The following is a 68,398-nucleotide window of genomic DNA, read 5'->3' as shown; positions in this document are numbered from 1 at the left end:
CACTGTGCCTTCCCAGAATGTTTCCAACCCACATCCTGCTAGCTGGTCTCCCTGCTGCCCAAGAGCTACCACAATACTACTGCCACTGTCACTAGCTGGCTGCGTGGCCTTGGACAAGTGAATGACTTTGACACTTTCTAAGCCCCAGTTTTCTCACCTGTCACGAGAATCGAATGGGACAAATGCTTACCAAGAGGCTGGCACGGTCCTTGCCACATCATAGCCACATACACAGTGTTAGCTTCCTAACACCCCTTGCCCGACTGAGGCTAATCCAGTGTCAGCCGGTTAGGGGTGGGGACAAGTATGTTCTCCCCTATAAAAATACAATGGGAGAGATGGCCCACCTATTCATACCAATAGGTCTCAAGATGTGGTTCCCCACATCCGCAACACCACCATCACCCACAACTTGTTAGAAATGCTAAACCTCAGTCCCACCCCAGACCTACTGAATCAGACATTCCGGGTGGGGCGCGGCAGCCTGTCTTTAACAAGCCCTCCTGCCCAATTCTCAAGCAGACCCGACAGTCACACCTAGACTGGAGTTCCCGGACTACTCCTTCTACCTGTGTGACCGGAGGTCATCACTCTGTGCTTCTATGTCATTATTACCAAAAACAATCTTGCATAAGTTGTTCTTTGCCTAAAATGTCCTTGTCCCTACTCCCAGGTCACCTGGCAATCTCCTGTTCATCCTCCAGCATCAGCTCCAGTGTCTCTTCACCCTCAGCAGGCCCAGGAACATACCCAACTCAGGAAACCCACCTGTGTCTGTCCACACATCTGGAAGAGGCCTCGCGGGCACTCAGCACATGATCGGTGGTCAATTTACCACCTTCCAAACATCTCTGAGCCACAGCTGGATGGAAGGAGGGGTCTGCAAGAGCTGAGGGGCGTAGGTGGGGCTCAGGGTCACAAGTCACCCATGGGCTCCTAGACCTAGGTTCTACCAAATGCCCCGTGGCTTCTCATTCATTTGATGTCAGTTCCTCCGGCTACCCCCAAACTCCCAACCTCATGCCACATGGCAGTAGTTCTACACTCTACAACGCTGAAGGGCACCAAAAGCATCCCCCAACCAAATGGGTTAACAAAATGGAGTGTGTGTGAAAGAGAAGGGAGTCACCTGAAGGCCATTGTGCTGTCAATAGAATCAGTCATGGGACAATTACGCCAGCGAAGGCTGTTCCACCAAAGGGCCTTGGTCCCAAATCCCTAATCGGGAAGACCTTGAACTCAAGCCATTTGCCAACCAGTGGCCAAGGGGAGGCGGGAGCAGGGCCCTCCCCTCTCCCAGCTCCAGTGAATCATGTTACATCCCATTCGTCCTGTTCCTTCCTAGCTCCTGGAGGTTAGGTGAGGGCAGAGCTGAACCACCAGGCACAGCCAAGGCCAATCACAGCAGTCTCTGACCCCTCCTCCCAATCTCCTCCCACCAGCTTTACCCAGGCTCAACCCCAGGCAGAGACCCCTGGGGGTGTGGAGCCTACTCTATGGTGCCAACCAGGAGGCTGTCAGAGAGCCAAGCATCTGTTACTAGACACATCTTTGGGAACCACAGCCCAGCAGAGCAGGGAAGGATGAGGACAGCTGGGCTAATTCTACAAGACAGGCCCCAGGGGCACCTGGGTGGCTCAGTCGGTCGAGCTTCTGACTCTTGATTTCAGCTCATGATCTCACAGTCATGGGATCAGTCTCCAAAGCAGACTCTGTGCTGAGTGTGGAGCCTGCTTGGGACTCTCTCTCCCTCTCTCTGCCCCTTCGCCGCGCATGCACAGGTGCGTGCACACACTGGCACAAGCGCCCTCTCTCAAAATACAAATAAACATTTAAAAAAAAAAAAAAAAAAAAGGAAGATGACAGGCCCCAGACTGTTAAGCGGGCAGACCTGAACACAGGCTTTCTCTGACCAAGGCTGGGTAATCAGGGAGTAAAGAGCGGTTCCCACCAGCCTGGCAAGAAGAGACACTGAAAGGTAGGAGATATTTAACCTTACCATGGCGAGGGTACCCTAAAACATCTGAAGGAGAAAACATACGCCTGTTCTAGAACTTCACATAAATTAAATCATTCAAGAAGTGCTCCTGTGCGTCTTCCTTTGAAAAGCTGAACGATATTCTATTAGATCCATCATATGTATATATGACACTATTCATCCATCAGTGGATGCTTGGATTGCTTCCACTTTTTGGTTCTCGTGCATAGTGCTGCTATGAACACGGGTGTACAGATCTCTCAAGACCCTGCTTTCAATTCTTTTGGGTATGTACCCAAAGTGGGATTGCTTTGGCTCCAACAGGTTCAGAAAAGGACCATGAACTTGATTCTCAAATGCCAGCCACTTCATCTACATTACCTCTTTTTATCCTCACAACAGCCCTATGAAATAAGGATTTAGACCCCCTTACAGCTGCGAAAAATGAGGCTCAGAGAAAACGTGATTTACCCAATGCCACACAGTGGTAAAGCAGGAAATGGAGGGGGAGACTGGAATTCCAACTCACGTCTACCTGATTCCAGAGCCTTTGCTCCTAATGGGTGCACTTAAAAATGATGTACCTGGTGGCCTGTACACAGTAGGCACTCAATACCCAGGAGTTACTGTGTTACACATGGAGACCAGGTGGGAAGGCTGGACAGGTTTCTGCCTGCCCGAGAGTCTGACCCACCTCCTGGGGAAGAGCTGAATCTAAGTGAACAAAGAGCCAAGGAGCATGACAAGGTCTAAGACGGGACCAGCAGACAACCATACATGGCAGCTACCATCACCCCCATACCTGTAAGACACCACTTCTTTATTCACCGCTCTCCCTTCTTCCAGCTATCTCTTAATCATCCTTCATACCTCAAGCACCGCTTCCTCAAAGTCTTCCTTGAGCCCCCAACCTAGGGCAGTCCCCCATTTAATGTTCCTAGGGCTTCTGCCCAAACACCCACTTCTTCATTTACTAAGGGGTGGGGGCAGCATGCTACACTGTGAGATCCATGAAAACAAAGGCCAGTCTGTATTCACCTATGTAATCCCAAAGGGTCTGGCATAATACCTACCACAGACAAAGCATTAAGCGTTCAATAAATGTGCACTGAACGAATGAACAAATGCTATTATAAGGCAGTCTGGCCCGCAGAGAAACAGGAGGTGCTGGCACTAACACAGAAAGAATATTTGAGCCAGAAGGGGTCCTACAGGTCAGTAAGTCCACCTTCTTCCACTTTGCAGACATGTAGACTGAAAGGACCAGAGAATTGGTGGGAAATCAACCAACCCACACAACTGGGCTGAGATTCCAGGACTCCCACTCTCAAGCCAATGTGTCTATGACAGAGTAGCCTCAGATCATCAAGACACAGGATAGCACATTCTAGCTTGTCAGATGCCTGACACCACAGGAAGCAGTTCGCAAAATGACTCCCTCTTGTTACTATGTCTCTTTAAGTGAAAACAGTATCGATGTCCTAAAAATCATTGTTCGGTGAGGTAACATTTTCACAACTTACCAATTTTCAAAAATATAATTACAATCTAAAGTATCAGAAGGAAGTCCAAGGTCTCAGAGCCTGTACCACAAAATGCAACTCCCAAATCCATGAACTTTGGGTCACCGTATCTGGGAAGACTGGGATTGGTTGGCTTTAAGTTTTCCTGTATTTGTTTTCTTTTTTTTTTTTTTTTTTTATTTTTTTTCCAACGTTTTTTATTTATTTTTGGGACAGAGAGAGACAGAGCATGAACGGGGGAGGGGCAGAGAGAGACGGAGACACAGAATCGGAAACAGGCTCCAGGCTCCGAGCCATCAGCCCAGAGCCTGATGCGGGGCTCGAACTCACGGAGTGCGAGATCGTGACCTGAAGTCGGACGCTTAACCGACTGTGCCACCCAGGCGCCCCTCCTGTATTTGTTTTCTAAGCTCAATTTCTAACATTTGCCCACTCTCACCACCAGGTAGGTAATTAGATAAAACTTCTTCAGTGGAAAAGGAATCCAGCAGCATGCGGTCAAGGGCAGAAGACAGTTTTACAACAGACTCTGGTTCCAACGGTGGCTCTCTCACAACTTAGCTCAAGACTGAGGACAAAGTGCCAAACACCCCTGAGCCAATTTCCTCATTCGCAAAATGGGAATAATAACACCTGTCCTTCTCAAACTGCTAAAGGATCACGGGAAACAGAGGCAGGTAAAGCACCTGGCAAGGAAACGGGCTTCAATAAACGACAGCTTGCTTCCCGTCCCCAACTCTTCACCCTTGGCATTTTACTTCTGCTGAAGGCTATTATTACGCCAAAAGAAGACCAGGGGAGCTTTTCTTCTGAAGAGACAGAGCTTCCCAAGGGACAGCAGGCCCCAACACTCACCTTCTCTGCCATCCCCTCTTCTCCTCCAACGAAAAAGTCTGTTTTGCGTCGAAGGAAGCTGAAGAAAGTATTCACAAGCTGAAAGACAGAAGGAGACTGCAGCTGCGGAGATGCCACAACGGGAGCCCCTTGACTGCACAGAAATCGGTTTCTTGTCCAGGAGGGATCTTGGGACTTGACTGTTTTACCCCAAGCCTCTCATCAGAGGAGACAGCCTCCTTAACAGGTCCTACCTTAGTCACTTCCACGAGGAAGCCTAACTTAACCTTATTTAGATTGCCTGAAAGGTAGATTTCTCATTTCTCCTGTCTATGGGTACATGGGTTTCATATTCCTTGTGGGTCTAGAAGGAGCCTAAGGATATAGAACACTCCTCTCAATCCAGGGGTTGAAACATCTAGGCCCAGCTTTCCTCTCCAGACAGTAAAAGTCCATCCAGACTGGCACTGGCTGAGTTAGTAGGGCAAAGACGGAAGGAGGGGAGTATATGAAGCCACTTCAGAGAAGTTTAAAACCAACTAACTCTGACTGGTACACCAGAGTATCCAAATGGTTAAGAATACGAGTTTGAAGATCAGACTGATACATATTAGCTCTGTCATCTTGGGGAAGTTTCTTCACTCTAAAACAGAAACAGCAGCAGGACCTATTTCTAGGGACCCTGTGAGGATCAAATGAGATAATGGAGGTGAGGGCCCTTAGTAGCGCCTGACCCAGAGCAAGAGACCTCCTATATTAAGCCATAGCTTTTTTTCTTTTTAATGTTTATTTGAGAGAGAGACAGACAGAGAGAGAGAGAGAGAGACAGAGACAGAGTGTGAGTGGGGGAGGGGCAGAGAGAGGAGGAGACACAGAATCCGAAGCAGGCTCCAGGCTCTGAGCTGTCAGCAGAGCCTGCAGAGCAAGAGACCTCCTGCCAGAGTGAACTATGGCTTATTCTGTCTACATCCCCAAAGCTTGGCACCAGGCTCAGTGTATATGCTCAGTGAAACTTTTCCTGAATGAAATGATCTAACGGTGACCAAGAATTAGCACCTTAGTGCTTTTATCTGCCCAAAAGTTCTAGCATCAGATTTAGAACCACTCATATCTTCATGGTTTGAATTTCTACTTCTAGACACTTTGATTCACTCAAAAATGAACTTGTTCCCAAATCTAATGTCAACAATTCAGGAGGATGAGGAAGGGAATCTTTCACACCTGCAAATTAGTAACTCTCTTCCCACCTCAAAAGGCTTAGGAGTCCTTGGTCTCCACAGGCACCTGGGTAAAAGAATGCGAATAGAAAGCTCAAAGCAAACTTGTTCCCAGTGAGACAAAGAATCAGCAATGGACTGTGGAAAGCACAATGGCCCAAGGAGTCTGGTCCTGTCTGGTCACGAACCTGTTGGATGATTTTAGGCAAGTTCCTTTGGTTTCTTTACAGAATGAGAGTTCTGGAACCAATCTTGATAGGCTTTTCTATTTCTAACTTTCCACGTTTTTGGCCCAAAAAACCAACTCCAGAATCTGTAACAGTTGGTTCTTATCATTCATATGCTATGTGTTATTATGCAGTCACTATGTATGAATTATGCTTTTGAAAAGTTTTAAGCTCCATCAGGGCCAGGACAGATTTCTGCTCACATCTATATGCCCAGGACCCAGTCTGGTGAGTGTCTGGCACACATCAATCACTCGAGAAGTATCTGAATGAACAAACCTGACTACTGAGAATTCCTTACTGTCCTTCGAGACTTTTCCTGTCCAACAAAGATTCGGAAATTAAAGGACTTGTAGCTCTATCTCAAAGACAAAGGAACTGAGGCTTGGAGACGTGGAAAGGTCCCTTGTAGGTAGGTGCTGGAAAAAATTGTGAACCCAGGCCTCCTACTCCCCATTCACGGCCTAAAGGGACCACGTGCTAACATCACCCCGCCCTACCTCCACCACCACCACCACTACCACCACCACCCCCCCCCCCTACACACACACACATTCGCCAGCTCGGTCCAGGTCTTGGTAGATGCAAATCCCAACGTATAGGACGCTTCATCCTAAGAAATGTTCTTCGGGGGAGGCCATCAGACGGAAAACGAGGCCGGAAGCATGTATGAGACTGGGGGACGGGTTAAGGGAGAGGGCAGCGGGTTTTCCAGAACCGCGTTCGGAGACGCCGGAGTTGCTAAGACACGGAGTTGCTAGATACTAAGCGGGGCCGGGAGCCCGGGACAAAAACGAATGGGGCCCTAAGTGCCACGGGGAGGCCAGACCGGAAGCCGGGTCGCAGTGAGGACGTAGAAGGAATCCCAGGAACCCGCGAGGCCCAAGGGTGAATCTCGACCCCGGAAAACAGAGAAGTGGAGTAAGCGTGGCTAGGACCGCGCGGGTTGGCGAGCGCCTCAGGACCAGGCCAGGCCGAGCCGCGCGGGCCGTTACCTCCTGCACGCCGCCCTCGTGCTGCTGCGCCATGGCCAGCAACATGCCGTCGAACCGCTCCTCTTCCTGTTCTCCGCCCATCGCGCCTGCCTCTAGCCACGCTCCGAGTTCCCAGCTCTGCACTCGCGTCCCGCGTTCTCCCTGCTCTTTCGGGTCGCGTCCGGCCAAACGGCTCCAGTCGTCCGCCTTCCGCAGCGGAGCCGGAAACACGCACGCGCCGCACCGCCCAGGCCCGCCTTCTCGCCCTGTCTTCCCGCCTCCCTCCGGGCCCGCGACCACTGACCGCGCGGCAAACAGCCCGCTTCACCGACCATTGGTCGACATGCTGAGCCAATCGTCGAGCGCGTCCAGGAAGCGGTGGGCGGAGCAAGGGTCCCGGAGTTTGGCGTGAGTTGCTATGGTCACCAGATGCTTTGGAGCCTTCCAGAAAACCCTGAACTAAAAAATCTGGCCGCTGGGGCGCCTGGATGGCGCAGTCGGTTGAGCGTCCGACTTCAGCCAGGTCACGATCTCGCGGTCCGTGAGTTCGAGCCCCGCGTCGGGCTCTGGGCTGATGGCTCAGAGCCTGGAGCCTGTTTCCGATTCTGTGTCTCCCTCTCTCTCTGCCCCTCCCCCCGTTCACGCTCTGTCTCTCTCTGTCCCAAAAAAATAAATAAACGTTAAAAAAAAATTAAAAAAAAAATCTGGCCGGGTTGGAAGTTAAAAAGGGACAAACTCTGAGCTTCACCCCTGAGAGTGACTTCCCAGCTTGTAGAAAAGTGGAACTGAGAGTGTCCTAAGTCCTCTCTTCCAGTCCTTCCATGAGGCAGCGGAGGCCCTAGCCCAAAGGACAGCCTACCCTGTCATCATCACACACTTGCCAGGACCAGTTTCTTGGGATGACAAACTGTACAGTGGCTCGAGCCTCGTCCTGGGAAGGGCTCCGTGCTTGGTTTAATGCTCTTCTGATGCAGTCTTGAAATTCTTAATTTTTGAACAAGGGACAACACGTTTTGCACCGGGCCCCACAAGTTATGGAACGGTTGCTGTATTCAACCTTCAGTGGGAGACACGTCCCAGCCATCTATGGAAAACCGCTCCACTTTTGCGGTGAAATTCATCATCTTAGTCTTCTCAGGGATTCTACCCGTGTTATTGTCCTTTTTTTAAATCTCCTGCATCACAAATGTTTTTCTTCTGGATCATTCCCTCCAATTTACAAACATGCTCTAATGTCACTTATTTTTTACCATTCCGTGACTCCCATTTTCTCATCCTACCACTGAAATTTTCGGTTCTCACAGCAAAACTTGAAAAGATTGCTATACTTGTCTCTCCACTTTGTTACCTTCTATCTATCTTTCCTCAATTTATTGTAATTAGTTTTTTTCTTTTTTTAACATTTATTTTTGAGAGAGAGAGACAGACAGACAGAGCACAAGCAGGGGAGGGGCAGAGAGAGAGGGAGACACAGAATCTGAAGCAGGCTCCAAGCTGTCAGGCTGTCAGCACAATGCCGGACGCAGGGCTTGAACCCAAGAACCGCAAGATCATGACCTGAGCCGCTGTCGGTCGCTTAACCCGACTGAGCCACCCAGGCACTCCCTAATTAGTCTTTTCTTAAAAGACTCTAACCAAGGGTACAATGACCTTGTGTTGCCAAAGCCCATGGACCACTATTATCTTCCTCAACTTCCCAGCTGCATCTGACAGTTTGCTCCCTCTTCCTTCTGGAAACACTCCCCCCACCCCCCGCCCCCACCCGGCCTTCAGGCCATACACAGGTCTCAGAAAACACAGCTCTCCACGGTGAGAAAAAAAAAAATCCAAGACGTATCTTTTTAATGTTTATTTAATGTTTTGAGAAACAGAACACAAGCCGGGGAGGGGCAGAGAGAGAGAGAGAAAGAGAGAGAGAGAGAGAGAGAGAGAGACAGTATCCAAAGGAAGCTCCAGGCACTGAGCTGTCAGCGCAGAGCCCTATGCGGGGCTCAAACCCACAAACCATGAGATCATGACCTGAGCCCAAGTCGGTCGCTTAGCCCACTGAGCCACCCAGGCGCCCCAAAAAACCCAAGCTCTAAAACCTTGGAGTCCAGCTTTACATGACCACCCCCCACAGAGGGGTCTCCTTCTCCTCCTCCTCCACTGCCTCCTTTAGAAAATGAGGGTGAAAGCAAGAGCAATAATAATGACCACTGCCCTTCCTTTACTGAGCACTTGCTGTGTGCCAGGCTCTTTGTGTCCTGAAAAACACCTAGGAAAGGCATTATTAGAGGCATATTTTCTGTGAATCTAATGAAACTTGAACCTCAGCGCCCTTCACTTGCACATCCAATGCTTTGGGAAGAGGCTGGGCAAGGTCTTCTTTATATAGATATAGATATAGATATAGATATAGATATAGATATAGATATATAGATGTTTTATAAACGTTTTATAGATATTTTACAGTTATAGATATTTTATAGTTATAGATATTTTATAGATATATTTTATAGATATAGATATTTTATAGATAGATATAAATACTCATAGTTCATGAGTTCAAGTTTGAGCCCCGCATTGGACTCTGAGCTAACAGTATGGAACCTGCTTGGGATTCTGTCTCCCTCTCTCTCTGCCCCTCCCCTGTGCACTCTCTCTCAAAATAAATTAAAGCTTTAATATATATATATTCTTTTTATTTTGCAAAAATAAAAAGTTCAAATTATAATTGCTCAAGACCACTGTTTGCACTGTTTTTTGCCCACTCTATCCCACTTCCCACTATGAGTGATTCCCAAGACACCTGGGAAGAACCTGGGTGGTGGAGGAGAAAGAAGGACATGTAAAGAGAAGAAGCAAATCTGTACAAAATTCTTTCAATCATCATTAAATTGTCACTTCATAGTGATACCAACTCAAAATGGAAGTTCTCTCCTATAAAGAATATGCAGCATATACAATTATAAATACTCCGTGCATAGAGGCAGGCACCTGGGTGGCTCAGTCGGTTGAGCGTCTGACTTCAGCTCAGGTCATCATCTCACAGTCGGTGAGTTCGAGCCCCATGTCGGGCTCTGTGCTAACAGCTCAGAGCCTGGAGCCTACTTTGGATTCTGCGTCTCCCTCTACCTCTGCCCCTCCCCTGCTTGTGCTCTGTCTCTCTCTCTCAAAAAATAAATAAACGTTAAAAAAAATTTTTTTAATAAATAAATACTCCACGCATATATTTCTTTTTTGATAGTAATTACGCAAAGTAGAATTTATCAAAATTCCTACTACAAACCTATAAGCACAACTACAAGTATCAGAAACATCTGTGTGAAGTATCCTGGCTATCAAGAATAAGACATGTTTTTATTCCTAAAAAAGAAAAAAAAAAAAGAATAAAACCTGTTTTTGATCAACCATTCCAGAGGAAAGACAGAATCATCGCTCCATTTTCACTGAAGGAATTTATTTTAAAATTTTTTTAATTTTTTAAAATATTTATTTTTGAGAGAGAGAGCATGAGCAGAGGAGGGGCAGAGAGAGAGGCAGACAGAGGATCCAAAACGGGCTCTGTGCTGACAGCAGAGAGCCCCATGTGGGGCTAGAACTCACGAGTGAGATCATGAACTGAGCCGAAGTCTGACGTTCAACCAAATAAGCTACCCAGGTGCCCCTGAAGAAATAAGGGGGAGGGAGCCACAGTGGCCCAGAGCAAAAGTCAGAGCCCCAGCAGGGTGAGGAAGGTGGCCATATGGCATGGGGTCCAGCAAGGTGAAGAAAGTGTCCCTGAGTGGGAGGGGGCAGCCAGACACAAGCTATCAGAGCCCAAGTGGGGTAAGGAGGGCGTTTCGTAGGGAATCGGGTGGTGGTAAATATGGGAGACTGATTATAAATAGACCCAATAAGTGAATAAATTCAGAGTGATGAAAGCCAGATTTCTCGGTGTTGGAGAAGGGAGTTATAAATATAAAAAGGGGAGAATGAGAATGAACCCTGTTATAGTAGATTCGAATTGCAGGTAATAGTCTGAACCCATGTTTTATAGTATGTATAAATAGATATAGAAATAAATATAACTGTAAGTGTGGGGGGGGGGTGTACTCTCCTTAATTCTGGAAGGGCCTGGGAGCAGTGACACCCTCATAACAGTGAGCAAGTCCAGGTTTCTAATTACCCTCCCAGTACCCAGATCATGGTTTTTAAATACTCCTCTCCACTAAAAGATTGAACCAGAGCTTCTTGGAGTACTGGTTGATTGCAGGGGTTGAAAAGAGGTATCTGCTTAGACCGGAAAACAAAGGATGTTCAAAGAATGATGGGGCATGACAAAAGGACAGACTCCAGCTTGAAAGAGCTCCCGTGGGCCAAATCTGTGACAATCTGAGCATTCAAATAAATAGCGATAGTAACAGATTACAAGCCGCTAAACAAAATAGGAGAACATGAGTTCATAAATAAATACACACATACATGCATTCAAACTATGAGAAGGTATGTATCTACATTTTCAAAATACCTCCTCACAAACTACAGATTCATTACAAAGGGGAAGAGAGTAAGTATAGTGGAGAGGCCTGGCAGACATCACCTTACTCGGGTGACCAACGAGAACCACAGGACAGATGGAAATGTGTGCTATCTGATAGAATGAATCAAGAACACCTCACTTCTGTGATATTCCTGCTAAAGGTACATAATCTGAGTCTAATCACAAGGAAGCCTTAGACAAACCCAAAATTGAGAGCCTTGCTACAAACTAACTACAACTCTTCAAAAGCGTCAAGGTCGTGAAAGGCAAGGAAAGACTGAGGGACTTTTCCTGACTGACAGAGACTAAAGAGACATGACAGATGCAGCGTTGAGATTGTGGACGGAGCCCTGTCTCTGGAATACTTCCTCTAGAGCATTTGCTGAAGCTTAAGTGAGGTCTGAGATTAGATGGGAAATGGAAGGGAAGAGGCAAGCAAAGAATGTGCAGCTAAAACACGTAGGCAAATATCGTCAAGCGATTAATCAAAGTATTGTGTTATTCTCCCGGATTTGTGACATTCATGTTTTTCTGTCAGCTTATTTTAAGTTTGTAATTGGCAGTGATTAGTTTTCTCATTTTATTAGAAAATTTTTTTTTAAATTTTGGGGGGCATCTGGGTGGCTCAGTCGGTTGAGTATCTGACTTTGGTCAGGTCCTGATCTCACAGTTCGTGAGTTCAAGCCCTGCATCAGGCTCACTGCTGTCAGTGCAGAGCCCTCTTTGGATCCTCTGACCAACCCTTCCCCCCACACCTCCCTCACTTACACTCTTTCTCCTAAAAAGAAATAAGCATTTAAAAAACAAAGATTTTTTTTCTAATTTTTAAATAATCTCTACACCCAACATGGGGCTCAAACTTAAAACCCCAAGATCAAAAGTCACATGCTCTACCTACTGACTGAGTCAGCCAGGCCCCCCCATGTTTTCTCACTTTAAATATTCACTTTCATACCTGATTTTCTATTCCTAAAGAGGACCTTCCAAATTGTAGAAGCTTCAGGGCCCATAAACTCAATATGCACTATTGGCCTTTCTTGTACCTTTTAAAGATGATGAAACTGAGGCACAACAATGTAAAGTGACTTGCCCAATGACGCTAAGTGATGGGGCAGGATTTGAACCTGAGGGGTCTGACTCCAGTCTCCTTCGAGGGGATGCTGAAGAGGTTTCAGTTGTGGAAGGTTGTGGAAGGAACTTTACAAATGTAAGGATTAAGATTATTCACAATCGAATGAAAGATGTGCACCTGTTTGTCTGCTGGGGCTTGGTTCCTTAGGCAGAGGAAAGGGAGGAGCAAAGTCCTCCTACCGAATGCCAGAAACTGCTTAGAATTTCACATCTAGGACCTCACTGTGTTATTGTCCCAGATGAAGCTCCTGAGGCCCACAGAGATTAAGGGATCAGCCCAAGGTCACACAACTGGAAAATGACAGAGCCAGGAGCACGTGCCAGGGATGGTGATGGCTGCCCAACCGTGTGCTATAGCAGAAGGCTTGCCAAGCTGGGCTTGCCAAGGTCCGTGAACACGACACAGCCGAGGACCTTCCCACCCTCTCCTCGACCCCATGCTCCACCGTCCTGAGACAGATGCCCGGGACAGAGTTGCCACGTGGCTGGCGGCAGAGCAGCGTTTCTGCCCGGATCATAAATCGGCAGTATCTGTGGACCAGGTAGCTTCGAGGTGGAGACCCGGGTAGTCACCAGCTCTGGAAAACTTAGGCTACACAGATCTGGCTGAACAACTGGGCCAGCGGATCCAGGGGAACAAGCGAGGACTTTGGAGTCAGACAGATCTGGGCTCTGTCTCTTCTTGGTGGTGTGACCTTGGGCAAGTCACTTCACCTCTTTGAGTTTCAAAAAGTAAGAATCTTGCCTCATAGGCAAGCTCTAATATTAGACTGGAAAGTTCTTGCCCCACAGGAGGTGCTCAGTAAGTAGCAGCCATATTTCAATATCGTTCCGGGAGGGCTTCTCAGCAGACACAGCCTTTCGGGAGCTTTAGGAATCCAGGCTGAGGAGAGAGAGTTCTTCAGGACCTTATTTCTGCAGGCCCCCCCCCCCCCCAGAACTGGAGTCAGAGGAGGGAGGCCTCCTAGTGTGCACAGTGGGCAAAGTCCTCCCAGCCCCCCAGGGTCCTGGCTCCCTTCCCTGCAGCCTGTTCCTTACCAACAACAGGAGCAAAGCCCCAAGGTTAGGCAAACAAGTCAGTGATAAGGCACTTCCAGGTTGGGCCTTGCATTCAAGGCTTGTCCAGCTCTGGGGTTGGCTTCCCAGCTTAGTGAGAGTCCTATGGGCACCAATAGGGAAACCTGCCATGACCACCTGCTGATGGTGCACCTGAGGCCTTGGTGCCCTGGTACAGCCTGGGTTAATGACCTTGTTTATCCACTTGAGTCATCTGATAAGGGGCGGTCGGGCCAGCGAGCAGGCAGTCCTGTACCCCGCATAGGCTGCTTCATTGACTAAAGTGATATCAGGGCCACGTGGAGCTCCCAAAGCCCCCTCCCCCACCACTTCCCCACCAATCCTGCAGGGTCAGTGCAGTGTTTCTTTTTTTTTTTCAATGAACATGACTTCTGGAGTCAAGGTTGTCAGGCTGTTCCCCCCTCCCTCCCGCTGGGGTTATAAGTAGCACCCACAGCCAGAGCAGAGGGCGGGAGAGCTGGGAGGAAGGAGGAGCAGATCCCCAACCATGAGTTCGAGCCAGCCGGGGACCTGCTCGTGTCGGGGTGCTGCAGGCCGCCCGGCCATTCTGTATGCACTTCTGAGCCCTAGCCTCAGGGCCAGGCCCTCTGTGCCCCCAGCCCGTAGTCATTGCCTGTGCAGGCAGCACCGGCCTGTCCGGCTGTGTGCTCCCCATCGCACCTGCCGGGAAGCCTTGGATGTTCTGGCCAGAACAGTGGTCTTCCTCAGGAACCTGCCGTCCTTCTGCCAACTGCCCCCCCCAGGATCAGCAGCGGCTGCTGCGGGGCTGCTGGGGCCCCCTCTTCCTGCTGGGGTTGGCCCAAGACACTGTGACTTTCGAGGTGGCTGAGGCACCAGTTCCCAGCATACTCAAGAAGATCTTGCTGGAGGAGCCCAGCAGCAGCTCAGGCAGCGGCCGGCTGCCAGATCGACCCCAGCCCTCGCTGGCTGCGGTGCAGTGGCTTCAGTGCTGCCTGGAGTCCTTCTGGAGCCTGCAGCTGGGCCCCAAGGAATATGCCTACCTGAAAGAGACCATCCTCTTCAATCCTGGTGAGCTTCTAGACACTCCTGGGGCCCAGCCAGGGAAGGCACCTGCTAAGGGCTTCACGTCCGTTATCTCTTTGGGTCCTCATTATCACCAAAAAGCCACCTCACAAAAGAGGCTCAGAGAGGTTAAGGGATTTGCTGAAGGTCCACACAGCCAGGTAGGGGCAAAGCAGGGATGGGAACTTAGGTTTATGCATTCCCAAGACTAGCCCTGGCCACTCTATCTAAGAAAGTGTCCTGACCCTCGGGGAAGGTGGGAGTTGGGGGCGGGAAGATGGGCAGACACGGCTGTGCCTCCGTCACAGAAAATTCTGTGGGTTCAGGAGGACCCCATAGAGAAGAATGGAAATGTGAGATGAGAATTCCTCCCCAAAAAGCCCTAGTGGAATATCTAAATTATAGTAACTATGGTGATAGTAATGAATATTCATATTATGCCTGCCATATGTTAGGCTCAATTATAAGGGTTTTGCATAGACTAGCTGATTTAAACTTCATAACATACCTAGGAGATAGGCACTATTATCTCCATTTTACGGACGAGGAAACTGAGGCACAGAGATCAATTTATCCAAGGCCATGCCACTGATAAGTGACAGTGCGGGATTCAAACCCAGGCAGCCTGGCTCTTACCCATTACTCTGGGCTGTCCCACAAATGGACGGATAAATAAAATGATAAATAAACAAATGGGGGAGGTACTAATGGGGCCTCAAAGGCCAACCCCGCAACCTCAGGGCTTGGGCCAGGATTGCTGCCTGGGAACAGGGTACTCACCAGCCCTCCTCACCTTCTCTGCCCACAGGTGTGCCGGGCCTCCACGCCTCCTCCCACGTTGGACACCTGCAGCAAAAGGCTCATCATGCTCTGTGCAAGGCCCTGGAGACCTGGTGCCCAGCAGGCCAGGGCCGCTTGGCCCGTGTCCTCCTCACAGCCTCCACCCTCAAGTCCATTCCGCCCAGCCTGCTTGGGGACCTCTTCTTTCGCCCTATTGTTGGAGACACTGACATCGCTGGCCTCCTCGAGGACATGCTTTTGCTGAGCCAACCTGTTCCAGCCCAGGCAGAGATCAAGTGTAGGCTGGGCGGAGGCTGGCAGCGCTGACTTGGCCCAGCTGTTCCCGGGGGTGGCCTAATGCTCCCAGAGGGGGCAAGTCTGTATAGGCAGCGCTTCTGGAGTAAGCTGGTCCTCGCCCAACAAGATGGGCTTTGGGGCTCCGCACCCACCACACCCGTCCCCTTGGCCGTCCTTGGTTTGACATGGTGCTCCAGCTCTCTGGCCATCCCTTAGTGATTTCTAGAACCTCTGGGCCAAGATTCCTGTCCCCTCCCGAGGTGGGGATGGAAGATTAGATGACCCGTTGAGCCGAGAGTCCTAATGACTTTGTATAGAACTTATCTAAGTTATTGGTTTTTGTAATAAAAGGCATGACACCCTTGGAGCCTGACACTGTAATTTGTGCATGTGGAAGAGACTGTCCCACCTCCAGGGTGTACCCTGCCCCTATCAGAAGGAGTCCAAGAGAAAGAAACCGTAAGGAGTGCTGGAGCCACTCGGGGAACTGGGATATTAATTTTTTGGTGTGGAATGCTTATTTCATTTTGGGGGATGAGATTTATTTTGTACAGGTCTGAATCCAGGGGATGGGATCAGTTCAGGACCCCCTCACTTCCTGGCGTTTATCTTTGGGGCTGGGGGTGTCTCTCCCTCTCCCCAAATCCGCTACTGACCCCTCCCTTGACCTCTGACCCCTACAGGCTCCCTCTCACCTCAATGAGCGTCAGATCACAGCCAGTGAGGAATATGAAGCAGTCCATTCCTAAACTAAAACAGACAAGGTCACTGGAATTCCTGCAGTTTGGGGTCGCTCACTTCCACCACCCCTGCTGATGACAGAAGAGGATAGTCCACTGCTCTCCCAATGGGAGGGGCAAGGGCATCTAGGGTTGACCTGGTGCAGCTGCTTGGAGGCCAAGGCTGGCTGAGGATTAGCTGCCACACCAGATGTTCAAGTCTAAGACACTTCCATGGCAGTTAGTTCACAGATACTGCCCTGAGCTCCCCCCTACCCCCGAGTTCCCTTCCGTGGCCCCCCTGTCCCAGCCCTTCTCCTGGAATCCATTCTCATTGGCCACAACTAGAGGGGCAATGCTTGGCATAGCCATGGCCTTCAGGACCGCTCCATTCAGTGCATGGCTTGTGTCTGTTCTGATTGGTCAATGTCTGGCCCTCAGTGTTTGTTAAATATTTTGAATATCACCCAGGTTAGGGTAACTGACCTGCAGGCAGGAGGGAATGATAACAACACACATGCCTATAGGACCCCCTTTCAGGCCTCCCTCCTTCTTTAGCAATAAGGCCTGCCCCTACCAGTCCTACCCCCTTCACCACCGGTTTGGATTCCCTTCATGGGGCCAAGTTAATTATTGCTCAATGAGAGGTCATTCACTCAGGGACAACAGTTGAAGAGTTGTCATTCAGGCCTCTGCTGAAGGCCCCCAGGATATGGACCACAGGGAACTAACCATATACCCATTCTGGGCACCCAGTGCCACAGCAAGGGCACCCCATCCCTTACCCAATCACCTACTCACCACTCAGACACCCAGAGTGACAGAAACGCACAGCTCACACCCTACAACAAAGATACATACAACTCAGACCTACAGCTCTCTCTCTCTCTCTCTCTCTCTCTCTCTCTCTCTCTCTCTCTCACACACACACACACACACACACACACACACACACACAAAGACGTACAAGTCAGACACACCTACAGACCCATAAAACAGAACCACCATCCACTCACACACAGCATGGAAAAGCACAGCCAAGATGCACTCACTCAGTGACATACAGCAGACCCAAACACAGGACAATAGAGACATGCACCCAAGCCAGATGTTCACACATACATCCCTATGCCCAAGGGTGGGGCACACGCTATGGAGACACCCTCCCACTGGGGAATGTTCTCCATGTTCTGTAGGTCACAGGAAAGAGAACAGTGGCCCCCAAAGTAAGCAGACCTGTGTCTGCACATCTTCATGGTTTACGCAGAGCCTGCTAATCCAGCCCCAAACTGCCTGGCATTTTGGGGCCTCAACTAACCAAGCACCCCCTTTCCCCATGGTGACCCCCAACATCTACCCTCCTCTCAGGCCATTTGCTCAACAGCTCCCCCAAGCCAGGACGTAACCAAATTTCCAAATAGAAGCATCCTTTAGAACCCAGAACAGGCCCTGCATTCCTTTGCCCCCTAACCTCCCACCAGAACTCCCCAACTCAGACCTTGGGCCACCAGTCACCTCTCCCTGCCCTGCCCTTCCCAGCACTTTGACAGACACCACCCATTTCACCTTGCAAATGCATGAGGCAACTCTTCTAAGAGCAGATGCCTTGTCTCCCCATAGGAGCCAAATTCAGAGGATTCCTGGATTTCAGGTCATTCTATCTTCTATGTTCCTTCAGTAACTGCCTCTGTTAGTTTACTGTTGCACCTCTCTGAACCTACAGGCTGGATCTTTCTGCCCTTTCCTCCTCCAACCGTGAACAGCCATTAGAAAGTGCTCCTCTCCACTACCCACCCCAGCCTTTTCCCTCAACTTATCTAATGTTTCCATCATCCAAATAGCTTCCCTCATTAGCCCTATCTTCCTCCTTCGCAAACTTCTTCCCTACCCCTCCACATGGTTATGGAGCTATACTTCTGTCTGTTTCTCATCTGTATCTCTTGTGTTGCTCCCTGTGCCCTGTCCAAACCTTCTGCAAGGAAGATAAAGACAAATCTAGCAAGACTAAAGAGAGAATTATAATACAATGTAATATGAGCAAGAATGCTTTCTCCATGAGACAGCAGGCCTTCCAAAGGTGGGGGACAGTGTTCCATTATCAGCAGCTTACAAGTGGGAATTGTGTTTCATAACCAGAGAGGGAAGAGGACGAAACCAGCTCAGACAGGGTATGCAACTTACTCAATGACTGATCACTATCTGTGCTGAGATTTGAACTCAGGCCTGTGTGACTGTGGAGGCCAGGCCCTTGCCACCAGCATAGGCTGGCATGAGTCAGGGCCAGGAGCAGGCTGTCTGGAGCCAGCTCAGCCAATGTTTACTGACCATCAGCCATGATCCCTGTGCTCAGGCCCAGCCAGGGATGACTCACTAGGAATCAGGAGAGTGGCTGTGGCTCTGGGTCAGCGTTGGGTGCCATTTTATTATCACCATTATCTCTACCTTTATTAGCCTAATCACTGACTGCTTATTAAGCAGTCAGGCACTGAGCTGATGTGTGCTGTGTCATGTGCCAATACACCCTGACTTTCGGTGTCATAGAACCTATGATACCAGCAAAAAGCCAACACCCACTATCCATCCATCCATTCATGCCATCATTCAACATCTCTCTTGATGATCACTTGTACTAGACCTTGTGCTAGATGCTAAGGGGCACAAAATACACAAGATACAGTCCCTGCATTCACTGAACATCCTGTCGTTGGCAGAGAGAGACACATAAGTAATTGTAACACAGAGTGATCTGAAATGTGATAGAGGTATGTTCAACGGGCAGCAGGAGCTCAGAAGAAAGAGTGATTAAATCTGCCTGGCGGTGGAATAATGCTTCAGCCAAGTGGTCACTGCTCTGAGCTAAAGAGAATGAACAGGGGTTTGCCAGGTAACCAAGGGATGGACATTCCAGATAGAGGGAATGAGAGGTGCAAAATCACAGAGGTGACAGAAAGCAAGGGGTTCAGGTAACTGCAGATGGTCTGGGAGCAACTTGGGCCCAGGGCAGCAAGAGATGGGCCTAGAAAGGTGGACAGGGACCATGTCACAGAACAAGGCAGCAGAGAAAGGCAATCCCAGTGAAACCGATGGAGGCAACAAGGCTAAGATCTCAGGGGAATCAGGTTTAACAGAGGGGATCATTCATTCATTCCTGGCAGGTCATTCTAGGTGACTACTAAATAATAACCAGCTAACATTTATTGAGAGCGATGCTCTCAACATATTACATGGGTTCCATTGCTTAATTCTCACAATAACTGTGAGGGAATTATCATCATTGTCTCTATTTTACAAATGAGGAAACTGAGGCACAGAGAGGTTAAGCGACTTGCTCAATGTTACACAGTTAATAAGTACAGTCAGGATTAAAACTCAAACGGCCTGAACTTTGGCCCTATGCTCTTAGTCACCAGGCTGTCTTGTGTCTTTAAAGGCCAGGGATTATCTGGGGCACCCGGCTGGCTCAGTCGGTGGAACATGCAACTCTGGATCTTGGAGTTGTGAGTTTGAGCCCCACGCTGGGTGTAGAGATTACTGAAAATAAAATCTTTTTTTTTTTTTAAAAAGGCTAGGGATGATCAACTGGAGAATAAATGACAGTACCTAACACCCCTTCCCTTCCCCACCACACTACAAGGTGGAACGAGAGGGGAAATGTAGCCTCGGTTACCCTTGGGTTTAGGTTTTTGATGAGAAGTCTGGCCTGTGTGTTCCCCCAGGGAAGTGGCCCCCCTTTCCCTGGAGACAGTCCCCAGCCACACCCAATGGCACATTCCCATGTTAGTGCCAGGAATATTCTTTGAATCAGCGGGGATTTACTGAGTCTACTACAGACTGAGTTCTGGAAATTTAGGCCCACAGTGGCAATGGTGTGGAACCATAAGTGCATACCTTCTTGGGTCAGCTAACAACGCTTCCCGAGCTCACATCTTGCTTGCTGTAACGCATTTACTTTTCTATTTTCAGATTTTTCAAAATATGGTTTTAATTCAACCTTTTCTGTATAATATACAGAAAAACACACAAATCACGCATGTACAGTTTGATGAGTTATCACAAAATGAGCCCCTCCCTGTAAGCACTGCCCAGCTCAAGAAATAGAGCTTTAGCAACACCCCAGAAACCATCCTCATCACCACGCTTCCCCTCCCCACTAAATGGCATCACTATCCCTGGTTTCCAGCATCATAAGTGAGACTGTTTGCCTTAAACTTTGTATAAATGGAACCGTACGGCATATACTCTTTTGTTTGTCTTTCACTTCCATTATGTCTGAGAGTCATTCTGACCCATTCATATTCATTGCCGTAAAGTATCCCATTACTACACTACAATTCACTTATCCAAGATACTGCTGATGACCCTTTTGGTTCATCAAATAATATTTCTTTTTTTTTTAATGTTTATTTTTGAGGCAGAGAGAGACAGGGTGTGAGTGGGGGAGGAGCAGAGAGAGAGAAAGAGACACAGAATCCAAAGCAGGCTCCAGGCTCTGAGCTGTCAGCACAGGGCCCGACGTGGGGCTCGAGCCCACGAACCGTGAGATCATGACCTGAGCCGAAGTCAGACGCTTAACTGACTGAGCCACCCAGGTGCCCCTCAAATAATATTTCTGAGACTATTCCTGCACACACCTTTTGGTGCACAGATGTTTGCAGATCTGATGTTATATAGCAAGAAGTGTCATTATCAAGTCATAGAATGTGTGCTCAACTTAAGTAGATCTGGTCAAGTTTTCCAAAATGGGTGTACCAATTTACACTTCCATCAGCAGATTTTAAAATCCAGGTATGTAAAATGATCCTATCCACAATTACCCAGACTCCCATTAGAACTTTTTTCCCCTCAAACAGGTGTCTATTCGTGATCAACACAAAGTAAACATTTGCTTTATTGTTTTTTGAAATGAATTGTTTTCCCTTTTAAGATGTTTTACTAAAATTGAGTAAAACAAAATAGCATTTACAAAACATATGTTAAGTATAGGGGCGCCTGGGTGGCTCAGTTGGTTAAGCATTCGACTTCAGCTCATGTCATGATCTCATGGTTTGTGGGTTTGAGCCCCATGTCGGGCTCTGTGTTGACAGGTCAGAGCCTGGAGCCTGCTTCGGATTCTCTGTCTCCCTCTCTCTCTCTGCCCCTCCACCGTTCTCTCTCTCTCTCTCTCTCTCTCTGTCTCTCAAATAAAAAAAATTTTAAATATATGTTAAGTGTAAAGGATAACAGTACAATGAACCCTCATCATGTCCCATAAATTTTGAAGTCACCTCCCTCCTAAAGGTAATGATTACCCTGCATTTGGGGTTAATCATTTCCTTACTTTTCTTTCTTATTTTAAGTAATATTTATTTATGTATCACTAAAAAGTAGTTTTTAGTTTCTATTTTTCAACTTTATATAAAGAATTCTATTTCCTACTTGCTCATTTTCCCTCATCATCATATACCTGCTGAAAAGTACTAAATGCCGGGGGGCGCCTGGGTGGCTCAGTCAGTCAGGCATCTAACTTCTGACATCGGCTCAGGTCATGATCTCACAGTTCATGGGTTTGGCCTGTGCACTGGCAGTGCGGAGCCTGCTTGGGATTCTCTGCCCCTCCCCCGCTCATGCACTCTGTCAAAATAAATAACTTTAAAAAAATAGTACTAAATGCCAACTTTTTGCTCTTACAATCACTGCATCTATGAATACTCATATATATTGTCATATAAAATACAAATCTGGACTCAGTAAGAAGAGACTTCTTTTTAATGATTGTTGCAAGCGAAGAAAGGAACTATTGCAATGGAGAAGAAACTTATTGCCATGGGACCATAAGATCTACACGTGCCTTCAAGGTTGAGACAAGAGGAGTGGATCATTCATAGGGAGGAGTAAACAGGGCTAGAAAGAACTGGGTCTGAGGAAGTAGGGTGATCAGGAATGGCAGGATGAGACAGTAGATCAGAAAATGTTTTACCCTGAACCCAGCCTGTTCTCAGGAGGGGTTGTGCGCTGGCTCACCACTTGGTGGGTGGGTGGGGGAGGCAAAGTTCAGGGACTTGGGGGAAGGAGAGGAGCTTAACCAAAGTTTGGTTAACAAGCATTTGGTTCTGATTGATCAGTGGGGACAAGCAGTTCATCTAAGCGTTTACAAGGCAAAGACTGGAATTTGGAGTCTGTGGCTAGCCTTGACATACATACGTACACAAGGGAGCACCCATGAGTTTTATCTAAGTCATATAAGGAGGCGTGTTTCTTTGCAGTAAGCTGTGTTCTAGAACACAAAAGGGTGGGATCGGGTTTCTTAACCTTCACTGTTTTCCAGGATCACAGGGCTGGGTGAAGCTCAACATTGTCAATACAGGGACATATGCAAACATTTAAGTATATACAGAGAAGTGGAATATGGGTAGCTTCACTTCCTTCTACTGGGTTATGTCGTATTGTTTTCCAAAGTGGTTGTACTAGTTTCCACTCCACAGCAGTGCATGGGAGATCCAGTTACTCTGCACTATCACCAGTACCTAGGATTTAAAAATTCTTGCCAATCTGGTGGATGTTAAGTACGTCTCACTAGATTTCCTTGACTATTAATGCGATTGATGCTCTTTCATTGTTAATTGGATGTTTAGTCCACTTTTCAGTTGGAATCTCTTTCTTAGAGATGTGTGGGAGTCCATGAATACGCTTTGGAAGAAGTGGATGAACCACTAACATGTCTCTAAACTGAGAAAACTGAGATTAGGTGTGGGAAATCCCCAACAAGTAAAAATCTTAAAAAGTACCCCTCCCTCAGGCTTCTAATTTTATCATCATCAGAGTCTTATGAAAGCGATCTGTAAACACATTTCCCAAGGGATGTTTTCATCATCGCCGGCTGCTCTCTGTGGGAAATGGACCCCAAATCCCGCGCCTTCTCAGCTCCGCAACCACCACCTGGCGGACACGTCATTGCAGCACGGAGGCCTCGGTGCCGCGATATTCTCGCGAGAGTTGGAAACAGCCGATCATGTGACAACGCAAGATGGCGGTGCCCAGCGAGGCGGAGGAGGAGGCCACAGTCTACTTAATAGTGAGCGGCATTCCCTCGGGTTTGCGCTCTGCCCATCTCCGGAACTACTTTAGCCAGTTCCGAGAACAGCGCGGCTGTGGTTTCCTGTGTTTCCACTATCGGCATCGGCCTGAGCGGGCTCCTTCCCAGGCTTCTCCCGACTCTGCCCCAACTCCTATCGGCCAGGTTCTCGCCCAGACTTCAGTCACCGATGCCCGCACTCTTTCCCCTCCGGACTCTGCTCCCGCCCAGGCCCGCACCTGCTGCTGCGTCATCTCGGTACGGGGGACAGCTCAGGCCCAGCAGTTTCTTCGCATGTACTCCGGCCGCCGGTGGCTAGATACTCAGGGGACTTGGTTGCCGGGTCGTTGTTACATCCGCAGACTTCGGCTACCTACTGAGGCATCAGGTACGGATGGGGAAGATAATAGACTAAGCCTACCGGCCCTGGAACAGAGACACCTTTCATGAGGGGATAAGTCAGGTCTCTGATTATCAGGCTCTTTAAGAGTTTAGGTCATTGCGGGACAGAGCTTCAGGCTCAACGCCATGTTAAGTTTAGGGGTGGAGGTCGTGGGGGGAGGGTACGGAAAGAGGCCTATTGGGATGATCCTTCTTTTTCCAGTTTATTACATTTCTTCTTCGATATTGCACTGACACAGAAGGAAAAAAGGGAAACGAGGCTTCTTATTCACTTATTGTCTTTATTACATTTTTTTGTTGCTTCCTACCCAGCCCTCTCTTGGCAAGATGCAAATGAAAAGACAGTCTCTTTTCTCTGGACAGCTCTGGAAGTCACTTTGATGGGTGGCAGGGAACAGCGCAGAGTTCTCTAATTCATTTATTCGACAAATCTAGCTTTTGTGCTCACCCAGTGTGATTCTCGCTGCTGTGCAGAAAACAGACATAGTCTGTGCTCAGGATTCAGAGAGGAAAACAGATCTGTAAAAAAGTAACTGTCACAGAGATGGCATTCTAATTGTTAACATTTGCTGAGCACTTCCTGTGTGCTTACTAGGCATTGTTCGAAGCCTTTCATTTTCTTATTGACTCCTCACAACAATCCTATAAGGTAGGAGCTATTGTTACCCATTTTATAGGTAAGGATACTGAGGGATACAGAAGGTGTGTTACGTGCCCAAGGTTACAGAGCTAGGAAGTGGCAGGGTCACAGTACAAACCCAGGCATATTGACCCAGAGCCTATGCTCTGTATCAGCAAGTGTGAGATGACAGAGGAGGGAGAAACTGATCTCCTAGAGGGATCAGGAAATGTGGCTTTTCATCTGGATCTGAAAGATAAACAGGAGTTTGTGGGAAAGAACGGTGGTGAAAGTAAATGGCACTTGCAGAGACACAGACAGAGATGTGAAAGTCCATGGAACTTTCAGGGCATGTTAAATTGTTTGGTATGGTTGAAGCACATGGTTTGAGGATGCACAGGGAGTGGGGGTTGGTGGCAGTTGAGAATCAAAAAGTCGACAGGAACCAGATCTAAAAGAAACTTGTGTGCTCAGCCAAGGTGATGAGAAATGGCATGAAATTTTTAGGTGGTTCTGGTCAGGAAATGGAGGAAGTTACTCTGGAAAAGTATGAAAGGGAGGAACAGCATTAGGCTAAAAGATCTGAGCCAATTTCTGGCTCAAGTGTTGCTGGAGGCTTCGAGGTTTCAAGAGCCATTCTTTCTTCTGCTTTCCAAGGTTTCGGCTCCTTTCCCTTCAAAACCCGCAAGGAGCTGCAGAGTCGGAAAGCTCAGAGTGAAGCCTTTACTCTGGCTGACCTGAGGCAACTGCCAGAGCTGAACCCACCAGTGCTGATGCCCAATGGAAATGTGGGGACTCCTCTGCGGGTCTTTTTGGAATTGATCCGGGCCTGCCGCCTACCCCCTCGGATCATCACCCAGCTGCAGCTCCAGTTTCCCAAGACAGGTTCTTCCCGGCGCTATGGCAACGTACCCTTCAAGTATGAGGACTCAGAGACTGTGGAGCAGGAAGACCTTGTGTATACCGCCGAAGGCGAGGAAATACCCCAAGGAAGCTGCCTGGCGGACATACCAGCCAGCTCCTATGGAGAGCCAGAGGAGGAAGGGGAAAAGGAGGAGGAAGAAGAGTCACACTCAGATGACGTGAGTAGAGCGAGCTACCCTTTCTTTGCTGGCAGCTTAGAGAGGCTTGGCCATCAAGATACTACCACTCTTCAGTTGTGTATTACAATAGTTCTAAACCTGGTGGTGGGGTGGGGTGGGGGTGGGGCGGTTCTCAAGAGAATTCCAAAGAGTTAGAACTCCCTGCAATTAAATATAAAACTATAAAACTGCATTTGCATGTGCAAATATGCATTTCTTTGAGGCGAGAGGCCAGAGCTTATCGGAAGATTCTCAAGGGGACCTTCTTTGCATTCTCTAGAAGGAATGTAAGGAGGGTCCTCTTCATAGATGAAAATGTACCCACCAAGAAGTAAAATCATCTAAGGAATTAGAGGCAGATGTGGGATGTGAACTTGGTCCCCTTTGCTGCTTGTCTAACCTCTGTGTGCTTTTATTACGTGGCTGAGAAATCACATCTATTTTCTGACCTTGAGTCTGTGGCTTGAACACCAGCTTCCACTCTCATTTTTTATCATGTGCGATAGACATTTCTTCTGCCTCTTTCTCCAGATTTGGGTGTTCATCCATAAAATTAGGAAAGGTGTGCTTTGGGGGGAAACTTTGTGCATGTGCATACTCTGGGTGAAACAATAATTCATCTGTGTCTTCCAACCGCCAGCCCAGAGCTGCTAACATCTGTACCACATCCTTAGTGTAGTACTCTCTGGACTTTTCCCAGCGCCTGCTCTGCAGCAATGATTCCTGAGGCTTCTTGGAGTTTAACTAGGACAGGAGCCCCCAAGATTTCAAGCCAGGAGTCATCCTATCATTCTGCAAGTCTAGGCAAGCAGTTGTACACATAGGCTAGCGCAGGATTCCAGAGACATTCCAAGATCCATTTCCTGCCCTGGAAGAGCCTTAATATTGCCTGAAAAGAAAAAAGCAGCAGCATCTGGAAAGGCTGTATGGTGTAGCCACGTGGGTTTGAATGCTGGCTCTGCCACTCTCCGTGTACTATCTTGGGCAAATCACCTTACTCCTCTGGACCCAGGTTTCCTCATCAGTAGAATGGGAATGATGGTACTCAACCTCACAGGGCTGTTGGGGTGATTAAAGGAGCTAAGTTATGAGAAGGGTCTGACGCACAGTAGACAATAGGTATTACTTATTGTCCCTTTTTTCTTTACGACATAACGTATAGAGGCCTAAACAGCGTGTACCGATTACCTCCAAACTGAGGAGTTTGGAGACGAGCGAGAGTGCTGTGGCCTCAGTGTGGGGGCTTCACGTGGGCTGCAGAACTTGAGGGATGAGGATTCACCAGGTGAAGAGAAAGTGGTGGGAGAGGAGGGCAGATAGTCCCAGCAGGGGGAACAGCATGGCCAGAAGCACAGGGATAAGAGTGAGTTGGGCTTGGGGGAAGGCACCAAGTGTTGTGACACGGGATGGAGAGATGTGTTGGGCAAGGCTCCAAGGACCAAAGGTGTGCTGCTTCTAAGAGAAATTTGGAGGAATGGAGCCTGCTGTGCTCTGAGCTGCCCTCCTTGTGGGCATGAGGTCAGGATGCTGAACAGACAGATCGCCTCTGTCCACCTTCTCCAAGGACGATGACCGCGGTGAGGAGTGGGAACGTCATGAGGCACTGCATGAAGATGTGACCAGGCAGGAACGTACCACCGAGCGGCTCTTTGAGGAGGAAATTGAGCTCAAGTGGGAGAAGGGCGGCTCCGGCCTGGTATTCTACACTGATGCCCAGTTCTGGCAGGAGGAGGAAGGAGGTAATGCTGGCATCCAGGCAAGGGCAGGAGTGATCCCTGCTGCATCCACTCAGGGCTCTCCATTCCACATGGGGATTCTCTGGCAAGGAGGCCAAATATGGGGCTAGAGAAGAGACTTACCTTGATTGTGTGTGAGAGGCCAGTCATCCTTTTTGGGGGTGGCGGATTAGTGGAATGAGGAAACAATGCCCTCCACCCCTGCAAATTCTGAATGCCCCCCAGCGGAGATATTTTAAAATATAATCAAAAGCCCCAAGTTCTAAGGGCACCTGAGTGGCTCAGTCGGTTGAGCATCTGATTCTTGATTTCAGCTCAGGTCGTGATCCCCTATTTCGTGGGATCGAGCCCTGTGTCAGTGTGGCGCCTGCTTGGGATATATTCTCTCTCTCTCTCTCTCTCTCTCTCTCTCTCTGTCTCCCCCTCTCCCCCCACCTCTCTGCCCCACTCATGTGCACTCACTCTTGCTCTCTGTCAAAATAAACATTTAAAAAAAGAGCCCCAAGTTCTAGAACATATGTCTAAGTCTAGATTTAACTCTCAACAGAACTGCAAATCCTTAGTTTACTCTCTTTGATGCTTTTTATTTGCAGACTTTGATGAACAGACAGCCGATGACTGGGATGTGGACATGAGTGTATACTACGACAGAGGTACTGGGCCAGGGATTACAGTATGGGGAGGTGGAACTGGTGCCCTGACCTTGCAAGGACACTCTGCTAGGGCTTGCTTAGCAGAGGCCGAGACAGGACCAGTTCCCCTGGGGTAGCCCACTGAGAGCGTTCCTCTCTTAAATCATCTCTAGTTGTGTGCATTAAGTGCTGGTTGTGGGCAGAGCCCTTTTCCTTTGTAGAGGAAGGACATGTGGGGTCAGCCCTCAGGAGGCTCTGGTTCTGATGGGCAGACCCTGGTAGAATGGGAGGTTGAGGTGTTCAGGCTCTGGTTGAGAATTTAGATTCTGGAGGGGTGCCTGGGTGGCTCAGTTGGTTAAGTGTCCGACTTTGGCTCAGGTTGTGATCTTGTGGTTTGTGAGTTCCAAGCCCCACATGGGGCTCTCTGCTGTCAGTGTGGAGCCCTCTTTGGATTCTTTGTCTCCCTCTCTCTGCCCCTCCCCACTCGCTCTCTCAATCTCTCTCTCAAAAATAAACAACAACAAAGATTTTTTAAAAAGGAGAGAATTTAGATTCTGGAGTCAAAAATGACCTGGGAGAGGTTGGGGTAGGAGGAGAAGACCTGAGTTCTAATTCTGTTTCTCATCTCATGGCTCGGTGACTTTTCTGTACCAGTTTCCTCATCTGTAAGATAGGAAAGCCAGGGTTCCTACTTTTGGTGAGCCTCCAGTCTAATGAGAGAGATCATAGTAAAGTAATAAAACACCATAAAGATGAATATGCAAATCTTGTGAGGAGGTCCTAGAAACCTGATTTTCCCCTTTTCTGCTGAGAGAGACCCTTCTACAAACTGAGCTCTGCTTCCTCAGATGGTGGAGACAAGGATGCCCGAGACTCTGTCCAAATGCGTCTGGAACGGAGACTCCGTGATGGCCAGGAGGATGGCTCTGTGATCAAATGCCAAGTGGGCACCTTTGAGCGCCACACCAAGGTAAGCACTGTGTCTAGCCCATCGACCCCTCTCTTTTCCTTCTCTGTCTCCATTCTTTCTGCCACCCCCACCCCCCTGCCCCGCAGCCCCATCTCTTGAGTCTTTGCCCTTCCCTCCACAGGGCATTGGACGGAAGGTGATGGAGCAGCAGGGCTGGGCTGAGGGCAAGGGTCTGGGCAGCCGGTGTTCAGGGGTGCCTGAGGCCCTGGATAGTGATGGCCAGCACCCTAGATGCAAGCGTGGATTGGGGTGAGTATGGCCAAGAGACTTTCCTGGGGGCCCAAGCTAGGCTTTCATCTGTACCCTGGTTTCCCCCCTTCTGTCTGGTTTTGGAAGGGTATTGGAGACTCCTAGGGTTGAGCTTCAAAGCAGAATTAGAAGGAAAAGGTAGGTCTGGCACTATTAATTTTTTAGACCAAGCTCTAAGGCTTGATAGGATCACTGATCTCCTGTGGAAGTCATACCCCCTGGTCTGAGGAGTTTGGACTTGATTGCTATTAGGGAGTACCTGTAAGTCACAGAATGGTGACCGTTTGTTCTAAACTCTATGTATTATTTAAAATGAAGGCAGGGGCGCCTGGGTGGCGCAGTCGGTTAAGCGTCCGACTTCAGCCAGGTCACGATCTCGCGGTCCGTGAGTTCGAGCGTCAGGCTCTGGGCTGATGGCTCGGAGCCTGGAGCCTGTTTCGATTCTGCGTCTCCCTCTCTCTCTGCCCCTCCCCCGTTCATGCTCTGTCTCTCTCTGTCCCAAAAATAAATAAACGTTGAAAAAAAATTTTTTTTTAATAAAATGAAGGCAATATGTGAGACCTCTGGTTGCTGGCACTGTCGATGGAGAGATAAGAGGACTGAAGAGCAAAGATCCAAATTTAAAGGCTCGATCTTTGGGACAAACCAGACGTGTAGTAGCTACTTCTCTGTCTTTTCCCAACCCTTTATTGGAGTTTGAGAGCAGGCCTCTCAGTTTGAGCCCTTTTTAATGCAGGTACCACGGAGAGAAGCTGCAGCCATTTGGGCAACTGAAGAGACCCCGTGGAACTGGCTTGGGGCTCATCTCCACCATCTATGATGAGCCCCTACCCCAAGACCAAGCGGAGTCGCTGCTCCGACGCCAGCCAGCCACCAGCATGAAGTTTCGGGCAGACGTGGCATTTGTGAGGAGTTCCAGCTGTGCCTTAGACAACCCCTCAGAGCATGAGTGACAGGTTCGGGCCTTCCTTAGTGTCACTCATAACTGCACCAGTGGCAGCCCTCTGCCTTGGCCTTATGTCCCACCACAGCCGAAAGAACTCTGGGACCAGTAATCTGCGCAGCTTGTTCACAGTGTTCTGTTCTGAACTTGCCTTCTGGCGCTCTACCTCAAGGACATTTTTACCAAAAGCCCCCTGTCCTCTTTTAATATTAGGGCTGAATGACCTCAGTGGTCTCCTAACCCCAGTCCCTGTTTGGGCTTGTCCATGTTGCCTCCTCCAGTACCTTGAACAGTTGGATTGACTGAAGTTGTCAGCACAACCTTCGCTGAGCGGGGGGTTCACTGTAAAGGTCAGAAAGAGGGGGAAACGGGCCTGGAAGAGGAGAGGACCCGCGGTGCTTGGAAGGGACGATCTCGGGGCGGGCCCTCCATCGCCTCCACCCGTGACTGGCTGGGAGCGGACAACGGAAAGGTCGCGGGAAGGTGGCCCGGGTCTGTGACCTAACGGGAGAATAAAGAAGTTTACTACCAGATTTCTATTTATCTTCCGATTTGGGCGGGGGGAAGGTCGGGGAAATCTGGGCTAGAGTTCCCCCCACCGCCCCAAACCCGCTAGCGGAGCCCAAACCCGGAGGGGAAACGCTCCGCGTCGCCACGCCCCTAGGCGTCAAGCCGCGCCGTCATCCTGGGGGCGGGACTTCCTCTCGGGGCTCCCGTCGTTTCCGACGTCGCCCGGAAGTCGGGCGCTGGTCCCCTTACACTGCGCGGGTGTCTGCGGTTCCTCCTTCGGCTACCCCGGGGCCGAAGCGTACGTCGGGGATCCCGTAGCTTTCGGCTTGTGTCTCAGCCGAACTACCTGCTCCGCACGGGGCTGTGTGCAGCCTATGGCGGGGGCCGCCCCGACCACGGCCTTTGGGCAGGCGGTGATCGGCCCGCCTGGTTCGGGGAAGACCACATACTGCCTGGGCATGAGTGAGTTCCTGCGCGCGCTGGGCCGGCGCGTGGCGGTGGTGAACCTGGACCCGGCCAACGAGGGGCTGCCGTACGAGTGCGCTGTGGACGTGGGCGAGCTGGTGGGGCTGGGCGACGTGATGGACGCGCTGCGGCTGGGGCCCAACGGCGGCCTGCTGTACTGCATGGAGTACCTGGAGGCCAACCTGGACTGGCTGCGCGCCAAGCTAGATCCCCTACGCGGCCACTACTTCCTCTTCGACTGCCCAGGCCAGGTGGAGCTCTGCACGCACCACGGCGCTCTGCGTAGCATCTTCTCCCAGATGGCACATTGGGACCTCAGGGTGCGTCTTGGGTCGAGCAGGCTTCTTTTGCAGATGGAGGAACTGAGACAGGGAGGACAGATGCCACGCCCCCATGTCACACAGCGAGGTAGGGGCCGAGTCGCTTTGGAGTCAAACTGGTGTGAGTTCGAATTCAGGCTCTGCCACTGACTCGCTGTGTGGTCCTGGGTAAGTCAGTTTCTCTCTCTGAACCTCAGTTTTCTCATCTGCACAATGGATGTACTAGCACCCAATTTGGGGTTGTTAGAAGTATGGAAAGGGTTATGTAGAAAGTGGCATGGTGATTGCTGTTGTGACTTGGTGGGCAAAAGTAAATGAAGTAGAGTCAGATGTAGTCAGAATGGAACTAGTTGCCCACCGGGAGACTTGGTGCAAGGCATCTTGTAAGGAATAATGCCCCATATCTCCTGGCAGAAGGAAATGAGTGTGGCTATTAGAATGGAGCAGAAGCAGGAGGAAACTAATGGGGAAGGCTTGTACTCTGTCCTCAGAAGTCCTCAGTCTCTTGAGAAAGACATAGGCCCCGATGTTTCCTGCCTTCCCAGGCCACTCACCCCGTCTCTTCCTCTCCTTCCAGCTGACTGCTGTCCACCTGGTGGATTCTCATTACTGCACAGACCCGGCCAAGTTCATTTCAGTACTGTGTACTTCTCTGGCCACGATGCTACATGTGGAGCTGCCCCATGTCAACCTGCTCTCCAAGATGGACCTCATTGAGCACTATGGGAAGTTGGGTGAGAGCTCCTGTTCTGGGCAGCCAAGGAGTAGGGAATGAAACATCTCAGCTGCAGGGAGCTGCCTCCAGGTCCTGACTCCTGTTTATTTTGTGCCCACTCTGTATGCTAGATACTGTTCTGGATTTGGGGGACAAGAGAGCTATAGATGGTGATATGTGCACTGCCAAGGAATTAAAGTGAATGGTTGGGAGTGAGTTGAATGAGCAGCGCTATTTGAGGATGAGATCTGAATGGTGAGAAGGAGCCAGCCAAGGCTGAACTGTTCTCGGCAGAGGGACCAGTAGGAGGAAAGGCCCTTAGGGAAGGAGTTTTTTTGTGTTTAAAGAAAAAGTGGGGGGAGGGGAGGAAGCCCAGAGTAGTTGAGGTAGCAGTAGGGGAAGGGTGGTAGGAAATGAGGTCAGAGAGGGGGGCCAGGGCTAGAACCTGTACTGTTGAAACACTGGGGAAAGCCAGTGATGAATATTAGGCAAGGAAATAGCACGAATTAAGAACATCATTGTGGCTGTTTTGTGGAGAACGAATGAGAATGAGCAAGAATGCAAACAGATGTTGAGGAGGTTTTTTGCAGCAGCCTAAGCAGTGGTGGTGGGAATGGAGGGAAATGGATCGATCCAGAACTTACTCAAGAAACAGGGTCTCTTGGTGGGTTGGATGTGGAGACTGAGGAATTAAGGATGACTTCAGGGGTGCCTGGGTGGCTCAGTTGGTTAAGTGTCCGACTCTTGATTTCGGCTCAGGTCACGATCCCGGGGTCATGGGATGGAGCCCTTCATCAGGCTCCGCCCTGAGCATGGAGCCTGCTTGGGATTTTCTCTTTCCCTCTGCCCATCTTCCCTACTCACATATGCTCTGTCTAAAAATAAATAAGTAAATAATTTTTTTTTTTTTTAAGGCTAGCTGTCAGGTTTCCAACTGAGTCAGTGGACAAATAGAGGCACCTTTGTCAGGGTGGGAAAGATTGAGGGAGAAGCAGGCTGGCACAAGGCAGGAGAGTTGCCTAGGGGCCTCATGGCCAGCATTTTTTTCCTGCACAATTAGTGCTCTCCTGAGCTGGGAGCATCAGCTCCCTAAATAGCATCTCCAGGCACAAAGGAACCTAGAGAACAAAAACTGAAATGACCAGCAGGGAACAGGAAGAAAGGTTGTTGGGATCATGGGGTCACAAAGTGTCAGGGCATTGTCCAGGGAGGCCTACTGGCTCTCAGTCAGGACATGGAGGGATGTCAGCACCTTGGAGGGGCTACCTCAGCTCAGAGTCCTGGTCCATCTCTTTTTAAGCCCAGAAACCCTATTTTATCAATGCCCAGATTTGCAGTCTTCCTGAGCCCCTCTCCTCGCCCTTCATGGCCCCAGATGGCTACATGGTGATCCCTGACCTTTCTAGCTCTGACTCTGGCCAGTCATCCTTACAAAAGACTGTTGTGCAAACCAGATGAGGCCATTGAGGCCTAGAGACATTACATGAATAGCCCAAGGTCAATCACACAGCTGATGTGTTAGCTGAGATGAAATCTAAACCCACAAGCACCTGGCTCAAACTGCTTAATTCCTGGGGAGAAATGTACCTATCAGGCAATCCAAGAAGTTTGTTGGAATGTCCAGGACGTTATTCCTTGCAGGCAGAGGGATGTCAGTTTCTGATTAGAACACAGGAGCCAGAATGCAGGGAGTGGGTCAATCAGTCTCCAACAGCCTGATTGCCTTAGCTCACTGTGGGCCAGACCAATAGAGTAGCCCAACTGACTTGAGTTTTTTGGCAGAAATGGACAGTGCAGGGAGGCCCAATTTCCTTTTCTTAGAGGAAGTTTGTATTCATAGAACTCCGAGTCATCTAGTCTGATGTCCTCATTTTACATTTAGAAGGAACTGGCCCAGGGGCGCCTGGGTGGCTCAGTCGGTTAAGCGGCCGACTTCGGCTCAGGTCTTGATCTCGCGGTCCGTGAGTTCAAGCCCCGTGTCAGGCTCTGTGCTGATAGCTCAGAGCCTGGAGCCTGTTTCAGATTCTGTGTCTCCCTCTCTCTGACCCTCCCCGTTCATGCTCTGTCTCTCTCTGTCTCAAAAAAAAATAAACGTTAAAAAAAAAAAAAGAATAAAAAAAAAAAAGAAGGAACTGGCCCAGAAGGGAAAGTGATTTATACAAGAGGCACCCTGCTACAATCCTTATAGTGCGTGTGCTGGGTCCTGGGGCTACTACCTGACTGTGAGCTCCATGTGGCACGGACCAAGCGCTGTTCTTGGTACACATTCGATACCGTTATTTGTTACCATTGAGCAAGTGCTTCTCTGTACCAGACGTTGGGATTTATAGCATTTAGTCCTCACGGCAGTCCTGTATAGCTACTACGTGGCAGAACCAATGGGTAAAACCAAGTATTTTTTTCTTAGTAACTTCATTTCACTGCCTCGACAAATATTTGTTGAATGAATGAATGAGGGAATGAAGACAAAAGGAAGAAGGAAAGGAAATGTGGTTCCTGTCCTTGGGTCTTTTAGCCTGATGCCAATTGCTCCTGAACACCAGTTTCTCTCCTTAGCCTTCAACCTGGACTACTACACAGAGGTCCTGGACCTCTCCTACCTGCTCGACCACCTGGCTTCTGACCCTTTCTTCCGCCACTACCGTCAGCTCAATGAGAAACTGGTGCAGCTCATTGAAGACTACAGTCTGGTCTCCTTCATCCCTCTCAACATTCAGGTACTAGGGACTAAGAGGCCTCTTCCCTTGCCTGTAGGCTCTGACAGTGCCTGGAACTTCACCAAGCAAGGGTACAGGAGGCTCGGAAGGCCCAAACAGTGGTCTTTGTCCTGAGTCCAACTGTCATTCAGTCCTCTTGGTTTTAGGACCAGTGGCTGTCATGGGCAGGATTCCAATAAAGAGAATAGACCAAACTTTGGCCCTGTCTATTCTGTATTGCTGGGTTTTCTCTACACATGTTCCCTCATCCGTGTGAAAATGGGTGATATCAGAAAGTCACCATCAAGGGACTTGACCAAAGCTAAAGATAGGTCTCTCGACCTCATTTAGGATGGGCAACTATGTGTTGACTTTGCAAAGTAGTACCCAACCCCTGTGCATGGACTTGAGCAAACTTATCTCTTCCCTGTTTAATGCCATGCTTTTCTCCTCTGAAATGAGAAAGTGAACTCCACAATATTAATCATAACAATTACCACTTATTGAAGGCATTCTGTACTAGGCATTATGCTAAGGACTTGTACGTGCATTATTTTGATCTTTTCTTCCCATCATGTGATGTATGGACTGGTCTTATTACTTTTATGTGAATGAGCAAGTAGATTATATGCAGATTTATTGGGTGCCTAAGTGAGCTAAGTACTGTGCCAGGCACTGAGGATACCTCCACAGAAAAGTCCCTGACCTCATGGGGCACACAGTCAAATAGGGGAGGCAGAGGAGTTAATAACTTGTCAAAAGTAAGCTCTAATCAGAGCTGTAGGATAGACCCAGGGGACTTTGGGTGTGCATAGAGGAGCTTATCTGTTCTGATTTGGGTGGGTTGGTGGTCAGGAGAGATGGGATGTACCAGGCCTCTGGGGACAAGTGGAACTACTCCAGGCACAGAAGCTGCATGAGGCAAGGTTGAAAGGGATGTTTGGAGGCTGCGGACACTTTGAAATGTTCTCAGTTCCACATACCTCTGTTTCACTCACAAGGCTGTTTCTCTCCTCCCCACCCAGGACAAGGAGAGTGTCCAGCGGGTCCTACAGGCTGTGGATAAAGCCAATGGCTACTGCTTCGGGGTCCAAGAGCAGCGAAGCCTGGAGGCCATGATGTCTGCTGCAGTGGGAGCTGATTTCCATTTCTCCACGTATCCTTGCTCTCTAGCCTGTAGGCCACAGCCAAGGGGGAGACATGAGGCTCAGGAGTGGCCACATCTCCCCTTGTAGATGACTGATCTCTTGCTGACCAGTTGGGCTCCTTGGTGACTGTCTCTCAGGTGCAAAGGCTGGACCCTTAGATGGCTTCAGTGTTGGTTGTACCTGCGGACAAAGGAGGATACTGATCAGAAGGAGCAGCAAATACGGATGCAAAGAAATGAAAAGGCATTGGTCGTTTGGGAGAGATGCAAGGGGTTCAGTTTGCTTCTTGTCCTGACTGTGAAAGGGAAAGGGGGGTGTAGGGGTGCAGGGGTAGTAAGCAGGGCTGACGGTGGGGGGCTTGCATGCCCTGCTGAGGCGTGTGGACTTCCGCTTGTGGGTGGGCGGTGGGAACCAGCATAGCCTGGTTGTGCAGGGTGTGACATGGTCAGGTGTACGTTATTTAAAAGCCCTCCGAGTGCAGAAATTGCGTTTAAGGGATGTGAGCAGAGGCACAAGAGCGTTTACAGTCTGTAGATGGAAAGAGATGAAACGTTAGTAGTAAGAACGGAAAGAAGGGTACAGAGTGGATAAAAGGAGGTGGGCTACCAGCGTTGGTGACTGGGTGGTTATGGGAATAGATGGAGGTGGAGCAGAAGTTAGACTCCCGGGTTTCTGGCTAATACAGCGGTACGTGTGGGCGGTTCTGTTGGTCACTGAGGCAAGAAAAGGAAGGGAAGAGGACAGGCTTATCACCTGGATGGGAGGGATGGACGCTGGCAGATGTGCTGTGTTTGAGGGGACCGTGCAACAGCCAGAGCTGTCAGCTAGACCTCCGGAACTGGAGCTGGATTCGTGACCAGTGGGATGGAGCTAAGGTCACGTGTAGGTGTCCCTCAGGTCACCAAGGCCGCAGGTGAGGCAGGACAGGGAAGCGCAGGCCCACTAGGATGGTTTCAGACATTTGACACTTACACAGCATGCCGGAGACCAGGGGGGCTCCAGAGCCCTTGGTATGGAGGAAGATCATTCCAGCCAGTACCTTCTGATCTGTGTCCGGCCCTTCCACACGTGGGAAACCAAGCTCGCAGGGAACCAGACAGGTTGTAGATAAAATGATGGCGGTAGAGCGCGCAGTGCTCACTGAAGGGGTTGAGCTGCTACCTCACACTTGCAGTTAATGTCAGCAAGTTCAAAAAAAAAAAAAAATGTTGGCAAGTTCAACTGCAGGTGCTCAGCAAAAACGTGAAGGGACAGTTTCGGTAGTCCTGAATTTTTTTGTACGCTGTGCGTTGCTTTATGCATCCGTACGTGTTATGGAAGGTTCTGTTTATAAAACGGTACACTTTTTGATAGATGATTTAAGGGATTTTCAAAGGTATTTTTAACCGTATGCATTTGTGCTGATTTTATTTATTTTTATTTTTTATTAAAAAAATTTTTTTGAGTTTATTTATTTTGAGAGAGAGAGAGTGGGGGGGGAGGGGCAGAGAGAGAGGAGAGAGAGAGAATCCCAAGCAGGCTCCGAGCTCAGTTCGATATCTTGAACCGTAAGTTATCACCTGAACTGAAATTGAGAGTTGGGACCCTTAACTGACTGAGCCACCCAGGCGCCCCATTTGTGCTGATTTTAGATTCTGCCCCCTACCCTAATCCTCATAAGGTTCAACTTCATTCCACATCTAAGACAGTTAAGGATTGGGGCACCTGGGTGGCTCAGTCAATTGAGCGTCTGCCTCTTGGTTTCAGCTCAGGTCATGGTCTCACGATTCATGGGATCGAGTCCCGCATCAGGCTCTGTGCTGCCAGCACACAGCCTGCTTAGGATTCTCTCGCTCCCTCTCCCTTTGTCCCTCCCTCCATGCTCAGAGTGCACTCAAAATAAATAAACATTTTTATAAAAAGATAACTAAGGATTGGTATAAAGAAGGGAAACGTCAGCTCTCCTGAGGAGCGTGTGGGTCAAGGAAGCTTCACCGAGGCAGTGGCGCTGGAATTGTGTTATCTTAAAGTGAGGGTTAACCAGGCTGATTAAGAGGGAAAGGGAATTCAAAGCAAAGAGAGTAGTATATACAAAGGCATGGCGGTTCAAGGTCAAGGCACGTCTGGGGAGTTGCAAGTAGAATAGCACGACTCGTGGGCAGGACGGGGCTTTGGCTGAAGAGCAGTGATAGGGCCAGACAGATGGTCAAATAGATGCAGGGTTCCATGTGCCCTGCCCAGGAATGTGGACTCCAGGTGGAGTCCAAATGCAAGTTTGAGGTTATTTCATGTCAAGGAAGATGGACTCCACTCATCCTGAGTGATTCTCAGGGTGACTTGCACAGGAACAAGGCATTATTTCTTGAGAAAAAAGAGAGGGGGAAGGGGCACAGGTTCAGAGTCTGCTTGAGTAGGGGTGCCGTGGGTTTTGGTGGATGGATCCCTAAGAGATGAGAAAGAAAGTCCGTACCCTGAACGTCATTTAGTGAACTACATACTCTACTGGCAAAATCTCATTTAGTCCTCATTCGGTCCCTTCTTTTTTTTTTTCTCAAGTTCATTTATTTTGAGAGAGAGAGTATCCCAGGTATCTGCACTGTCAGCGCAGAGACTGATGCAGGGCTTGAACTCCAGAACCGTGAGATCATGAGCTGAGCTGAAACCAAGAGTCGGACGCTGAGCCACCCAGGCGCCCTTCAGTCCCTTCGTATAGATGAGGCAGTTGGGGCTGTGAGAGTGACAGGTCTAAGGTCCTTCTCCCAGGATGTGCTGGAAGGACAGTTCAAACCTCCGTCTCCCTGGTTGTGGAACCTCAGTTTCTACTAGGTGAACCTCACTGGAGTCACCTAGTAGAACAGCCACGGTGGCCATCCTTCCGTGTCCAACTGCCATCTCCTCCTCAGACCCACACCCAGACCTCAGGCCGGCCAGCCTCACGGGGCTCTCTCAGCAGTATCACAGTCTTTTCCTCCATGAGTCTGATTGGCATCCTTCCCACTCCATGTCCCTGCTGTCCCAGAGAGGTAGAAAGAGCGCAAGCAGAAGTTAGTTGTTATCTTTGAGCTCCCCTGAGTTCCCTCCCGTGGCAGAAGAGAAGTCGGAAACACTTAGCACCTGCTGTGTACTAGGTGCCATAGTAGGCACTTTGTATTGTCTTCTTTGAGCCTCACAGCTGTATCTTACAGATGAGAAAGAAGGATGTGGCAAACTCAGGATTTAAACCCCCAGTGGTCTGGCTCCAGAGCACGTGACCTAACACAGCTGCAGGGTTAGTGCCGTCTGGTCCTTTGATCCTCAGCAACGTGGGGAAGAGGTGAATACAGAAGCATTTGGGTCTGGATTGTTTGTTTAATGTTTGTGTATTTTTGAGAAAGAGGAATCATGTGCAGAGGTAGGGGAGGGGCAGAGGGAAGGGGACAGAGGACCCGAAGTGGGCTCTTTGCTGACAGCACAGAGCCCAACGTGGGGCTTGAACCCACGAACTGTGAGATTATGACCTGAAGCGAAGTCGGACGCTCAACCGACTGAGCCACCCAGGGGCTGGGGTCTGGGTGTTTTGAGGGGCCTCTCAGACCCAGTGGGTGCCTATTGCCTGGAGCTGTAACGGTGAGAAAGGGAGAGGGGTGGGAGCAGAATCCACCAGACGTCGCTATCGCGCCGGCATCAGTAGAGGTCGGATCCTGCCCAGACCAGTTCCCCACCATTGCCTGTGCCAGCATCCTTGACACACCCTCCCTCAGCACCCTGGGCGTCCAGGAGAAGTACCTGGCATCCTCAGACCAGTCAGTGGAGCAGGAAACCATGCAGCTGTAGCAGCGAGCTGGGCCCTGCAGAGCAAGAAGCAGAACCCACATTGGAGAAAGTGGCAGCCGCCAATGACCACGGACAGCCCTGCCGGCTCAGATCGAGAGCAGTCTCCCCAACCAGGCAGAGCACTCACTGCACGCTCAGTGGTTGCTGTTGCCAGGAATTCAGCACCGGCCCCACTCGGGCTACGATGGGATGTGCTACAAACACAAGAGTTTACTTTCTCCTCTTTGTGACCTCCAAGCTTTCCTCAACCATCTAGGTCCAGAGAGTTGGGGCAGAACAAGGGAATGGGACCTTCCCTTAGAAGAGGCCTATTTCTTCATACAGGACGTCGTTCCCGTCCAAGCACAGGACTGTGCTAGAACTGACACTCAGTCTCCAGTCGTGCGGTTTTGTAAATTCGCAGCTGTAGCAGTGAGCCCGGTGCCTGAGTTTCCACAGGTGATGGTCCCTAGCAGATCTGAGTGTTTTGTTTTCATGGTATTTATTTTATGGTTTTATTCCTTTGGGGCAAGGGTTAACTAGTTTTCCATTTATACTGGTCATTAAAAGTTTACTTTGAAATTGCAAAAAGTGAGTTGTTTGAAGAAAAATATTAAGTATACAGCATGACCTCATAAGGAGTGTGGCTTGAGGTTGGAAATAATGGGGTTTGCTTCATTTGGTTCTTCCTGCAACTGGTTGAGTGTAATTCATATTTTCAACCAATAGGTGGCAGTCCAGGCTTAGCAGTCACAGCCCGGAGGCAGCAGGGGACCGATGGCAACTGTGCCGGAAGTCTCATTTGCAGACACTTGGTCCTGTTAACATGTGAGAAGGGCTCGGCCTTTTACAAAGTGCTTCCACACACATGGTTCTCATGTGGCTCTCACAGCCATTCCCGGAGATCTAGACAAGATGGAATGTTAGGAAGCCCCATTTTACAGTGAGGAAACAGACGAGTTTGAACTTGGCTCAGCCTGGCTGTCTCATTGTCCACTTTGCTGACTTCTTTTCTTTTCTTTTCTTTTCTTTTCTTTTCTTTCTTTCTTTCTTTCTTTCTTTCTTTCTTCCTTCCTTCCTTTCCTTTTCTTTTCTTTTCTTTCTTTCTTTCTTTCTTTCTTTCTTTCTTTCTTTCTTTCTTCCTTCCTTTCCTTTCCTTTCCTTTCCTTTTCTTTTCTTTTCTTTTCTTTTCTTTTTTCTTTCTTTTCTTTTCTTGTTTATTTGTTTACTTTGAAAGAGAAAGAGAGCATGTGGAGAGGGCCAGAGAGAGGGAGAGAGATTCCCAACAGGCTTCACACTGCCAGCCCAGAGAGCCTGATGTGGGGCTCGGACTCACGAACTGTGAATTCATGACCTGAGCCGAAATCTAGAGTCGGACTCTTGACAAACTTAGCCACCCAGGCGCCCCTTTGCCAACTTCTTAATGGTGAAAAGTCATGGCCCTTCTCCTACAGGATTTGTGGCCAATCAGGGGGAAGAATTTAAACACCTGTAGAGTATTCCTGAATCATAAATCAAGGGGAAGATAGGTCACTGGGGGTTTGGGCAGTTGGAGAATTCAGCTTAGGAAAATCTGTTCCAAAGTGGCATTGAGACGGGGGTGACGGAGCTTTGCTTCCCAATTGGAGGAGTCAGAGCAGAAGGCAGAAGAGTGAGGGGCTGTGAGGAGGCTCCTCTAGCTGGGAGAGTATGAAAGCAGCCGACCTCTGCTCCCACGCCTGACCGAATGGGGGGTAATTACTAGGTGCTGCTTCCCCAGCCTCTTTCATCTGAGAAGTTCAAAGCACCGTACCCCTATTAACACCCTACAGTAGGTGGGGAGGATCAACAGCAAGCCAGGGAAACTGAGGCCAGGAGGCGCAGCCTGGGGATGCCTGTGAGTCACTTGTGGGGCCCGGAGCCCAGGAATCCTGACGCCCAGGTTGCTGGACAAATCCCTCATCAGGTAGGTTGTGAGGGTGGATCCTGTTTTGGAACATAGGACCAGTAGCTGTGGTCAGGGGTTCTGCTGCTTGCCCCATCACCCTGGCTCTTACGAAAGCAAACCAGCTGGAAGGAAGGTGCCATTTGAACTTTATGGCCTTGCATCCAAGCACTCTGAGCATTTGTCCTCTGCAGTCACGGAGTGGAGAAAGGCGGAAGTCATCCCACAGTTAATTTTCAGGGCTTGGTGTGACAGCAAGGGTATTTCCTCCTCCAGGAAATGTAGCTCTGTTCACCTACTGATGGCAAAATGATTTTCTGTTCCCCTGCCATGGTGGGGAGGAGTTGGAAAATGAAAAGAAAATAAGTCACCCATGATCCCATAACATATAAATAATAAAAAATCTTTGTAATCTGCAATAAGTTTTATATTCAAATGTATAAATATATTTTGTGTTTCTCAGTCTTTTCTATACATGGAGAGGGGTAGCTGGAGCATTTGTACGAGTGGAATATGTTATACTTGCTCTGTAACCTGCGTTTTCTAGTCAACACTTATTTCATCCAGTTAAAAATAGAGAGACCTTTTTAATGTCTACATAATATTCCATGGTAAGGCTATGGCATTGTTTATCTGTCCAGACTCCCATGGTTAGCCTAAGTCATTACCAGTTGTTTGCTGTTGTAAATTGTACCGCGATTATATTTTCATACTCAAATCTTTGAGCCTCTGATTTTTAACTTCTGGAGAGATCCTAGAGATGAAACAGCTGATATTTCCCAGGTTCTGGATTCATATTGCCAAAATGCCTTCCAGAAAAGTGGCACTTTGCCTCTCACAGACACTGTCTGAAAGTGCTCTTCTCACTTCCAGACCTCGCTTGGCAATCATGAACAACTCCTGGAGGGAGGAAACCATCTCTGAGTGCCTTAGAAGGGACCTTCCCGGTCTTCTCTGCTAACCACTGACATTAAGATATATGCATTTCCTGGCTTTGAAGTGAGGACTCCCCCCGCCCCGCCCCCAAAATTGGAAGATACTGTTTGGAACTTAGCAGAGGCCACAGCTAATTGGAAAGGCTTCCAGCCCAGATAAAGAGGCTTAGGAGTGAACGTGATGCCCTAAAACCCACAGAGCTGAAGCACAGCCAGTCTGCTCTCAGCTGTTTCTGAATTAGCAAGATGCTCACCCACAGTTGGCTGAGAATAGGAAGCCTGATCCCATTAGAGTCTGTGGGAAGGTCTGTCTTAAGAGATTCTCTCTCCTTTCCCAGGGCTCCTGAGAGGGGAGGGGAGTGATGGCAGACCCATCCCAGCCCTAGGAAGAAGGAAGAGTCCCAGATTAGTGCACACTTCGATGAAATCAGGCCTGCTGAGGGGAGGGGAAAGCCCTACACCTTATTTCCAACCCCTCGTGTCAACTCATCGTGTCCTTCATTTCCAGCCAAGGAGCCAACTTCAGACAGCCCCAGATGTCCAGGTGGCCTGAGACTGAGGAGCTATGAGGGGATGGGCTGGGGATTTGGAACCCAGACGAGGTGAGAAAATATGAATATTGGTAAAAATGCTCCAGACTAGACTACATCGCAAAGTTGTAATTTTTTTTCCCCATCCAAAACCTTGAAGCAGTTGAGGGAAATGACAGGCTCCTTCAAAGCCATCCCCATCACATGAATCTACAGCCTCCTTGCTGCAAGAATCTGAAATCAGGTTTCTCCCAACTGGACATTTAGACATTGGAGGGTGTGTGTGTGTGTGTGTGTGTGCACGCGCGCGCGAGTGTGCACATGCGTGTGTGTGAATATCAGCTTGCTGTGCAAATACGGCATCAAGAGTTCCTAGCGCTCCCCTTCCCACTGATCACCACCTCTCCCTGGACATTAATCCTGAAGCCTTCACAGTCCTCGTGGAATGAAAAAACAGCAAAGGAGGAACACTGGAACGTGGGTAAGATTTCTCCCAACTCTTGAGTCGTCCCAGTGGTCACTAGCCTATTCTGACCTAAACATCAGGCCACTCTACAGTCAGACAGGGACATTTCAGGTTCACTTTATCTGGGGGGAAAGCGGGGCGGGGTGGGGGGGCATATGTCTTCCTTCTTTTCTTCTAACAAATACCTCTTGAGTACCATCATCTGATGTATTAAATACTGTGCCTAGACACAGACTGAAGACTCCCTGCTTTCCAGAGTCTGAGGTTTCCTCCTTTATCTCTAGACAAATAATGAGTTAAATTTCCCAGAGAGGAGCCAGAAGATTGGGTGGAGATGAGAGATGAATCAGCCTCTGACACCCCCAGGGTGACATACCTGTCTGCTACCCCCACAGACATTCCTGGCTCCTGACTCAGTGGGTAGGTGAGGCCGTGGGGGGTGGGGGTCGGGGGGGGGGGAAGGTTCTGAGAGGAGGAGCACCTACCCTGCAGAAACCTGCCTCCCTCCCTCCACCTCCCCCACAGCAGGGATGGGGCGGGGGGAGGCCCTGTGAACAGAATTGAAGAGGAACAAAGAATGTAACCAGGGTGAAGAAACCTTAATTTAGTGAACGTGCCAGCAAATTGGTCCTCTGCACTGTCTTTTCTCATGAAGACAATTCCTTTATGCCCGGCCCCGGGGTGGTGTTAGATTAAGAAGTCTTCCTTGATTCTTAGAAAGTCACCAAGATACGAGCAGGACGGCATAGCATAATGTGGTCCTTTTCAAACTTATTTTTAACTCCTGAAACTCCAGTATACAAAACAGACCTATGTGTGGCTATCTTAGCCAACTCGTGCAGAAACGGGCAACCCAGACTGCTGGGCTCCTGCCCTGTGGCAGTTTATCGGGAACCCTCCGAACACGATTTGGAAACAGGGGTTGTAGTTTAAAAACCATGGGCCTTGGAGTTAGACGTGCTGCCCTCTCTAGACACAGAAGTCATTGTATGACCTTGGTTATTAGGTTATTGAACTGCTCTGAGCCTCGGTCTCTTCATACGCAAAGATGATATGTATTGCTGTGAGGATCAAGGTGTGAACGTGGCTGGCACATGGCCGTCATGCCAGCTGCTATGATTACTCTGTTCTCTAGGAAGAAGGACTGGGGCACCGTGGGTCAGTTGTGCAATCTTGGTGCAAGCATCCAAGATTAGGTCTTCCCAAAAAGCACCGGACATTTGGACATTGGATATGTGTGTGTGTGTGTGTGTGTGTGTGTGTGTGTGTGTGTGTGTAGGAGTATCTTGCCTTTCTGGAAGGAGCCATAGTGGCCTGCCTGACCCCAGTGACTTGGCCTCCCTCAGGTGCCTGGTTAGTTCGGAGAAGGCACCTGACTCCAAAGGCACCCCTTATCTCCCATTCCTGTGGATCTACAGAGCCAGTTTGCATTTTGCTGTCTCAAGGAAGTACATATATGAGAAGATACCTTCTTTAGAAAATTTCAGGTTGTAGATTTTCCTCATACCACTCACATTCTTGGGAGAGGAAGATCTTTGCAAGGGCTTAGCCTCCATTTCCTGGGGGGATAATCTGGCAGTACAGGAAGGATAGGGCTGGGGTTACTTGAATCTTTGTGAGCCCAGTCTCTGTCTAGACAGCCCTGCCTCATCCCAGAACCAGCTTTATTTCCATTTCTATGATAGCACCGGCACTAAACCCGGTTTCCGGGCGCTTGGAAGGATGGTTTTAAAACTGAGTTCCAAGGGGCGTCTGGGTGGCTCAGTCAGTTAAGCATTAGCCTTTGGCTTAGGTCATGATCTCATGGTTTGTGAGTTTGAGCCCCACATCAGTCTCTACTGTCAGCACAGAGCCCATTTCAGATCCTGTCTCTCTCTCTCTCTCTGTCCCTCCCCTGCTCTCTCTCTTTCAAAAATAAACATTTTAAAAGAATTCTTTAAAAATTAAAAAAATTAATAAAGCTGAGCACCTTCCTGCACAAAACCCTGGCTGGAGACACTGTAGGAAGAAAGGAAAAATGATTAGACAAAGCTACCATTTTTAGGAAGCTCTCTGAGGAGATAAGAAATAAACTCAGGACCTAGCTGCAAACCCAGAGGCAGAGGCAAGTAGATATGAATCATAACTGAATTAATGTACCTATATAAACTAAAGGAGTTGGTAGGATATATTCTGTAATACTGTATGTGTGTTAAAGGGAGGTGGCTACCCATGTTTTGACCTGAAGATGGGCTTTGAAATTTGGAAAACCTGTGGAAAGGACAGTGGAACCAAAATAAAATGCACCTGCCACAAAACTCATCCTTCTCGAGGGTACAGTCAGGGGTTTTTAGTATATTCACAAAGGTGTGCAAATACCAACTATTTGAATCTGGAACATTGCATCACCCCCAAAAAAATTCTGTGCCCAGTAGCAGTCGGACTGAAGAATTTTACCTGTCAAATTCTGGCCAGGAAGAGATAGCAAGAGATGCTAGACCCCACTCTGGGTAGCAGTAAGGATGCTTTAGAGAGATTATGTCGTCAACAAAAAGGTCCAAGGCTTTCATGGTCAGAAGCCGGTGCCTTCGCCAGCTCACATCTAGCCATCTGATTTGGTGATATTCCAACCCACAGCATCTGCTTTTGAAATCTGTCAGCACCAACACACTACCTCAGGGTGGCTCATTTCTTTCCCGATATAGGGCAACCATGAGTGGTATAGAGGGGAGAGGCAAAAGTCAGAGGCTGAGAGAAAAGAAGAAAGAAGTACCTTTCCCAGGACCTACCCCATTAAGAGAAAGTCACCAGACCTGCCTGGTAAGAGAAACTGGGTCACTTCCAGAGCCGAGGGAGAGTCATTTGCCCTAGCCCGGAATCTCTGCCTGCTTTGGAACCTTGAAACCCTACACCCTTCCAGGAAAGGAGAGGAGAATACAGGCGATTTAGAAGGCAGCAGGAGTGGTCCTGCCAGCTTCCCCTGTAGAATTAGTATCTCTGATAAAAGCCTTCAATTTCAAGTCCCCTGGTTGTGACCAAATTTGGACTCTGGGGAATCTGATGAGGCTGGACCGAGATCCCATTTTGCCAGGGGAAGCAGTGACCACTTGATGTCAGGACCCTGTCTCAGGTGGACCGGTGAGCATGCAGGTCAGCTTTGGCAATAAAGGTGCTCCTCAGGACGGAGGCTGATTATTGGCACAGAAATGGATAAATCCTCGACTACTGATGCTGGAAGGATTCATAATAGCTAACGTGTATTAAACATGCACTATGGGCTACTATGTGTGCCCGTATCTTCTCAAGCTTCATAGCAACTCTTAGAGGAAGGTACTATTTTTTAGGGGCACCTGGGTGGCTCGGTCGGTTAAGCCTCCGATTTCTGCTCAGGTCATGATCTCATGGTTTGTGAGTTTCAAGCCCTACGTCGGTCTCGGGTGCGGACAGCTCAGAGCCTGGAGCCTGCTTCAGATTCTGTGTCTCCCTCTCTCTCTGCCCCTTCCCCACTAGTGCTCTCTCTCTCTCTCTCTCTCTCAAAAATAAACATTTTTTAAAAATGAAAAGAGGAAGGTACTGTTTTTTAACCCCACTTTATAAACGAGGGCACAAACACACCAATGTTCAGGGCCTTGACCGAGAAGGGCTGGGATTCAAACCCAGGCAGTTTTTTGTTTTTTTTTTTTTAATTTAAAAAAAAATTTTTTTTTTCAACGTTTATTTATTTTTGGGACAGAGAGAGGCAGAGCATGAACGGGGGAGGAGCAGCAGAGAGAGAGGGAGACACAGAATCGGAAACAGGCTCCAGGCTCTGAGCCATCAGCCCAGAGCCTGACGCGGGGCTCGAACTCACGGACCGCGAGATCGTGACCTGGCTGAAGTCGGACGCTTAACCGACTGCGCCACCCAGGCGCCCCAGACCCAGGGAGTTTTGACATCACAGTTTGTTAGACTTTTACCCAAGCCCTTTGATACTGAAGGGGAAACTGAGACCCAGGGGATGTATGGCTTTTCCAAAGTCGCACAGCCAGTCATGGACACAATCCAAGCCCGTCGGTTCAGGGCTGCCTGGATGCTGGAGTGTAGTGGGGACGCCTTGGTGGCAGGGCTGCCGACCCTGCCCGCCCGGCCAGGCCCGGGCACCACCGCCCGGTAGAGCAGATGACTCAAAGGGCGGGGACTGCTTTTTCCGCACGGCCCCTCCCCGTCCCGCTGCTCTGAGGATGCGGAGCTCTCGGGCCGGGCGGGTGGCAACTTGTCTGGGTGAAACCGGCAAAGCGTCGCCCCTGGCCCTTGGCGGGCGGCTGGGGCCCCTCAGTCCCGCTGCGCGTCGCGACGCCGGCGGGGCGGGCCGGGTGGCGGGAAGACGCCCCGCGCGCGTTTCGCCGCTCTCTCCCCCATTGGCCAGTCGGGCCCCAGGGGCGGTACCCTGAGCGGCTCTCCGCCGAGATTGGACGGCAGCGGCCTGGGGCCCGCCTCCAGCCCGGGGCTGCGAAGGCTGGAGCGAGCCAGGCTGCCGCAGGTCGCGGCGTGCTGGAGCCGGGAGCGGAGGCGGCGAACAGGGATGGCCTGGGCGGGCCTCGGGCTCCCCGCGGCCCTGCCCACCCAGCTCGCGGCTCCTCCTAGCCCTCCCGTTTCAGGTCGCCCCCCGGTCCGAACACGGGGGCGGGCATTCCCCTCTCCTCGGATGTGGGCTTTTAATGGCGTCCTGCCCCTGCCCAGATTGTGCTCCCCTCCTCTCAGACCCGAGCCCCTGATGGGACTGTTCCTCCCTTGCAAATCTAGGGTGCGCACTGCCGCTCACTACAGCCTTTCCTTGCGGCGCTGACTCCCTGCTTTCCTGTCCCCCGCAGGTCTGAGATCTGGAGCCTCCCGCCCTGCAGCCGGGGCCGAGCAGCCTCAGAGCCGCCTTTGCGCTCGCCTGACCCTCCCAGGACCAGACCGGTTTGTTGGGGGCCACCGTGATGGAGAGCTGAACACCCGCCCCCCCTCCCCACGATTGGCACCAGCCTCTCACCTGGAATCACTGAGCCAGCCCCTTGAGAGGTCAAGAAGCAAAAGTCAAGGTCTCTGTAAATCAGAAGCCAATCCCTGTCCCACCCCTCCGCCAATAACTGCAAGAGACAGGAGGAGTGTCACAGGGGAACTTTATTGAAACATGGTCACACCCAGCAGACACACTTTCCCTCTCATCCTGGGTCTTGCGCTCTCTCTCGCTCGCTCGCTCTCTCACACACACACACACACTCATCTCCACACAGTCCAGCTCTCAGCCACAAGGGTGGGACACTCCTCAATTCCTAAGATTCAGAGGCAACAGGGGGCGGGAGAGAGGCGGGGGTGGGGGAAGAGGTGGCCCGGTTGGCGGTGGGAGGGGTGGAGGAGGGGCGCAGAGAGCAGGGGTGGGTGGGCTGACCGCTGGTGAGGAGCATCGACGGCCGCAGGAAGAGGGGTCCCCCTGGCTCCAGCTGGCCTCCGCTCTGCTGGTCCCTCTCTCGGAGCTCTTGTGAGCCGGGGAGCAGAGCATCCGGGGAGAAGGGTCGGGCCTCCCACCCCGTACTAGTCCTCTCTGCCACGGGCGGGGGCGCTGGAGAGGGCAGGGGCGCGGCAGGGAGGGGGCGGGCGCGGCTCAGCTCTGGGGTTCCTCGGGAGCCTCGCCCCCCTCCTCCCCGGCGTTGTCGGCCGTCCACAGCGTCAGGTTGTCTCGCAGCAGCTGCATGATGAGGGTGCTGTCTTTGTAGGAGTCCTCGCTGAGGGTGTGCAGGTCAGCCATGGCCTCGTCGAAGGTGGTCTTGGCCAGCGAGATGGCCTCCTCGGGGCTGTTGGCGATCTCGTAGTGGAAGACTGAAAAGTTCAGCGCCAGGCCCAGGCGGATGGGGTTGGTGGGCGGCATCTCCTTCTTGCTGATGTCCATGGCCTCCTGGTAGGCGGACCGGGCCGAGTCAATGATGCGCTTCTTGTCGTCACCAGTGGCCACCTCAGCCAGGTAGCGGTAGTAGTCACCCTTCATTTTCAGGTAGAAGACCCGACTCTCGGCGTCACCGGCCTCCTTGATGAGGTGGCTGTCCAGCAGGCCCAGCACTGTGTCACACACGCCCCGGAGCTCAGTCTCCACCTTCTCCCGGTACTCTCGCACCTCCGGGCCCTTCTCTTCCGAGCTCTCCTCGTTGCCTTTCTGCTCGATACTGGACAGGACCCTCCAGGCAGCCCTCTGGCCGCCCACCACATTCTTGTAGGCCACTGAGAGCAGGTTTCGCTCTTCGCAGGATAGCTCCTCACCCTTTTCCACAGCGCTCTTCATGAAGGCTGCCATGTCCTCGTAGCGTTCGGCCTGCTCTGCCAACTTGGCCTTCTGGATCAGACTGGCTCTCTCCATGGCTCTGGCGACAGACACAGGCGGCGGGCTAACTGGCTGCCTCGAAACCAATGCCGGATTCTGTGCCTCTCCTGCTGTCTGCCTGCCTTTTGGCTGGGTGGCCTGGCCTCAGAGAAGGGTGGGGAGGGACAGAGGGCGGGGCTGGGGCCCGGACCTGCCTCCCGCTTCTCTTCTCTTCTCCCCACACCCTTTCCGGCTCTTCCTTAAAGGTAAAAGGCTAAGATGTGGGGTGAGTCATCCAGGCAGTCAGCAGGAGAAATCCGGCCCCACCTGCACAGACACCTTTCCAGGCTCCAGGCTGCCCCCTCTTGTTCAGGGCTTCGATTTACATGGGTGCCCACAGAGCGGCCCCACTTTCTCAAATCAGATCTTCCTTCCTGGTGTTCTTCCAGGGGCTGAGGGTTCTTCAACCAACGGGCCGCTTCAGCCTGGCTAGAAGCCCGGCTGGGCCAGGCTAGAAGCCTGAGCCTGGCCGCTCCCAGCCTTGCTTCAGGGGAGCTAATTACGTTTAGGTAGGGCTGTGGTTTCCCAAGCACCTTCACGATTGAATTTAATCCCTACCGTGTCTCTGTGAGATGGGCCAGACTGTGACTATTACTCCCACTTTAGAGATGGGAATGCTAAGGCTCAGAGAAGTATGAGATTTGCTCAGGGTCACACAGCTACTAAGTCCCCAGCATCCTTCTTCCTTTGGCTTCTCTCGCCGCGGCCTCTGACTTGTGAGCTCCAGGCTGTTATTTAGAAGTGAGATCCAGGCTTCTTCCAGAGTCGGCCTGAGATGGCGCTATCCCCTGGTCATCACTGCCCCCCAGGGTTCCCGCTGAGTTCCCAGAATGCACAGGTGGCATCTTTCAGGGTGCCACTTAATGAGGTGTTTAACGAGCGGCCCCTGACGCTCCAGCCCAGCCTTTGTAATTAATCACCTGGTAGGTTTGTTGGACACCTTCCCCATCACAGCACAATTTTCCCTTTCAACTTGGTGGCCTGTTGCTACTTGTTTGAGGACCTACCCTCTGGCTCTCCACGCCAGGTCACCTACCCCCTCCAAGCCGCCTGCCATCATGTATCAGTGGGGTTCACACAGGGTGGGGGCCCAGCTCTCCTGACTGACTCAGCCTGCCCTCTGTAAGAGGCTGGGAAGCAGGCCACTTGGGTGCTCAGTCCAATTTGGTTCCCCAGGCGGGGGTCACTAGCACCTGGGGAGAGAGACAGGACCGAGAAAAAAGAAGGTGGTGGTGACACATACCATTTTGTTTTAGGGGGTAGCAATCCCCAGCCTGCCTCTCAGAAATGTCCCTGTCCCTTCCGTTTGACTATGGCCCTCCCTCTGACCCCTGGCAGAGGCCTCAGAGATGGGAGACTTCTTTCTGGCCAAACTTCTGTCCCTGTTTGCTGGGATGCTGTTCTCATTCAGCCAGGAGTTTCACCTAAAGGTGTTGGCTGTGCCTGTGAGGGTGGGTTCCTACTTACCTGCTCCACCCCTAGCCAAAGCTCCGATGGGGCTCAGGGGTGGGGCTCCCCTCACTGGGATCCAGCCAGCTTAATCTTTGAGCCAGGACCATTTCATAGGCCTGTTCCTCCCTAGTTCCTCATGGTGCCCGAATACCCACCTTCCCCTCCTGGAGGCAGGCTTAGGCCAGAACTCTGAGGCCCAAAGATGAGATCTGTCTCTTTGAAGAAAAAGTAGGAACATGCCTGGGCTGATGCTACACGTTTTCCAAGGAAGCAGAAGGGATTTTAGGCTTGCCATCCCTAAGACTCGGCTCAGATTGGATCCCCGAGACAGAAAATGATGGAAAGGAAATGCACTAAGATAACTAGTTTAATAGAGCATATCTTTAGGTAGTGGTATTCTGAGTGATTTATTTCCTTTTGATTTCCCTATTCTCTTCAACGATAGATATGTATTATTTTTCTACGAGACACAGAATAGCCTAGTGTCGTTGGAATCAGACTGCCTGGGCTCAATTTTTGGAAGCTGTTAGGACCTTGACCAAGTGACTTAACCTCTATAAGTCTCCATCTTCGTAAGTGTAAAATGGGGCTTGTTGTGAGGATTAAATGAGTTGATGGAAAGCACTTAATAGAGTGAATGGTAACCATTATTACCATGTGGAAAAAATCCAATCTTATAATCACATACACTCAAAACACTAACATGGAGCTGGGGGTTCTGACATGAGAAAGGGTCTCAAACCAAGCCTCAGCCGAGTGTCCCTGGGGGAGAGAAGACAGGTGAATGGTCAAATGCGCTCCCTCAGCAAGGCCTCCTCCCTCCCCGTCAGACATTCCTCTGGCCTAAGCAGGCCCTAGGCTCTCTAGGACCGTCCTTCGCACTAGTCATCCAGCCCAGGCTTTCCCGAGTCCTGGGAGGGGGAGGGAGGAAACTGGAGATCCCAGAACACCAGAAACCTAGAAGGCACGGCCTGGCAGGCCTAGGCATTTTGGAGTTGCTCTGTCTCTAGGGAGGCAGCATTCCCTTCCTATCACTCAAGCCAAGGGACCTGGTGGTGGTTCACACCACAAGCTCCAGCCCTTCGGCCCAGCCAGAAACCCAGAAACGAGAAGAGGGAAGAGAAAACTCTTCACTCTTCCCCCTCCCCTGCTGAAGCTTAGGAGTGAATCTGGGAGCCAGGCTGCCTAACACCTCCTGCCCGCTCTGGCCTGTCGATCCTGACTCAGTTCCTGTCTCAGACACCTCCCTTTGCCTCCAGGGCTCCGTTTCCCAAGTCCAGAAGCCCAGGCAGGCAGGAGGCGGCAGGCCCCAGCAGGGCACTGAGTTCCACTGTCAGCCTCCTGAGTCAGCAGGACAGGAGCTGGGGCCTCGGCCCCAGGGGGCATTCCTCATCTTGCCTGCTACCTCCCCATCCTTCCATATAGCATCCAACCTGCCAGCAGGTTCAAGGCTCTGGTCCAGCCCTTAGCTGGTAATCACGGGCTTCGAAGGGTTGTGGCACAGAGAAGGCAGCAACCGGTTGCTATCCATCATCTCCACTGAGAACAGAGGACAGGGCTCCAAATGCAGCAGGAGGGACTCTGGTTAGATTCCAGAAGGAACTTCCTACAAAATGTTGTTGAGTCTTGGAATGATCAAGTAACTGGAGGAAGCTATGGTACCTCTCCCGCTGGTTAGTTGTAAGTAAGAGTTCAGTTATCCAGACAAGAGCTCACTCTACTAGTTGCCTTTGGGAGGAAATATTAGATTAGTTTTAAGTGACTCAGCTCTCCTGAGTCCTTTTCTCCTCCAGGCACTGTTGTTTAGAGTATCCCACATCTCCTAGACCAGTCCAGTCTAGGACATAGTGTGGGGTTTGTGGAAGAATGGAATGAGGTCAGGCTGTGGGACTGCATCCCACCTGTTACAAGGTCTCGGACAGGTCCCTTCCTGCCCCTGAGCCTCAGTTTCCCCATCAGCACAGGAAGGCCAGTACAGATCACCTCTGATGGCTACGGGTAACATCTTGTAATTGGGTTTCTCCTTCTGAGATCCCCTCCTCCCCAAGCAGCCCTATTCATTCCTTGGGTAGTGCAGAAGGGTCAGGGGTTGGGGCAGAGACGGGGTCCAAATCCTAGATTTGCTGCTTTATCAGCTTCGGGAGAACCTTGGCAACTGCTGTGCCTTCCTTGAGCCTCAGTCCCTCCTCTGTAAAAAGGCTGACATCACCTCTCTCATAGCTTTAGGTGAGAAAACGGGCCTGGCACTTGGCTAGCCCTTGCTAAATGGCTGCTGTCATTATTCTTTTTTAGCTCCTAGCATACTGTGTGTGCCTCTCAACGCGGGCCAGCTGCTGGGGAGAGGGAAGGCTCCTTGACATGGCTACCCGGGGCTGGGCTCAGTTCAGGGGGTGACAGTCCCCGCTTGGGTTGGGACTTCTCAGAGCTGAGGTCACCTAAGGCTTGGAGGCCTCTGGCACTGAGACCAGTTCTAGAAGGGCAGAGTGAAGAGGACACTGGCCACTCCTCCCGTGTCACTTCTGGCTTCGCTGTGCCTTTTTTAAATCTCCGGAAGGGCACTGACCGACTGGAACAGAACCGGCAGTGGGGGCGAGCCAGATGTTCTGCACACTCATCACAGGCCTCAGGCCTGGACCCCGAAGGAAAGGTGGCACCAGACAGCCAAGGATATGGCAAGAAGAGGGAAACCTTTATTTGGTTAAAAAAGGTACAGACAGCAAACAAGCAGCCCCCAGCCGTGGGCTCAGCAGACTTCCTAGGCCCGGCCCAGTTTCCATTAGCTCCTCTGAAGAACGCCGGGCTGTGGAGCCAGCCCGGTCCCTCAGTGCCCGGAGCAAAGGGTACAAGCATCCCCCTGGCATCGCACCTACTTGGGGTGGTGGGGACGGAGGGGGCCGTGGGAACAGTGTCAAACCGGTTGTGCTTAGAACAGTCACCAAACTTGTTCGGCAGCGTCATCAACCACCAACACCCCAGAGGCTCCCGAAGGAACCTGCTCAGCCCCACTGTGGCTCTGCCTGACTCTGGGAGGGGGCAGGCTGTAAGGCAAGATTCCTGAAGAGTCTCGACACCTTACAAATCTGGGGAAGGGGAAGGGGAAGGGGAGTGGAGACGGGGGGTGAGTTTCAGCGTCGTATTGTATCACCGTGCTGACAGCTGTGGTATGGCTTTCTACACTCTGGCGTGGAGTGGGGGTGGGGGCAGAAAGGCCAGCCCCCGCCCCCTGTGGGGGGCTCTGGAGAGCACAAGGGCGGGGCAGGCTTGGGGGCAGACCCTGTAGGCACGGACGGTGGCAGGTGGGCCACAGGTTAGGCAGGTGGAGGTGCCGGGTGCCGGGCTCCCCTCAGGCCGCTCCTGGAGAGGCAGAGAGCAGCAGTCCTCAGGAGGTCCTTAAGCCCCCGCACACACTGGAGATCCCCGCAGGACAGCAAAGAAGGAGAAGAGAGAGGGTTAGCGGACCCGGGAGGAGACAGGAGGCCTGCGGGGGTGCCGCCTGCTCTCCCGGCACCTGCCTCTTCCCCGCGGGAGGGCCACGGCTGGGGCAGCAGGCGACGACGACGACGACGACGACGCAGCAGAGACACAGGCAGGGGAAGCTCAGCGGGGACGGAAGCAGGACACAGGTGTTCGTGACTGAGGGCTCCTGCACACCAGGACACCGAGAACAGGCCCAAGCACCTCCGAGCAGGTCCGCCCCCCCTCCCCAACCTCACCCTTCACCTCCTGCTCCGGTGGGAGCTGCTTCCTCAGTACAGAGCAGGGCTGGGCCCTCAGCCCTGCCTTCACGCCCCCGTCCTTCTGCTTGGGGGGGAGGGGGGAGCCCTGGGGGCCCTACCACCGCCAGCACACACACCACACCACACACCAGACAGATGAATGGGCTCCATGGGGTTGGCAAGGCATGCGATGGGGATGAGATGGCGTGTGAGGGGACTAGGCGGTGCTGGCCGACAGGGGAGACACGGTCTTACCAGCTAACCCTCTGCAAAGAGGCCTGTTAGCTCCCCTCAGGCTGTGCAGGAGATGGCAAAATCCTGACAGGTGTCCTCCTGGGGGAGATACCAGAGAGGTGGGCCAGGGTTACGAGTCGTCTGGCTGGGCCCTGCTGCTCAAGGCGGGGCTGGGGGCCGGGGAGGCTCCGGCTCGCAGATTGGAATCTAGGGTCTCGTAAACATTTTCTTAGCTGAGCGGTCACTGGGGTTCAGAGTGAAAAGGCAGCAAGGAAAAAGAACCTGGGGGTCTCCAAATCCCGGAGGCAGGGGAAAGTAGAGGGGATAAAAAGGAGACAGGATGGCCTCTTCTTACATGCCTATGGGGGCCACCTTGCTCAGTCTCCAGCGGACAGACTCGGCCAGGAGAGGAGACCCTTAGCCACATCACTGGCCTTCCTGCCTTCTGTCTCCCCAGGAAAGACCAAGTTTGGCTGAAAGAACAGAGGGCTGCCGGTCGGAGCCTCAGCAAAGAAAGAGCAAACAAAAACCAAACCAAAGCAAATCAACTCTTAAAAACGAAAATTTTATTACAAGCACGAACAAAGAATACTGGCTTAAATAAAAGGCAGGGGGCTTCCCCTCCTCTAGCCAGCCCCCTCCCCACTTCCCAGTGCCACTGCAGCATGGCCCGGGGTCCTGGTGCTGGGGTGAGGCTGTTTCTCCCAGGGGGGACCCTCTGCAGCTGCCAGTTCTCAGCTGCCTGTGACCCACTAGCTTCTTCAGCAAGGAAGGGCAAGAGGCGAGGACTTCCTAGGTCACTTTCCAAGGGCTTCAGCCCACTTGAAGGGCCAAGGAGGGAGACAGAACAATCTCCTATCTACTTTGACAAGAAACTACAGTTCCCCGCGGAGAAGAGACATCCTTTGACTTTGGGGCCCAGACGTAGGCCAACCTCCACTCGCTTCTCGGCCCACCCTGCTCCTTCCTCCCTTTTCTCTGGATGGAGTCCTCCAGCTGGCAGAGAGTCCCTGTTCTCTGGCCGCTGGCACCAGGTCCCATACTCAGAGCCGGGAGGAGGGTGTGCGGCTTGTAGAGTGGCAGCCGCTCCCCACAGCCATTACCCCATCTACCACGCCCAGCCTCAGCCAGTCTGGGCAGGTCCCAGGCTTCCTGATGTCCGAGGAGGAAGGGAAGATAGGAGGGTGGGGGCTGAGCTGCAGCGGGGAACCCAGAGGTCTCTTGCGATCACTGCACAGGCTCCCTGTTGCCGTGGCTCAGGCCGCTCCTTGCTGCTGCCAGCTGACACCCGAGGGGGATGGCGGGGAGAGGGGCAGCCCAGGGGATGTAGGGAAGCGGGAGCCAGCCGCATTCATACAAGGGCACACGCGAACACACGCACACACACGCACTCACAGCCAGACGTTCTCTTATAAATTTATAAAACCCAACTTGCTTTTTGCTAATCTTTAACCTGGCACTACACAGATAGCAATGTCACCGACTGTTTTTTCTTCCACTTAAAAAATGCTACGTAGAAAAGAGGTCTATAAAATTGTGCAAAATACCCAGCATTAATAAACCCGTTTCAAGTATTGCCAGCAAGAGGATAACCCACCCAGCCCAAGAACTGACTTGGGAGAGAGGTGGGGAGGCGGGGAGGTCAGACTGGGATCCCTTAGAGAACCCTCCATGGGTAGAGAGCAGGCAAGGCCCCCACTTCCTAGCGTGCTGCCCAGGAATCACGCAGGAGCCGAGGTCTTGGGTGCCTCGCTGGTGGTTCAGCCTTCTCTGACACAGGCTGTCTCCCACCACCCCCAACTCTGCCCTATCCATCTAGAACCCCAGCTTCATCCTATTGGCCGACGCCATACGAAAAAACACGAACGGAAGAAAAGAACAATGGTCATCACAAAAAGAATGAAGGAGCCCACAAACCACAACAGCCCATGGAGGCATCCTCTCCCACAGCCCGCTGTCCAGAGCCGAATGCTCTTAGGTCCCACTTCACCCCCAGGACCCCAGCTGAGCAGAGCCCACCGGCCCCCCCACCTGGGAGGTATCGCACGCAGTCCGCACCCGCATTCACACAGGGCTCGCCCCGGCACAGACAGAGACTCGGCATGGTCCCCTCGCGGCCTCAGGGGCCTTGGCCTCTCTCTCTCCTGTCACTCCTGCCGCTGATCAGCTGCAGGGATCTAGGGCCCAAGGCTGTGGGAACCTGGGTTTGGGGAGCAGAGGGTACAGCCACGGAAGTGCGGGGCAAGCCACGCAGGGTGGGAAATAAATACGAAAAGAGTCTTTGGCGGCTCTGCTTCCCTTGGATGGAATGGGGAGGGTCCCGGCAGGTGTGGAGGGTGGCAGGTGAATGCGGAGGGGTGGACAAGCCAGCAGGTGGCAGGTACTGAGCCCAGTTCAGGGGTGGCCTCCTACCATGCTGGCGTCAGGCTTGGCTCCGCAGGCTGGCTCATCGCTTCTGATGGGCGAGGGCAACACGGCGTCTGACTGCACAAATCCCCTCCGGTCAATGAGGCTTCCAAAACACAAGGGGGGACGTGAGGGCCCTGCCCAACACCAGCGGTCCAGGCCTGGGGCTGGATGGCAGAGTCCATTTTCCAGCCAAGAAAAGACCCAGCCCTAGAAAGTCTCAGAAAGGGGAGCTGATCTCCAGCTGGGGGCTCAAGACTCTTCCCTTCCAGAGCAGGGGAACCAGAAGGGCCCTCTCTGCACCCTGGACACCTGGTTTTGGACCACCTGATCGATGCACTGTGAATTCAAACCGGCCCATTTTTCGGTCTGGCTGCCACAAAGCCAGGCTGTGGGTGAGGGGAAAAGCAGGATGGAAGAGCATTTGGAAATAGTGCGATTCCCACTGTGACCTACCCCCACCCCCACTGCAAGGATGACACTCATACGAGGCAGGAGAAGTCGGGGACAGCGTGGGGAAGGTCTGGGTCCCGCAGTGCCCACTGCAGTGGAGCTCCTGTTCTGGCACTCTGGTGCCCCCTGGTGTGAAGACAAGGGCACTTCCCAGCAGGGCTGAACCCTCAGGGCGCCACCAGGAGGGAGGATGGAGACCCTGCCCGGTCCAGCCACCAGCACCGGAAGGGAAATGTTGCCCAAGAGTGGCCAAAACATTAATTGTGGTGATCACTGGGGAATAAGATTACATGTGATAGTTAGTACTCTTCTTTTTAAGATTTTGTACTCTATGTTTTTCTGCAATGAGCATATGTGATTAAAAATTACACGGAATTCAGGGGCGCCTGGGTGGCGCAGTCGGTTAAGCATCCGACTTCAGCCAGGTCACGATCTCGTGGTCCGTGAGTTCGAGCCCCGCGTCAGGCTCTGGGCTGATGGCTCAGAGCCTGGAGCCTGTCTGCGATTCTGTGTCTCCCTCTCTCTCTGCCCCTCCCCCGTTCATGCTCTGTCTCTCTCTGTCCCAAAAATAAATAAACGTTGAAAAAAAAAAATTAAAACAAAAAAAATTACACAGAATTCGGGGCGCCTGGGTGGCTCAGTGAGTTAAACGTCCAACTTCGGCTCGGGTCATGATCTCACGGTTTGTGAGTTCGAGCCCCGTGTCGGGCTCTGTGCTGACAGCTCAGAGCCTGGAGCCTGTTTCGGATTCTGTGTCTCCCTCTCTCTCTGTTCCTCCCCTGCTCATGCTTTGTCACTCTCTCTCAAAAAAAAAAAAAAAAAAAAAAAAAAAAATTACACAGAATTCTTTTGTGTGATAAATGCCTTGAGTGCGCCCTGCAGGGGATGGTGGACAGAGGGCTTCTGTGGTGTGAAGAGAGGTCTGCTGCTTCCAGAACCTCTTTGAGAGGTGTGGACTCGCAGGGCTATCCCCCCACTGGCCGGGCCAGGCCCTATGACCTCTCCCCATGCTCACCCCTGGCTTACCTGGGAGGTAGGGGGCCGCAGAGCACAGCACAGCAGTTGGTGATAACACTTTTATGGCTGTAGGGATTGACGGAAGCCTCACCGCCCCTCTTGCTGGACCACGAGCCTTTGATCTGCCAGCAGGAAGGAGGTCTGAGTCAGGTACCTCCTTTTACTTCAATTTTCTAGGAGGGAGGTCTAGAGGCTGGGAAAAACTGGTGAGAGTTTTTCCAATTCTGGGTAGACTATTGGAGGGGACATGTCTTTAACTCAAGCTATTCAGTGCGTGTGGGGGACTGCTGGATGTCGGGGGCACCTAGCTGAGAGGAGGAAGCCCTAATCAGGACAGAGAGCAGCGCACAGCCAAAGAGAAGCCTCCAAAGGAAACTTCTTGGGTGCATCCTCCCTTCTCCGGCCAGCCACCTCTAAGGGAAGGTAGTATAAGGGGACAGAGCTCAGGCTGACCTGGCTATGAGCCCTGGCCCTGCCCCGACACACTGCATGACCCTGGACAGAGCACTTCCCTGAATCTCAGTCCTCATTTGAAAAACAGGGAACTGTGATAGCATCGTTGGAGATGAAATCTTGCCATCTCTAGATTTGTGAGGCCAGCTATCAAAGGCACTGAGGAGTTTAGCAACGAAGGATACTTGCTTGACTTTAACCCAGAGTTTCCCAAACTCATTTGGCTATAACACATCTTTTTGCTTAACCCCTAGTAACATCTTGAAGAACCAGCACCCACAAAACTGCCTTGGGAGATGCTGGCTGATGTCATTTCTGCTCTGTACCAATCATTCAGCACATGAAACCCTATCATGAGTGTTAAGTTCTGTTTCCCAGAATGAGAGGCTGAGGTCAAGAGATGTATTTTCTGTTGGTCATGGGCCTCTGAGCAGTAGCTGATGGTGGCCCTGGCACAGATGCTGTCATTTGCTTTTTTATCGTTTGGGAGAAAAGAAGGAGAGGTCAGGTCGGGCCCGGGGCTGAGCACACAGTGGGCGCTCAAACAATGCTTGCTGGTGGGGGTCTGAAAGGCAGCAGGTAGGGAGGGTTGACATAGCCCCATAGTCCTATCCTTGCTGTCTCCCTCAATAAGGATGCCCAAGGGAACCCCGGGGCACCCTGAGAATAGTCACATCTCTTTGCCTGTAAGTGCAGTGTGGTGGGGCAAGGGTAGCCAGGGCTTTTGGCCACAACCCTGACTCTGTCCCTTTCCGGCCGTGTGACCTTGGGGCAAGTCACTCAGCCATCAAACAGGAGAAAAAGCATCCCTGTTCCTTCTGCCTCCGAGTTGGCAAAAGGACCCAAAGAGATGATGGGAGCTGAAAGAACTCTGGAGACAGTTAACACGCAGGCCAAACGTAAGGACTGTTACGGTGGAGCACTGCCTCTGGGTTAGCGAGAAAGCCTGCGCGGAGGGGCCAAGGCACGTGGGGGCCTTAGAAGACCCTGTACTGGATCTCCCAGGGCCAAGCCAGGAGCACTGGAAGGCAATGTCTGGCCACCCTCTGTCCCCACCCGTGTTACCCCAGCAGCCCGAGTCAGGCGAGTCAGGCTGCTCTGCGGCCGCGGCAGGCCCCCTCCGCCCAGGCCCAGCCTCCTACCTTAGGGCCCCGCCTCCTGCCTAGGGCCCCGCCTCCTGCCTAGAGCCCCGCCTCCTAGCCAGGGCCCCGCCTCCTGCCCAGGGCCCCGCCTCCTGCCCAGTGAATGGAGGTTGCTCCAGCCTTACTCACGTCTTCGTTAGTTGTCAGGTTGGAGGCGACGAGGTAAGTATGAAACCCTGAGAGGCCCAGGATGGACCAGATGGAGAAGAAGCAGATCACCAACTCCAGCACAGTGAGCAGGGTGGTCAAGGACCCACACCGGGACAGGGCTGGGGGCCTCCCCGGCCCCTGGAGGCCTGCCATGCCCAGCCCTTCTCACCTATCCTTCCGTGAGTGATTTCCCCAGAAAGGAGATGAGTTTGTAACCTTCCTGCGGTCCAGTCACCACTTCTCGACAGGATTACCTCCTGAGCCCTAAGAAGGGTTCGGGAGCCCATTCAAGAGCAGGACGGGTGATGGACAGTAGGGGGAACTGAAGTTGCCAGGCACCAAGAACCCCGCACAAGAACCCCGTCCCGGTTGCTTGGTGTCTTAAGGGAAGACAGGGACTGTGGCTCCTGAGAGTTCTTGGCCACCCCATCCCTTTGATCAGACTGTTTAGGATCAGCTCTAGCCGGGGAGGAAAGAGAAGCAGCTGGTATATCAGATTATTCTAGAGGACAAACATTAGTGCTACACCATTCCCCCCCGGACTACAGGATGAGGTGTGGGGATCCACCCCAGCGAAGGGGCCTTGTTCCCACCAGGGCATCTATTGGCTGACAAAGGATATCTCGCTGGTGTCTCCTTCAGAGTGGAGAGGAAGTTGCTTCCCTGAGAGCCTGGGGAGGAGAAAACAGGACAGGGCACAGCTCAGATGGACAGTGACCACAGCCCCTTGACTTGGCAGAGCTTGCCGGCCCACCCCTCCTGCACACCCCTGCCCCCACTCCCAACTCACGCAGCGTCAGGTGGGTGACCACACAGGCGAAGATGAAGGCCGTCAGGAACGAGAGGGAGAGAATAAACGCGTAGAAGAAGCGGTAGTTCCGTCTCCCCACACAGTTGCCCACCCAGGGGCAGTGATGGTCAAACCGTTCTGGAAAAGGGCCGGGGGGGGGTGGGGGGGTGGGGAGGGGAACAGGTTAGTGTGCCTGGGCTGCAACCAGCACAGGTGTTTGGAGGCCTCACGCCACAGCTGGGGCTTTCTTCCCCCACACTCTCTGTACCGGCCCATTCAGCCGATTCGCAGCTCCTCACACACTCCCTGCTTCTGGGCCTTTCTGCAAGCTTCCCACTGCCTCACACATTCTTCTCTGTCTCTTCACCTGGTTAAGGGCAATTCCTCCTTCATATCTCAGCTGCAAAGCCACTTCCTTAAGAAAGCCTCCTCTGATCCTAGACAAGGTGAGGGCCTTCTGTTACCCGCTGCTACTTATCTTCTGCGGCTCTTTGCCCATGTGTGTTTACATACTTATTAATAATTAGCGGACTGGCCAATTACCCCTGCTGGATGGTAAACTCCACGAGAGGGCCGGTGTTGGCCTCACACCGAGCTGAGTCCCACGTCCAGCTGTGCATGGTACGAAGATGCACAAAAAGTACTTGTCGCCTGGCATACGACCCTGGCCACCTGCGACAAACAATGCTCCCCATTCCCTGCTCCAGAACTAGAGGCTCAGGGAGGGGCGGAGCCGCTCTGTAACTTGTGGAGAGCTGGCATGTAAGGCCTGGCCAGAGGGCTGAGCTCACACTAGCACTCCGGGGGGGGGGGCGGGGGCCCCCCCGCCGGGGCTGGTGTCACACCCAGACTGGTAATGAAAGTCCTCTGTGGGAATGTGGATCACAAGCCCACTGCAGGCCTCCTACCATGGCCAGCACCCTTTGCGGATTCTCAGGGAAGAATAACACCCACTGAGTCACCCACTCGGCTGCCTGCTGTCATGGGGTGTTCCCTACTGTTCTCTCAGGGAGTGCTGAGCTAGCGTGATGAGCTCACTGCCCTGGGGACCATGCTCAGTCACCATGGCTCAGCTCACCTGGATCCTCTTACATAGCATTTCCCTTATGACACCCTTCCAGGGGCACACCCTCGGTCCCCATCAGAGCTGCCCGGCCTCTGGAGAACAAGAAGAGGAGACAAAACAGCCTCTGGTTCCCCAGCAACCACCGCAGGTGTGGGCCTGGAGCTTAGCTTCCAATCCTGGCTACATCCTCTCTACCTGACTGGCTTGAACTCCTCTGTTCTCACATTCTTGTCCCTCCCAAACCCTGGGAATCAGATCAAAGTCATTCAGTATAGCTGGCTCTGGGCTGCTGGATGGTAAATCATTCTCTTTCTGGCCCCACAGTATCTAGAATGTTATTGCTCTAGTCTCTGGTTCCTAGAAACTTGGACCTACTGAGGACCAGGCTGAGGCCTGGGAGAAGGGTCCAGGGTCTCTCTGTATCTCCCCCATACTTCAGAGCTGGGGGAAAGGAATCTACCAATCCTGGGCTGAGGCCAAGATACCACTGGTCACACTCTGAGCCTCTCCCCACAGCCCTTCCTCAATCAGAGCAAATTTGGGTGACTTCCTGCCCAGCTCTTGCTATTTCAGACACACCCCCGCCCCCATGAGTGACTCCTCTGTCTTCAGGGCTCCCTGCACCACTCCCTGCTGCCTCCCACTTACCCACACAGTTGTCACAGACACTGCAGTGTGAGGTCCGGGGTGGCCGAAACATCTTGCAGGTGAAGCAGTACTTCAACTTGACCATCTGCCCGTTGATCATCACCTCCCGGGTCCGAGGGGGTGGCCGGTACGTGGAACTGCCTGTGTTATCTGGGGGTGGGAGGACAGAAAGATGGGGAATGTCCAAGCCCAGAGGAAGAAGCCCCAGCTGGGTGGAAGCCACTGCTGCCTGGCACGGACAAGAGAAGCCTTAGGGAAGCTATTTCCTGGGAACAAGCCATTGGCGGGGCCAAGACGGGGACAGATATTAAGAGCTGCTACCTACCAAAATTTGCTGTGTGCCAAGCCCTGTGCTAAAGCATTACCCACGTGCTCACGCACTGTTGGTCTTATACAACTTTGAGAAGGCGACTCTGGGAAGACTGGGGGAGGTTTATCTAGTCAAGCCTAGACCTAAGTTCCAGTTTCTAGGAGGTACAGGGGATGGAAGACAAAGTAAACAACACTATGAGAAAACAATCAGATCCAGGATGTGGGGCACCTACAACACCACTGATCCTGATGTCTAACAAAATCCACGTCACTTACAAAGAGAGGGAGATTGTTCTAAATGAAGAGACGTGAACACATGCAAGGCATGATTCTAGACCGGATTCTGTCTTGAATTTGGTGGGAGAGTGGTGAAAAAGGCCTATAGATTAGAAATTTGGGAACTATTAATTTTCCTAGCTATAATAACGAAATTAGGGTTATGCAGGAGGTTGTCTTTAGATTTTGAAGACACAAGTTGAAGTATTTATATATACGGCGTCTATGATAGCTACAATTTACTATGAAATGGCTTCATAAGAATTGTAAGTACAGGGGCACCTAGCTGGCTCAGTCAGTTAAGCGTCCGATGTCGGCTCGGGTCATGATCTCACGGTTCGTGAGTTGGAGCCCTACCTCGGGCTCCATGCTGACAGCTCGGAGCCTGGAGCCTGCTTTGGATTCTGTGTCTCCCTCTCTCTGCCTCTCCCCTGCTTGCACTCTGTCTCTCTCAAAAATAAATAAACATTAAAAAAAAAAAGAATTGTAAATATAGGGGCGCCTGGCTGGCTCAGTCGGAAGAGCACGCAACTCTGGATCTCGGGCTTGTGAGTTCGAGACCCATGTTGGATGCAGAGATTACTTAAAAATAAAATCTTAAAAAAAAAAGAACTACAAATATATATGACACAAATAAGATACACTAATAACAACTATTAAATCTAGATGATGAACATGCATAAATTAATTATATTGGGGCGCCTGGGTGGCATAGTCGGTTAAGCGTCTGACTCTTGGTCTCAGGTCATGATCTCACAGTTTGTGAATCTAGGGCCTGCATCTCGCTCTGCGCTGATGGCACAGAACCTAGTTGGGATTCTGTCTCTTCTTCTTTGCCCATCCCCCGCTGGTGTGCGCGCATTCGCTCTCAAAATAAATAAATAAACTTAAAAGAAAGAAACTCATTGTATTTCACACTTTTCTGGATGTTGGAAGTTTTTCATAATAAAAATTTTAAGAGGAAAAGAAATGCAGAGATATATTGCATTCATGGATTAAAAGACACAATTTTAGAAAAGGTTTTATTCTCCCTAAGTCAATCTGTAGATCAACATAATCCCAATCAAAAATCTCAGTATGGTTTTTTTTTTTGGGGGGGGGGGAGGGTTGAAATTGACAAACTCGTTATAAAATTCATATGGAAATGCAAAGGGCCAAAGACAGCCAACGCATTCCTGAAGGACAAAGCTAAGGACTCCTATGACTAGAGATCAAGACTAATGATAAAAAGCTAATGATTAAGAAGGTCTGGTTTGGGTGCGAGGGTAGAAATGCCGATCAATGGAACAGAAAAGAGAATCCAGAAACAGACCTGGCATGTAAATGACCAAGTGGTTTACGACAAGGGTAACACTGAAGTGGTGTGAAAGAAAATAGGCCCCCAATAAACAGTGCTGAGTCCACTGGGTAAACAAATGGGGGAAAAAGCATCTGTATCCTGCCTCCCACCAAACACAAATTCAATTTCAGACAGATTGTAGCTCTAAATGCAAAAGCCTGGGATTAAAAAAGAAAAAAAAAAATAGGAGACATGACTGTGGAGCAAAGATTTCTTAAGACCCAAAGGGGCAAATCATAAAAGAGCAATTTGGTATAACTGCATCACATCAAAATTAAGAACTTCTTTTTCTTTAAGTATATTTGAAAGAGAGTGTGAGCCAGGGGAGGAGCAGAGAGAGAGGGAGAGAATCCCAAGCAGGCTCCATGCTGTCAGCACAGAGCCCAACATGGGGCACAATCTCACAAGCTGTGAGATCATGACCTGAGCTGGAATGAGGAGTCGAACGCGTAACTGACCGAGCTACACAGGTGCCCCCAAAATGAAGAACTTCTATGTGGGGCACCTGGTTGGCTCAGTTGGTAGCACATGCAACTCTTGATCTCTGGGTCGTGAGTTTGGCCCCATGTTGGACAGAGCAATTACTTAACAAAAATAATAATAACTTGTGTTCATCTAAAGACACAATTAAAAAAATGAGGGGCGCCTGTGTAGCTCGGTCAGTTGGGCTCCGACTTTGGCTCAGGTCATGATCTCACTGTGAGTTCAAGCCCTGCATCGGGCTCTGTGCTGACAGCTCAGAACCTAGAGCCTGTTTCAGATTCTGTGTCTCTCTCGCTCTTTGCCCCTTCCCCTGTCATGCACTGTGTCCCTCTCTCTCAAAATAAATAAACCTTAAAAAAAAAAAGTCTAAAAAAAAAATGAAAAGGTGACCTTCAGAGTAGAAGATTTGAACAAGAACAAAGCATTTGTAGCCAGAACATATGAAGAATCCCTATACGTCAGTAAGAAAAAGTTCAGACATCTCAATTCAAATGTGGACAAAAGATTCAAACAGGTATTTCATAAAAGAAGCTGTCCAATGGCTAATAAACACATGAAAAGGTATTCATGCTCATTAGTCTTCAATGAAATGCAAATAAAACCATAACATGTTACCACCACACATGTACCAGAATGGCTAAGATGAAAACAATTTTAAAAATCAAGTGTCGGTAAAAATGTAAGGCAACCAGAAATCTCATAACCACTCTGAAAACCTATTTAACACTAACCACCAAAGTTCAACATATGCACCCCCAGCAAGCCCACTCCTAGGTATCTCCCCAACAGAAATGTGCATGATTAAAAAAAATTCTTTAAAAAATTTTTTTTAAGTTTATTTATTTTTGAGAGAGAGAAAGAGAGAGAGACGGAGCTCGAGGGGGGAAGGGCTAGAGAGAGAGGGAGACACAGAATCTGAAGCAGGCTCCAGGCTCCGGGCTGTCAGCACAGAGACCGAGGCGGGGCTTGAACTCACGAACCGCGAGATCATGACCTGAGCCAAAGTCGGACGCTTAACCGACTGAGCCACCCAGGCGCCCCATAAAAAAATTTTTTTTAAGTAAACTCTACACCCAACATGGGGCTCAAACTCATGACCCTGAGATCAAGAGTCACATATTCTCTGACTGAGCCAACCGGCCCCCTGAAATGTGCAAGATTTGATGTGCACCAAAAGATGTACAGGAATATTCACAACAAGAATCTCATAATAGCCAAAATCTGGACCCACCCAAATGCCCATAAATAGAACAGATTAACAAAAGGTAGTATGGAGTTCTGTAGAGCAAAGAATGAATGATCCTCAACCACACATAAGAACTATGGATAAATCGGGGCGCCTGGGTGGTGCAGTCGGTTAAGCGTCCGACTTCAGCCAGGTCACGATCTCGCGGTCCGTGAGTTCGAGCCCCGCGTCGGGCTCTGGGCTGATGGCTCAGAGCCTGGAGCCTGTTTCCGATTCTGTATCTCCCTCTCTCTCTGCCCCTCCCCCGTTCATGCTCTGTCTCTCTCTGTCCCAAAAATAAATAAACGTTGAAAAAAAAAATTAAAAAAAAAGAACTATGGATAAATCTCATAAACATGTGTAAAGTGAAGAAACCACACACGTAAGAACACAAAATGTTCAAAAACAACTAAAAGTAATCTAATATGGTAGCAGTCAAGATCATGGTCACCTCTGGAGGGGTGACACTGACCAGAAAGGCAAGGGGGAGCTCCTGGGACACTGCTCATATACTGTTTCTTGATCAGGGTGCTGATTACATGTGTGTGTTCAGTTTGTGAACACTCAACAGAACACTTAGGATTTGTACACTTTTTTGTAAGCCCATTATATTTCAGTAAAAACTTAACAAAAAGAAAGATTTAAGGGGCTCAGCTGGTTGAGCGTCTGAGTTCAGGCTCAGGTCATGATCTTGCAGTTTGTGGGTAGGTTCGAGCCCCACGTCGGGCTCTGTGCTGACAGCTCAGAGCCTGGAGCCTGCTTCGGATCCTGTGTCTCGCTCTCTCTCTGCCCTTCCCCTGCTCGTGCTGTGTCTCTCTCTCAAAAATAAATAAACATTAAAAAAAAAAATTTTTTTTTAAAGAAAGAAAAGAAAGGTTTAAGTAACTTGTGCAAAGTCACAAACTCATATGCTGGCAAGCAGGAATCCAAACACCTGGTCTCTCATATGCAAAAGCCCACAATTATACCCACTGAGCTTCTTGGTCTCCCAGACCTCAAAGGACCAAAGTCCCCAGGGCAGTGGCTTATTTCTGGACAGAACCTGAGAACCACATGAGGCTGCCTGTGATCCCTAGCCCTTTACTATGCTCCCAGCCATCACTTCTACCAGATCCACTCCCCAGATAGTATCTCCAGTTTGGCCACCTGCCTCCAATGATTACTGAGTGTCCGGCAGGTGCCAGGCACTATTCTAGGCACTTGGCATGCATCAATGAAGCACACAGACTTGTGTCTCACATTCCAGTTACCAAACAGACTCTTTCTTACTAGGCTGTTCACCATCCCCCCAACCATAACATGTTTAAAATGGAACTAAGCAGGGGCCCCTGGGTGGCTCAGTTGGTTAAGCGTCCAACTTTGCCTCAGGTCATGATCTCATGGCTTCTGAATTTGAGCCCTGAGTCGGGCCCTGTGCTGACAGCTCAGAGCCC

The 68,398-nt window shown here is 50.8% G+C and overlaps 6 protein-coding genes across 8 annotated transcripts in view; 3 read left to right on the top strand and 3 right to left on the bottom strand.

Moving 5' to 3' along the window:
• NUDC (nuclear distribution C, dynein complex regulator) overlaps positions 1–6,991 on the bottom strand; it is an 11,345-nt gene extending 4,354 nt beyond the window's left edge. The window contains exons 1-2 of one of the 2 annotated variants that reach the window (XM_040466191.1): positions 6,775–6,991; positions 4,357–4,434 (exon numbers count right to left, since the gene is read on the bottom strand). In XM_040466191.1, the coding sequence (XP_040322125.1) occupies positions 4,357–4,434; positions 6,775–6,855 (159 nt within the window). In that variant the 5' untranslated portion in view covers positions 6,856–6,991. Of the gene's footprint in view, positions 1–4,356; positions 4,435–6,332; positions 6,605–6,774 lie in introns of those variants that run through there. The other variant, XM_040466202.1, reaches the window with a different exon arrangement.
• A 6,851-nt stretch (positions 6,992–13,842) lies between these two features.
• Positions 13,843–16,682, top strand: NR0B2 (nuclear receptor subfamily 0 group B member 2). The gene is given in 4 exon segments (XM_040466179.1): positions 13,843–14,198; positions 14,200–14,494; positions 15,297–15,566; positions 16,249–16,682. Coding segments are annotated over 4 exon segments (831 nt in total). The 5' UTR covers positions 13,843–13,952; the 3' UTR covers positions 16,269–16,682.
• Positions 16,683–23,258: 6,576 nt separating this feature from the next.
• Positions 23,259–30,501, top strand: GPATCH3 (G-patch domain containing 3). Its single transcript, XM_040466142.1, has 7 exons — positions 23,259–23,723; positions 25,014–25,438; positions 27,003–27,177; positions 27,768–27,827; positions 28,655–28,776; positions 28,898–29,025; positions 29,762–30,501. The coding sequence occupies exons 1-7, from the start codon at positions 23,288–23,290 to the stop codon at positions 29,976–29,978; spliced, it is 1,563 nt and encodes a 520-aa protein (XP_040322076.1). The 5' UTR covers positions 23,259–23,287; the 3' UTR covers positions 29,979–30,501.
• Positions 30,502–30,692: 191 nt separating this feature from the next.
• Positions 30,693–40,184, top strand: GPN2 (GPN-loop GTPase 2). The gene is made up of 5 exons (XM_040466155.1): positions 30,693–31,263; positions 31,841–31,997; positions 34,535–34,695; positions 35,700–35,830; positions 39,542–40,184. The coding sequence occupies exons 1-5, from the start codon at positions 30,853–30,855 to the stop codon at positions 39,612–39,614; spliced, it is 933 nt and encodes a 310-aa protein (XP_040322089.1). The 5' UTR covers positions 30,693–30,852; the 3' UTR covers positions 39,615–40,184.
• An 8,370-nt stretch (positions 40,185–48,554) lies between these two features.
• On the bottom strand, positions 48,555–49,905 carry SFN (stratifin). The gene has a single exon (XM_040466166.1). It carries the CDS (start codon positions 49,798–49,800, stop codon positions 49,054–49,056), a length of 747 nt encoding a protein of 248 aa, XP_040322100.1. The 5' UTR covers positions 49,801–49,905; the 3' UTR covers positions 48,555–49,053.
• Positions 49,906–53,923: 4,018 nt separating this feature from the next.
• On the bottom strand, positions 53,924–63,876 carry ZDHHC18 (zDHHC palmitoyltransferase 18). 2 transcript variants are annotated; one of them, XM_040466129.1, is made up of 8 exons: positions 63,331–63,873; positions 61,617–61,754; positions 61,449–61,497; positions 60,806–60,908; positions 59,091–59,203; positions 57,618–57,717; positions 55,227–55,304; positions 53,924–54,662 (listed from the first exon to the last, which is right to left on the bottom strand). In XM_040466129.1, exons 1-7 carry the CDS (start codon positions 63,428–63,430, stop codon positions 55,263–55,265), a joined length of 645 nt encoding a protein of 214 aa, XP_040322063.1. In that variant the 5' UTR covers positions 63,431–63,873; the 3' UTR covers positions 53,924–54,662; positions 55,227–55,262. The 2 variants fall into 2 exon arrangements, with proteins under 2 accessions (XP_040322063.1, XP_040322053.1); XM_040466119.1 differs by lacking the exon at positions 55,227–55,304 and having other exon boundaries at positions 63,331–63,876.
• Between the last annotated feature and the right edge of the window lie 4,522 nt (positions 63,877–68,398).

The sequence above is a fragment of the Herpailurus yagouaroundi genome, unplaced genomic scaffold, assembly GCF_014898765.1.
Source record: "Herpailurus yagouaroundi ecotype Mexico unplaced genomic scaffold, PumYag 77, whole genome shotgun sequence".
Classification (NCBI taxonomy): Eukaryota; Metazoa; Chordata; class Mammalia; order Carnivora; family Felidae; genus Herpailurus; species Herpailurus yagouaroundi.
This window is presented reverse-complemented; position numbering and strand designations above follow the sequence as displayed.

Coding starts and splice junctions, on each gene's coding strand:
- GPATCH3 (XM_040466142.1), top strand. CDS start 23,288: ATGGCGGTGCCCAGCGAGGCGGAGGAGGAGGCCACAGTCTACTTAATA. Junction 23,724..25,013: donor GCTACCTACTGAGGCATCAG/GTACGGATGGGG, acceptor CTGCTTTCCAAG/GTTTCGGCTCCTTTCCCTTC. Junction 27,178..27,767: donor CTGGCAGGAGGAGGAAGGAG/GTAATGCTGGCA, acceptor TTTTATTTGCAG/ACTTTGATGAACAGACAGCC.
- GPN2 (XM_040466155.1), top strand. CDS start 30,853: ATGGCGGGGGCCGCCCCGACCACGGCCTTTGGGCAGGCGGTGATCGGC. Junction 31,264..31,840: donor TGGCACATTGGGACCTCAGG/GTGCGTCTTGGG, acceptor CTCTCCTTCCAG/CTGACTGCTGTCCACCTGGT. Junction 34,696..35,699: donor TCATCCCTCTCAACATTCAG/GTACTAGGGACT, acceptor CTCCCCACCCAG/GACAAGGAGAGTGTCCAGCG.
- SFN (XM_040466166.1), bottom strand. CDS start 49,800: ATGGAGAGAGCCAGTCTGATCCAGAAGGCCAAGTTGGCAGAGCAGGCC.
- ZDHHC18 (XM_040466119.1), bottom strand. CDS start 63,430: ATGATCAACGGGCAGATGGTCAAGTTGAAGTACTGCTTCACCTGCAAG. Junction 61,498..61,616: donor GGTCACCCACCTGACGCTGC/GTGAGTTGGGAG, acceptor TCTCCTCCCCAG/GCTCTCAGGGAAGCAACTTC. Junction 59,204..60,805: donor ACCTGACAACTAACGAAGAC/GTGAGTAAGGCT, acceptor TCCTGCTGGCAG/ATCAAAGGCTCGTGGTCCAG.